The sequence below is a fragment of the Homo sapiens genome, chromosome 8, assembly GCF_000001405.40.
Source record: "Homo sapiens chromosome 8, GRCh38.p14 Primary Assembly".
NCBI lineage: Eukaryota > Metazoa > Chordata > Mammalia > Primates > Hominidae > Homo > Homo sapiens.
The window spans coordinates 33,118,301-33,190,389 of record NC_000008.11 but is presented as its reverse complement, the minus strand read 5'-3'; the positions used below and the strand labels follow the sequence as shown (position 1 = coordinate 33,190,389).

Genomic DNA, 72,089 nt, shown 5'->3' with positions numbered 1-72,089 from the left:
AAAAACCCAAAGCATTTCTATTTCTCCACATCCTCTCCAGCATCTGTTGTTTCCTGACTTTTTAATGATTGCCACTCTAACTGGCATGAGATGGTACCTCATTATGGTTTTGATTTGCCTTTCTCTAATGACCAGTGATGATGAGCATTTTTTCATGTTTGTTGGCTGCATTAATGTCTTCTTTTGAGAAGTGTCTGTTCATGTCCTTTGCCCATTTTTGATGGGGTTGTTTGATTTTTTCTTGTAAATTTGTTTAAGTTCTTTGTAGATTCTGGATATTAGCCCTTTGTCAGATGGATATATTGCAAAAGTTTTCTCCCATTCTGTAGGTTGCCTGTTCACTCTGATGATAGTTTTTTTGCTGTGCAGAAGCTCTTTAGTTTAATTAGATCCCATTTGTCTATTTTGGCTTTTGTTGTCATTGCTTTTGGTGTTTTAGTCATGAAGTCTCTGTCCATGCCTATGTCCTGAATGATATTGCCTAAGATTTTTTCTAGGGTTTTATGGTTTTAGGTCTTATGTTTAAGACTTTAATCCATCTTGAGTTAACTTTTGTATAAAGTGTGAGGAAGGGGTCCAGTTTCAGCTTTCTGCATATGGCTAGCCACTTTTCCCAACATCATTATTAAATAGGGAATCCTTTCCCCATTGCTTGTTTTTGTCAGGTTTGTCAAAGATCAGATGGTTGTAGATGTGTGGTGTTATTTCTGAGGCCTTTGTTCTGTTCCACTGGTCTATATATCTGTTTTGGTACCAGTACCATGCTGTTTTGGTTACTGTAGCCTTGTAGTATAGTCTGAAGTCAGGTAGCATGATGCCTTCAGTGTTGTTCTTTTTGCTTAGGATTGTCTTGGCTAGGTGGGCTCTTTTTTGGTTCTATATGAAATTTAAAGTAGCTTTTTCCAATTCTGTGAAGAAAGCCAATAGTAGCTTGATGGGTATAGCATTGAATCTATAAATTACTTTGGGCAGAATGGCCATTTTCACGATATTGATTCTTCCTATCCATGAGCATGGAATGTTCTTCCATTTGTTTGTGTCCTCTCTTATTTCCTTGAGTGGTGGTTTGTAGTTCTCCTTGAAGAGGTCCTTCACATCCCTTGTAAGTTGTATTCCTAGGTATTTTATTCTCTTTGTAGCAATTGTGAATGGGAGTTCACTCATGATTTGGCTCTCTGTTTGTCTGTTCTTGGTGTGTAGGAATGCCTGTGATTTTTACACCTTGATTTTGTATCCTGAGACTTTGCTGAAGTTGCTTATCAGCTTAAGGAGATTTGGGGCTGAGATGATGGAGTTTTCTAAATATACAATCATGTCATCTGTAAACAGAGACAATCTGACTTCCTCTTTTTCTATTTGAATACCCTTTATTTCTTTCTCTTGCCTGTTGGCCCTGGCCAGAACCTCCAATACTATGTTGAATATGAGTGGTGAGAGAGGCCATCCTTGTCTTGTGCCAGTTTTCAAATGGAATGCTTCCAATTTTTGCCCATTTAGTATGATATTGGCTGTGGGTTTGTCATAAATAGCTCTTATTATTTTGAGATATGTTCCATCAATGCCTAGTTTATAGAGAGTTTTTAGCATGAAGGGCTGTTGAATTTTGTCAAAGGCCTTTTCTGCATCTATTGAGATAATCATGAGTTTTTTGTCATTGGTTCTGTTTATGTGATGGATTACATTTATTGATTTGTGTATGTTGAACCAGCCTTGCATCCCAGGGATGAAGCTGACTTGATCGTGGTGAATAAGCTTTTTGATGTGCTGCTGGATTCGGTTTGCCAGTATTTTATTGAGGATTTTCACATCGATGTTCATCAGGGATATTGGCCTAAAATTTTATTTTTTTGTTGTGTCTCTGCCAGGTTTTGGTATCAGGATGATGCTGGTCTCATAAAATGAGTTAGGGAGGATTCCCTCTTTTTCTATTGATTGGAATAGTTTCAGAAGGAATGTTACCAGCTCCTCTTTGTACATCTGGTACATGTGTTCTCATTGTTCAACTCCCACTTATGAGTGAGAACGTGTGGTGTTTGCTTTTCTGTTCTTGTGTTAGTTTGCTGAGCATGATGGTTTCCAGCTTCATCCATGTCCCTGCAAAGGACATGGACTCATCCTTTTTTATGGCTGCATTATGTAATGCCCTTGTCTCTTTTGATCTTTGTTGGTTTAAAGTCTGTTTTATCAGAGATAGGTTTGCAACTCCTGCTGTGAAAGTGCTAGGATTACAAGCATGAGCCACCATGCCTGGCCTTATATATCATTTTAACAAAAGGTGATAAATTGTGGAGAAGTGACTAAATAAAGGATATAGGATTTTGGGCTTCTAGGAGTGGCAAATTGTGGGAAGGTAAATATATGGGGGAAACTAATGACAGATAAGCATTAATTAGTAAGGTTTGTTTATGCAGATTCATCTCAGTTCTGTCTCTATCTCTGGTGATAAGGGTGGTCCTCCTGTTCCTCCTGGTATCTGAGAGGGGAAGGGGGCACCTTCACAAAGGGAAACTTAGGCTCTGCTTTTAGGCAGATGGGGGAGGGAAGAGAGTTCTGTCTGCTTTTGCTTTTTTTTCTCAATCGTCTTGAAATCAAAATAATTCATATGCCAAGTGGCATAGTTTAAGGTGGCATATTCTGATCTTCTTCACCTACCTCTGTGTTTGAACACATCCTCTATGGGAACTTCCCTTCCTGCCACCCCCAAATCTGCCCTACCTCCTGGAAACTGGATGAAATTTTTCATCTCTTAAATTCCCACTCATCCCTGACTTTTGATATAGGTAAATAAGCAATCACATAAAAACTTCATTCTGTTGTGCCAACACAAGCACAGGTAATAGACATGAGTGCTTGGTCAAAGTCTTTCAAGCCCATGACCATGACTGCTCACCAAAGGAATCTTTTACCTTCATAGACTTTGCAGGTCCTGGTTTCCATCAGTGGCTTTTATTTCAGCTTCAGAGGAGTCATTTGAGGTCTTCCATGCTTACACCTAGTCAGGTGTCTACACAACTTTCACAGGCGGGTTACTAAATAGTGCATACCTACGGCTTGGCAGTAGATTTACTAGAGGAAATCACAGGCACACTGGTAAAGTGAGTGAGACATGGATTGAACTTGAGCAGTCTGTCTTTTAGATGCTCTACTAGCTGAGTTCTGGTTTGAACTGAGAAAAATGGTGGTTGTTCCTCAGAGTTGTAAACATTTGATCCTTCCCTAATTTACTTAATGGAACAGAATCCTCCAGAGTTAATTCTTTTTTTTTGAGATGGACTCTCACTCTGTTGTCCAGGCTGGAGTGCAGTGGCGTGATCTTGGCTCACTGCAACCTCCACCTCTCGAGTTCAAGTGATTCTCCTGCCTCAGCCTCTCAAGTAGCTGGGATTACAGGGGCCCACTACCACGCCTGGCTAATTTTTGTAGTTTTAGTAGAGATGGAGTTTTGCCATGTTGGCCAGGCTGGTCTCAAACTCCTCACCTCAGGTGATCTGCCCGCCTCGGCCTCCCAAAGTGCTGGGATTACAGACGTGAGCCATCACACCTGGTCTCTCCTGAGTTAATTTTATGAGAGCTATTCCAGATGATTTGATGTGTTCTTGCTGAGCTAGATTCACAAAAACTCCTCTACATTTCAAGTCAACATCATATAAATCTCATATTTTTAATTTAACAGCTTAAATTAATTATTTGTGAAGAACCTCTGTTTGTCACCAAAATTCCCCTGGCCTCACCTGCTTCAACACTACAACTTTTGCCTGTTCTTATTTGCTACATAAACACCCTGTGATGGTTAATATTGAGTGTCAACTTGATGGTTAATATTGAGTATCAACTTGATTGGATTGAAGGATGCAAAGTATTATTCCTGGGTGTGTCTGTGAGGGTGTTACCAAAGGAGATTAACATTTGAGTCAGTGGACTGGGAGAGGCAGACACACTTCTAATCTGGGTGGGCACCATCTAATCAGCTGCCAGAGCAGCTAGTATAAAGCCGCCAGGAGAAGATGGAAAAGCAGACTTGCTGAGTCTTCCGACCTTCATCTTTTTCCCGTGCTGGATGCTTCCTGATTTTGAACATCAGACTCCAAGTTCTTTAGCTTTTGGACTGTTGGACTTAACACCAGTGGTTTGCCAGGGGCTTTTGGGCTTTTAACCACAGACTGAAGGCTGCACTGTCAGCTTCTCTACTTTTGAGGTTTTAGGACTTGAACTGATCCACTACTGTCTTCCTTGCTCCTCAACTTGTAGATGGCCTATCGTGAGACTTTACCTTGTGATTGTGTGAGTCAATTCTCCTTAATAAACTCCCCATCACAGGCCAGGCACGGTGGCTCATGCCTGTAATCCGAGTACTTCGGGAGGCTGAGGCGGGTGGGTCACTTGAGGTTGGGAGTTCGAGACCAGCCTGACCAACGTGGAGAAACCCTGTCTGTACTAAAAATACAAAATTAGCTGGGCGTGGTGGCGCATACCTGTAATCCCAGCTACTTGGGAGGCTGAGGCAGGAGAATCACTTGAACCCAGGAGGTGGAGGTTGCAGTGAGCTGAGATCGCGCCTGGGCAACAAGAGCAAAACTCCATCTCAAAAACAAAACAAAACAAAAACCTCCCAATCTTATATACATCTATCCTATTAATTCTGTCCTGCTAGAGAACCCTGCCTAATACACACCCTCAGGGCAACCCCATCCCTTCCGTTCACAGCAGCCACAGCTATTTCCCTGTACTTGCTTGTATCCCTCATGCCACAGAAATTAGCCAATACTGAGAAGAAATTAGTGTTTCAAGAGATTTCTGGGGAAAACTCCAGAATTCCAAAAGTTGCCATGAGATTTTGTTATCCTAATCTATGTCCCGGAGGAAGGACATAAAAAGGGTGCTTGTCATTTAGTTAGTCTCCAGCTTAAGCACATTGTTCATATTGAAAACTGGAGAACAATTTCTGGGGGACTTTTGCACTCTCGCTTAATCATACTTAACATTTTCCCTGTCTATTCCTCCCCGTGGGTTTGTTTTCTATACTACTGACTTCAGCTCAGTTTCTTGGTTCCTCCTTTCTGCTTGCTCCCCTGTGATGATCATCCAGTTTCCACTTATCTCAGTTTTGACTTCCAGGATATGACCTGGCGCTTTACTTCAGGCCATGGTGACAATCGTAAGAGGAGATCTGCCTCTGCATCCCTGGCCCTGATGTAATTGCCCAGAGAGCTCTGCCTCATTTCAGACCCCATCAGACAGGGAATTGGGGAATTGGGTAGGGTATTAGAAGGGGTTCGCTAGAGGAAATAATGCTGATAAAACAAAGAGGAGAAAAGGTGTTCCAGAAAGGAAGAACAGTAAGGATGAAGGCAAGAAAATGAGAAGAAGATGAAATACCTGGGAATCTCATTTATTTATTTTTGACAAAATGTAGAGAGAATATGGTGGGGTTCTAGTATATAAGGTCAGAAAGATAGGCAGGGCCAAAACACAGTTTAAAACTCTCTCTTTTGGCCACATTTGAGTCAAGCTTCTCTGAGTCCTCTTTCTGACTAGTCCCCAAACTTGGGTTCTGCCATTGGCCCATTTAGTCTCATTTTGGCAAGACTCCTACTGAGTCTGTTTAGGAAAAATCGTTCACCTCTGGTATTTTGTCACTCTGGCCTGCCTTCAGCAATAATCCTGTTGAGTTGGTCTAGCAAGAATCCCCCTAGTCTTGATGTTTCCTCTTAGTAATCTTTCATCTATTGACCCCTTACCATGCTCCTTGGATATAAATCTTCATTGTCCTTGCATTTAGAATTGAGGCTCATTTCCTCTGTCTCTCCTCTACTACAAAACTCCATTGTAGTACTTCCCAGTCCCCTGAATAAAGTTGTCCTTACCTTCTTTAACAAGTGTCATGAATCCTTTTTTTTTCTTTTAACAAAACCTATGTGGACATAAGTACAACATCAGGCTTTATGGAATAAAGTATTATGTATGCAATAGAAATGCTCAGTGCTCCCAGAATTTTTAGAGGTTGTTTAGGACTGAGATGATTAAGAAAAACACATAGAGAAAATGATATTTGGACTGAACCTCAATTTAAGGTTATATGAGATTTTTATATGAGAGATTGAAGGGAAGGATGAAAGGAGTGAAATTTTCACTGACGGGTGAAAAGTAACCAATATTGGGTATAGCTCAGCACCCCGACAGGACATTCTTTGTCATATGCTAATCAATTTTTTGGCCTGAAGTCAAAACAGTCTAAACCTCACACTTTCTTAATCTCTGTCGTGCATCATCTTTGTCTCTGACAGCACCTACCATTTAATTTTTTGTGTTCCTTATTCATGTAGTCAATGCATTATTTCCCCTCGGTGCAAAGGTCTCTAAGGGCAGAGAATTTGTCCTAATCACCTTTGTATCCCCCAGCAAAGGCAAACATAGCCATAGCATGCATATTGTAGGGGTCACATATCTGTCTGTTGAAGGTATAAAGACTGAGAATTTTAATTATTTATTATTACTGTTGTTGTTTAGAGAGCCCCTTTTCAACTCTACATAAGTATTGATTTTTGACTGGAGGGAAAACATGCTGTACTAGGAGCCAGGAGATCCCAATCCCAGGCCAGCCACTAACTCACTGAGTGATGTTGAGTCAAAATTTCCTCCTCTATAAAACTCAATGATCTTGATTGTTTTTTCCAACCCTTTAGCCAACAAAAATGACTTCTGAGTTATTCACCACATTTTAACTTTTAATTTTATAAATAGTAATTATACATTTTTACATTAATTCTATCAGCCAAACAGAGTGTCTGATCAAATAGGGAGGGGGATACTAAGAGGATATTAAGGTCCTGCTAAAATTATTGGGGCAGTCTAATGGCATATAAATATCACATTTCCATTTAAAATAGCTGATAGTGTTACCAGTGGCAAGTTTGGGTGGGCTTCATAATCATTCATCCTTGTCTTCTTGGGAGAAAGAATTTAGCCAAGAGACAAAGGTAGGTTTAAGGTAGAAATGAGAGTTTATTGAAGCAAAGAAAAGTACACTTGGAAGGAACTGTATTAGTCCATTCTCACGCTGCTATAAAGACATACCTGAGACTGGGTAATTTATAAAGGAGAGAGGCTTAATTGACTCACAGTACTGCAGGGCTGGGGAGGCCTCAACTTAGAATCATGGTAAAAGGGGAAGCGAACACATCCTTCTTCACATGGCAGCAGCAAGGAGAAGTGCAGAGCAAAAGGGGAAAAAGCCCTTTAGAAAACCATCAGATCTCATGAGAACTCACTATCATGAGAGCAGCATGAAGGTAACTGCCCCCATGATTCAGTTACCTCCCACCAAGTCCCTCCCACAACATATGGGGATTATGGAAACTACAATTCAAGGTGAGATTTGGATGGGGACACAGCCAAACTATATCAGGAACCAAGCAGGCAACTCAAAAGATTGAGTGCCCTGCCTGGTTGTTAGCTCAGGGCTCTTACAGATTTACTATTTCCTGGTTTTTCCTGGTCTCTTCCCCTCGTCCTTCCCCTGGGGTGGATTGTTAGCTAACTGTTGCATGTGCAGTGTCTTGCCAATATCTGGGAGGGACCACATGTGCCATTTGGTGGTTGAAGCTATGCACATGCTTTCTTAGGGCAATTTTTCCTTACTGCTAGCACTAGATCACAAGCACTTTTAGAGGAAAGTCATATACAGGTCAAACTCTGCCATTTTATGCCGTACTACACATGCCTGGGCCTGTCCCCAGAGGGAGGTCAAACTCCATCATTTAAATTTCTTATTAGGAAGTGGTTTCCCACAAACTCAAGATGTCCCCTGTTTGTTAGGAAATTTTCCCCTTCATGTCACCAGCTGCCTGACAATCACCTGACAGTCACCTGACATTCTTTGGGGCTCCATCCTGCCCTACTCACAACTGCCTATCTACCTACTCTAACAATAAGGCTCTAAGAGTCTGAGTGTTATAATTTAAGGACACTGATGTAGATGATCTTTCCTAACTATCATCTAGATTTTTTTTTTTCAAGTGAGTCCCCATCTTGGACAAGAAAAAAATGCATCTCACGAATTGCTTTCAAAATGCCCTTTTATTTCCTCTAAAAATATTGTAAGACATATATTTAAGTATTTTAAAGCGAATACAAAATAAACGTAATCTGCTTTAATGCATTTTGAGAAACTATGCAACACTATTTGAGATAATCAGAGAATTCCCTAAGTAGTAGGGACACCTAGGGTAAGAATCATTGAGATGGCAGCATTTGTCTGAATTGTGTGAAGCCTGGAGAGGAAGACAGGATACAAGAGGCATTTCTTAAAAGTTTCTTTTTTGGCTTGCTAAAATTTTAAACAAGAAAGCTAGACTTCCAAGTGCTCTAGCTCATTTAGGATTCTCTCCCAGTCCTTTCCTCAGCTCTAGGCTTATTTTTCACGTCAGTCAATGCCCCACCATGTTGGAATAACCCCAAGAGGAAGTCGACTGTGCTTCCCTTTGCAGAACAAATCTCTACTTCTATAGGAAGACAAGTAGAGCAAATTGAGTTATGACTGAGAATGACATTAAGGTGTCCATGGAATAAGTTCTTATTTAGCTTTATTAACTTCCATAGAAAATACAAACTTCAATAGCTTTATATGCTTTCCTGGGCAATACTGAGTCTCTCGTGTTTTATTTTTAGCTTTGGCAAGGAAACTGTCTTTGCCAATTTGCCTCAAAACAGGTGATGGATATAATACTTATCCCCAAGGAAAGCAGTACAAGAGCAACAATATAACCTTCATTTATATAGTTTTTTTTCATATTTTACATCATTTGGTCTTTGCAGCAACAGTAAATCAAAAATAAAATTCTAAGTCTCCCTTTTAACTGATGGACCCTCCCTTCAGCCAAGGGCACTCCAAACCTAAACTTAAAAACTAGTTCAGGCCATGACAGAAAGCAAGGTGAACATGCCTCCTTATACTCTTCTCCCTTTTGGAAATCAGGAAGAGACGACCAGCATTAACATCAACACAGAGACCTTAAGATTGATAGAACTGACTCTTTAATTCTGATAAGAAACATTTGCAATCTGTACACCATGAAATACTATGTAGCCATGAAAAAGAACGAGCTCATGTCCTTTGCAGGGACATGGATGGAGCTGGAGGCCATTATCCTTAGCAAACTAAAGCAGGAGCAGAAAACCAAATACTGCATGTTCTCACTCATAAATGGGAGCTAAATGATGAGAACACAAGGACACATGGAGGGGAACAACACACACTGGGGCCTACTGGAGGGTGGAAGTTGGGAGGAAGGAGAGAATCAGGAAAAATAACTAATGGGTACTAGGCTTAATACCTGGGTGATAAATAATCTGTATGATAAACCCCCATGACACACATTTACCTATATAATAAACCTGCACATCTTGCACATGTACCCCTGAACTTAAAATAAAAGTTAAAAAAAGAGAAACATTTGCAATCTATTATTACTATTATCTCTGAAGACTGCTACCTGGAGGCTTCAACTACACAATAAAGCTCTGCAACCCCTTATTAGTCTCCACAACCCTTTATTTTAACCCAGACATTCCCATCTATTGATTCTAGGTCTTTAGACAATAACTTAACTCTTTCAGCCAATTACTAATCAGAAAATATTTACATTTACCTATGACCTGGAAGCCCCTGTGTAGTAGTCTGTTTTCACATTGCTATAAAGAACTACCTGAGACTGGGTAATTTATAAACAAAAGAGGTTTGATTGACTTACAGTTCTGCATGGCTGGAGAGGCCTCAGGAAACTTACAATCATGGCAGAAGGTGAAGGAGAAGCAAGGCACATCTTACCTGGTGGCAGGAGGTTGGGAGGAAGTGCCACACCTTTAAACCATCAGATCTTATGAGAACTCATCATCACAAGCAGAGCATGGGAAGAACTGCCCCCATGATCCAATCACCTCCCACCAGGTCCCTCCTTGACACATGGGGATTACCATTTGAGATGAGATTTGGGTGGGTACACAAAGCCAAACCATAGCACACTGCTTCAAGTTGTCCCACCTTACTGGACCAAACCAATGTACATCTTACATGTACTGATTGATGTGTTGCATCTCCCTAAAATGTATAAAACCAAGCCATAGCCATCCTGACGTCTGTGTCATGGGCTATTGGTCACTCATATTTGGCTCAGAATAAATCTCTTCAAATATTTTACAGAGTTTGACTCTTTTCATTGACATAACCTTGCAAGACAAATTGGTATTATTCCTCCTAAGTAAAAATTTGAAATGCTTGGGGGTTGTCTTGTTGAGTGAGTAAGTAGAGAAGCCAGGATTTGAATCCATATCTCTCTGTTACCAGTACCCATGATTTTCCTACCCAGGAGCCTTCTTTAAGTTCTGTTATTACTCGATCCAAGGGCAGGGAAGATTCACCTGCTTAGTGCACAGCTTGGACAGTCAGTATGCACAATGCCCTATATGAGCATTGAACTGAAATGAGTAGAAAGATGTGGTACTGTTTGAAAAGTGTCATCATTTTCAGAGGAGGCTGACAAAGGAACAAATAAAACTATTAACTTAGTGTTTTAAAGAGGCAATAAATACTAGTGAAGGCAGAAGCCAGGCAAAATCATTGAAGGGGTAGTGTTTGTTTTGCAAATACAAATGGCCCATATGGAAATTATTCAAGCTTAATAGCTTAGAAATGCAAATATAGAATAATGAGAGACAAGTTAATCCCAGCAAAATGGCAAAGATTCTTAAAACGTGATAAGATGCAGTTTTGTTGTGAGTGAAGGGAAATGAACCTCTCATAATTGCTTGTGGGTTTAAAAGTTGGTGCAACCTGCCACGAGGGCCATTTGGCAGTATTTTTCAAAACCTACAAAGTTTGTAAGTGTTATTATATAATGTCTGTCTTCCTGTGCTAGGTATTATGCTGGGTAGTAGAAATATGATGGTAAGGAAGATATTGTTCCTGCCTTCTTGGCAGGAGAGATGACTAAATAAGCAATTGCAATAATATGATCATCTGATGAAGAATGTGTAATATATTTTCTTATAATAATAGCATATGTGTATGTGTGTATGTAATATGAAATATACTGAAAGAATAATACCAAAGTTTTTAATGGAGCTTATCTCATCTTTTTATGGTGGAATAATGGAATATTTATTTTCTTTTTAAAATGTTTTCTGTATTTTTTCAAATGCTCCTACAATTAATAGGTATTACTGGAATAATGACACTAAATCATGAACCTGCCCTTTCACAACAATAAAAATCAGTCAGTTTGTGAGTCAATAAGAACCAGGCCTGGAGGCATCTTAAGATCTAGAATATGCCTGGCATATTTGGGGCAAGGCTCTGTGTACCCATCTGAAATCCAAATGATCTCTTCCTCACCCACTTCTGCTTTCTTTACTGCAAGTGTGTATTTGCCCGGTCTGGTGATGTTTGAACCCAGCTATCATTATTGGTTTCCAATGCAGTTCATCCCTGGCACAGGAGTCCAATCTTGAACCCAAGCTCTATTGCCCTCCCTCCTACCTCTGCTCAAGAATGGAACTTGGTCCCCAGGAACCCATTCTGCTGGCTTAATAGTCCTAGATACATCTCTATGAATAGCTACAGAGCTCTCCTGGGCTTAGAATCTAGAGATTTTGTAGAGCATCCTGTTGTCCTGTCCTTTTGCCTCCTGAGTTAAACTCAAGTGGCTTCTTCCTCTAGGATTAGAGATTCAGAATTTTAGGTTCCTCTAGGGAAAGCAGTGTACTTACTGAATTAGTTCTTTAATTCCATCACCCAGTACCCTGGGTCATCCTTTCTCTTCCACTGGGAGTTGGGAGACTCAAGAATGCCTTGGAGAATGTGGTTTGTTACAAATTCCCACTCCAAGTTCTTTCTTCGGCTGTCCACCTGTTCTCTAGCCATAAGCTTTCCCTCAGCAACACCTCAAGCTTCTCATTAAAACCTCCCAATTCTGTACTCAGGCTGTGTTGGAACTTGATACTTATGACAACTGGCAAATTTTTTTTTTCCCAAAAGTTAAATTAAATAATCACAGGGTTGTGTGATTCTAAATATATTTTTAGAAAGTGATTAAATATCCTCATTTAGGCTATGAAAGTAACCCAAGTATCTTAAAAGTCCTTCTAAAATTTATATTTCCTGACAGTTCCATAATTTAAACAATTGTAAAATTTTTCTTTAGGAGCAGCTAGCAGTGACAGAACTTATTTTTAAAAGAAGTTGAAGAAGCAAATGCCTTTAGCAAATATTCTTGGGAAATTTTAAAACAAAAGACAAAACATATTTAGATATCGCTACAACATTAAAAGAGTTTGAAAGTTCTTTGATTTTCCTAAAACATCTACCTAAAGATATTTACATATGTGTTGTTTATATTCTCAGTATGGCAACACGTTTGCCCTGAATGTCAAAATTCTCAGTTAGTTCTCAGTGGGGTACTATCTTTAGTTACAGAAGGAGAGACAAATAGTGGCACAATGTTAATTGTTTGACAGTGTATGGCAGTGATGGTTTTGGTGAAGTTCACTTATTTGTACAAAATAAGATCAGCAATTCTTCAGGTTATTTATTTTAGAAATATTAATGAAAATATATTTGTTGTCGATTGCTTTAGTATTAGAGGATTTGCACTAAGCTAGGTCATATTTGTAAAGGGGATTGATGGTTGACTAAAAGTGGACATGATTTTTATGAAACCCAGTGAAATGTAGACTTCTATATTTGCATTTCTATGCTATTAAGCTCGAATAATTTTCATATGGGTCATTCATGTTTGCAAAACTAACACTGTATTTTAATGATTTTTGTCTCAGTCCCACCATCACTAATATTGTTTATTGCTCCCTTTAAGTCTTAGCACTTTAGTTAAGCTGCTTCTTCTTCCCTTTCTCCTTTACATCTTCATTTCTGGGCATCTCATCTTTCATCGTCTCCCATTATACCTGTTACCAATTATCTAAGCAGCAAAAGTAAAAATGTTACAAGTCCTTTTGTGCTAGAGATTTGATTACTTTATTAGTATGGGTGAAAAATGACTTTCCTATTCAACACATCTGACACACATTGGCACACACACATACCAACAATGCAAGTGTTAACTTCCTTCCCCTCAAGAAGCAACTTCCTCTTTAAATATATTTTGGAAATTTAAGAAGCTTGCCCCATATCCACTCCTAAGCCATCCCTGTTGAGAGACCTTGCTGCTGCTGTACCTTAGGCTACTGGCATCACGGATGGTTACCCCTGTGGACCAGGCTCACCTTCTTATTAGGATAAACATTTGGCTCAGTTGGCAGAGGCATGATGTGGGAAAGGCCATGCTTCTGCTTATTATTTGTGGTAGATCTTTGTCATTTTTTTCCAGGGCACATGTGATAATTTAATCTATTGATATAATTCGTAAAGATCAAATTAGTGTAATTTGGATAGCGATCACCTTAAATACTAGTCTTTCCTTTACACTTAGAAACATTCAAATTATTCTGTCCTAGCTATTTTGAAATATACAATAGGTTATTGTAAACTATAGTTGCCCCACTGATCTATTAAACACTAGGTCTTATTTTTTTTTCTATCAAACTGTAATATTTGGAAGCATTAATCAATCTCTCTTTATTTTCTCCTTCCCCCTACCCTTCTTGGCCTCTGGGAACCACTGATCTCCTCTCTATTTTCATGACAGCCTCTTTTTCAGTCCCCACATATGAATGAGAGCACACGATATTTGTCTTTCTGTGCCTGGCTTATTTCCCTTAACCTAATGACCTCCAGTTCCATTTGTGTTGCTACAAATGACAGGATTTTATTATTTTTATGGCTGAATAATATTCTGTTCTGTTGTGTAAACGCACCACATTTTAAAATTGTATTCATCCATAGATGGGCACTTAGGTTGATTCCATATTTTGGCTAATGTGAATAGTGCTCAATAAACAGGAGTGTAGATATCTCTTTGATATATTGATATTCTTCCTTTGGATATACACCTAGTAGTAAAATTGCTGGATCATACAGTAGTTCTGTTTTTAGTTTTTTTGAGGAATCTCCATACTGTTCTCAATAGTGGTTGTACTGATTTACATTCCCCCCAACAGTGTGCAAGGGTTTCCTTTCTCCACGTCGTTTCCAGCATCCATTATTCTCTGTCTTTTTGATAAAAAGCCACTTTAACAGGGATAAAATGATATCTCACTGTGGTTTGGATTTGCGTTTCTATTATGATTAGTGAGGTTTAGTATTTGTTCTTATACCTGTTGGCCAAGAAGATATGTATGTCTTCTTTTGAGAAATGTCTATTCAGATCTTTTGCCCATTTTTAAAACCAGATTATTTGATTTTTTTTCTGTTATGTTGTTTGAACTTTTGTATATTCTGGATATGAATCCCTTGTCAGATAGATAGTTTGGAAATATTTTCTCTCATTCTATGGGTTGTCTCTCAACTTTGTTGATTGTTTCCTTTGCTGTGCAGAAGCTTTTTAGCTTGATATAATCCCAGTTATCAATTCTTGCTTTTATTGCCTGTGCTTTTAAGGTCTTATACAACAAATTTTTGCCCAGACCAGTGTCCTGGAGCACTTTCCTAATGCTTTCTTCTTGTAGTTTCATAGTTTCTGATCTTGTCATTCTTTTGATGACCCAGCTTTGGCGCTTCCTTATCATATTTGGAGAATCACCCACCTTTTGAGGGAGATTCTGCTTTTCACTATGAAGGCTGAAAGTGCTAGCTAACCCTGTTCCCACTGTCCTTTGCAGAAAGGGCTATATCCTATGCCCTAGAGGCCCTCCATCAGATAGATACAAACAGACCCTGAGTCAGAAGTTACTTTCGTGAAAAAGTAGAGACTATGCAGAAGCTTTTTTTTTTTTTTTTTTTTTTTTTTTTTTTTGAGATAGAGTCTCACTCTGTCGCCCAGGCTGGAGTGCAGTGGTGCAATGTTGGCTCACGGCAACCTCTGTCTCCTGGGTTCAAGCGATTCTCCTGCTTCAGCCTCCCGAGTAGCTGGGGCTACAGGCGCCCGCCACCATGCCCCACTAATTTTTTGTATTTTTAGTAGAGACGGGGTTTCACCACGTTGGCCAGGATGGTCTCAATCTCTTGATCTCGTGATCCACCCGCCTCAGCCTCCCAAAGTGCTGGGATTTCAGGTGTGAGCCACCGCGTCCAGCTCTGCACAAACTTTTTTGGGATCTAAGGAAGTAGTTACATCCAGCTCCCAGAGGCAACAGGGGCAGTGATGTTTGTGGCAGTGTTAGGTCTCCAGTGCTGCAGTGCTAAAGTTAGAAGCTGCAGTGCTGTGATATCTTCATTGGACCATATCTGTGGCATTATTTGAGCTTATGCCTGGCTGTGTGGCTTCAGAGCCTGGTTCTCTGGAGATTCTAGAAGCCACTTGATAGCCTTTTGGATATTTTAAAGCTGACCAAAAACTTACAAAAATATACGAAAACTTCCTTTGCACTCTGAGTTTAGGTTTTCTTTTTAAAATGTTTACATTAAAAATGATTTTTTAATTAAAAATTTAAACAATTTTTATAATAATTAAAAATCAGAAATAATTTTAGACTCACATAGAAGTTGCAAAAGTAGAAAATATAGTTTTGTATATCCTTCACCTAGCTTCCCCAATGACAATAATGTACAAAAGTATAGCATAGTTTTCAAAACCAGAAAAAAGACATCAATGCAAACAATTAACTAAACTACAGGATTTATTTGGATTTCACCAGTTTTTTTCTGCACTAAAAAAATGTATAGTACAAAATTTTATCTCATGTATAGATTTGTGAGGCCACCACCGCAGTCAGGCGGCCACACCTCCATCACCCCAAAGAAATTTCTTGTGCTTCTACCTTACAGTCACACCCGCCTGCCAAACTTCACCCTTGACAATGATCTATGGATTCATCATCACACTTTTATTATTTCAAGAACATCAATAAATGAAATCATATAGTACGTAACCACACACATCTCCCAAAGATGGATAATCATTCTATTATTTATTTATTTATTTATTTATTTATTTATTTATTTATTTGTTAGATGGAGTTTTGCTCTTGTTGCCCAGGCTGTTGTGCAATGGTGCGATCTCGGCTCACCGCAACCTCCACCTCCTGGGTTCAAGCGATTCTCCTGCCTCAGCCTTCCCGAGTAGCTGGGATTACAGGCATATACCACCATGACCAGTGTATTTTTTGTAGAGACGGGGTTTCTCCATGTTAGTCAGGCTGGTCTCCAACTCCCGACCTCAGGTGACCTGCCCGCCTCTGCCTCCCAAAGTGCTGGGATTACAGGCATGAGCCACCACACCTGGCCAGATAATAATTCTTAGAAACAATTCAGCCTAACTTTACAATAAAGAAGAGAAATATTTTCTAAACACATCATATTCTATATAGATTCCCCTACCAATTGTTTCATTTTGGAAACAATGCTTTATATTATCATGCAGAAGAGTTTTAATGCCCACTTCCTGTTTTCAGGTGTTGCTGGACTTGGGGCTTTGAAGCTGTTTCATCGTCTGCCAGCCACAGATTCAAGTACTCTTATTGCCACCTTTAGGTAGCAAAATGTCCTAGAAAGACTTTAAAATGGACTTTTCCTTTTCTTTTTCTTTCTTCTTCCTTTGGACCATGTTAAATTTTCTGGTGTGACATCCTTCTCATTACTTCCTATACATGAAAAATATGGTGTTAAGATTTATTGCCTTCTTGTTAGTAGCAAACCACAAGTGATATAAAAATATGTATTCCTTTAGTTACATATATAAAACACAATGAAGACAATTATTAGTTTACAACATAATATACCACCACTTTTTCTTCCCGTTGTTACTAACATGTGTCCTCTTTGATAAGGAAATGCTCTTATCGTAATTGACTCAATTTAGTAAAAACAACAATTTCACATATTTCTCCTAGGACTGACACATAAACACTCATCCACCACTTTGGCATGTCTTCTAGTGTTTTTGTGCTGGAACGTGGTAAGACAAAATAAACAAAGGGACGTTTGGCTCGTTGGTATTTATACTAACAGCTGGCATTCAGTGTAGTATCTAAGTGCTGGAGGTTGCAGATTCAGTGGAGGCAGAACATTCAGAAAAGCAAGAGGTATATGAAAGACATTTTATTACTTATCCATATATGAGTACTGAAATCATTTTTATTTCAATAGTCACATTTATACTCATTATATGATGATTTTATTATTACATATGGGGCTGTTAATGTCTAAGACTAATTTCCTGTAATCAAGTATGGCACTTTTAGATGAATGTACTTATAAAATGCTCCAGAGAAAAACTGATAACCTGGGAATGATGGGAAGGGTTAGAACTTTCCAGAGTTTTGTTGTGAAATATGTATTAGAAATCATCATTTTTTTTAAATTCTAACATTTTATTCTATCACACAAACCAAGTAATACCAAAAATGCCATTACTATACATATATCTTCAGAACACAATTACATGTGAGAAATCATCATTTTTAATAAAGATAGGTGTTTTTCCTTCCAGAAAGGCATATCAGCATCATGCGGATGAATTTTTAAAAATATACATCACTCCTGCCTATAAACATTTTGGGTTTCCATTTCTCTGGATTGAGAATCAGCTTTGCAATGATCCTTTCCTACCGTAAGGAGTTTGCACATCCTTGGTTATGCTAAAGATGAAACAGGAGTAAGAACCCCTAGGTCAGAGCTCTAACAACCTCAATTGAAAAGATTCGGATAAAACTGGGGATGAGGTTGTAGACTGTAGATAGATAAGAAACTTGAAACTGACTTATAAGCCTTCCATTTTTTTTTTGTCAGTTGCCTATGACATATGAGGAAAGTTGCTGAGACCACAAGAAATTCGCCTTTTTGTTTTCCTCAGGGTAAATGAGAACCTGGCAGGAGTAGATACCAGGATCTGTAAAGTTGTACCAGCTTTCCTTTTTTCTTTTAACTTGAAATGTTAGAAACCTCTACCTTAGATGCAACTATCTTTAGTCCTTTATTACTGATTAGGATCACTTTCTTATTTTTCTTTAGTATTAGATAACACTCTTTGACGTCATTGTCTTGCCTCTCCTAAATAGAAGTATTTTTGTCCATGTTTAGGCTGGAGTTCCAATAGGCCATTGATGAGCTCTTGAAAGTTGGGAATCAAACAAGAATTCTAGAGCAGTGCTGAACTTTCTCTAACAATGGAAATCTCTGTGCTGGCCAATCTGGTCACCCTTAATCACCATTGGCCAACTGATCATTTGAAATGTGACTAGTATGACTGAGGAACTAAATTCCAAATTTTATTTAATTTTGACTTAAATGGCCAATTTTGACTTAAATGGCTACACTAGGAAACAATGCAGCTCTAGAGAAAAAACTCAAGTGAGAGACTCAGGGCTTCTTTAAATGTAATTGCTCTCACTCAGAGATTTTCTTTCTAGAGCTCTTCAACATCTAACATCTTAGAAATTTTATAATTTGTTTTATTGAAGGAGGCCATTTATTTACAGTCTCTCTGAATTATTTTGCCCAGGCTTTTAGAGTTTAGGCCAGGCATGGTGGCTCATGCTTGTAATTCCAACATTTTGGGAGGATGAGGCAGGAGGATCACTTGAGCTCAGGAGTTTCAGACCAGACTGGGCAACATAGTGAGACCTGTCTCTTTAGAAAACATTACCTACATTAAAAATAAATAGATAAATAAATAAATGTTCAATACTCCTTCACAGACTGTTTTATCTTCCAGGCACTCCCCTCTTGACCATACCGCATCCTTCCCCAGTTTCATGAAGAACATAGGGGCAAGCACATAGGAAATATGTCAAGAGCGTTGTATATGCAGGTATAGAGCACTTCAACTTGCAAAAAGGCTGGCTTACAAAGGCTCATATGTGAATTATGGTTTTGCAACTTCAGATAGATTTCCCATTAACTCAGGGTACCAGAGCAGCCTCAAAAAGGGAAGTTACATATGTTATACGAAACAATCAGAAACAATAAAGCTGTAATTCCAATACAAATAAAAAATTAGAAATAGAACAAATGGACAGTTTTTTAAAATTTAGGATGAGAGACAAAAGAAACAAAGGGACATAAGTGTGCACAGTTTCCTTGAAGGCGGGGTTCAGGGGAAAAGAATATGCGTGAAGAAGACATTAGATCAGAGAATTCAGCTCTGAAGTAGCACCATCACCAGTCATCAGCATGGAACAAGCGCAGGTAGTGGGCCACTTTCCAGTGATGGTTACCAGATGTTTCTGAGTTGACTGCTTAAAACTGGTGAGGGAGAGAGTACAGTAATACCTACACTCTCCATAGCTTTTTATTTTTTAAACAAGGGTCTCAAAAGCATTTGAACTGCATAGGACTTAATGTCACCTGCATAAGCTCTAAGGAATTAGTCTTATCAGGCAGGCTTGGCAGACCCATCCTCCCCATGGGGTTAGGAAGAAGACAAAAATATGTGAGGAATGTCTTGATTGTAATAATACCTCCAGCATGTGGCACAGGGTCTACTAGGGTAATTGTTGAATGCATGATTGCGATATTGGCTGAGTGAATGGTATGGGTCCTGTTCTGAGCAGTCTGTCCAGAAAGAAAATGAAACAGTGGCTTCATGACCTGTGGACACTGGTCAGTCTTTTAGGGGGTTGAGGGTTACTCATATTTTGCCTCTAGAAACTAAGTATCAATAGAGTTTCCTTAGGCTCTTCTGTGGAGATGGATATAGTGTAGATATGCTTCTCTGAAGTCAATTACCATTAAAATTTATAGAGGTTTTTCTTGTATGGAATCCTATGACTTCATTTAATCTCTTTGGATTATTGGTATACTCTCCTTTTTGCACTATGGTAGAATCCACATGGTTAATAAATGAAAGATTATAAGAGGCTTGCCATCAAATTGACACCTACAATTCATCTCTCTTGACCCATGCATGGGAGAAACCTGGAGAAGTACAGCATTCAGCTGACTGTGGCGGTGGCTGCTATTTTTCATGGTCTGACTGAAGTTCTAGTTAGCCCTTGACTCTTTCCTGGAATACTACTATCATTTTCAGATAGAAAAATGATAGCTTACATGAAAACTTAGAAACAGATTGTTTTGCCTTAAACCAATTTATCTCACATCAATTTATCTAAAGGTCAACCTTCTTTGAGAATTTCTATATTCTCAGACATCCTCTTTCCCCCTATGCATTTGAGAGTTTATGTTTTCAATGTATTTCAATCAAATATATAGGGCTGATGTCTACTTTTGGATAACAGAGAGTAACAGTGACCAGATTTATCTTCCTGCCTAAAACAACTAATTGAAAAAAAGGGAGACAAAGTATGTAAAACAATGGTGTTCAGACACTGGACATGGGACAGCACAAAGTAGTGATCCCTAAGAGAGGACAAATCAATAAGCTGAGCCCTGTGATTGCTCCGCTGACCTCCTTGAGAGAGTCCTTAGGCCACAGGGCCAGAGGGCGTGCCCTGGTGGGCTGATTACAGTCAATTGCTAGACACCGCATCATCAGATTTGTGAATTTTCCAGCTGGACTATTGTACTAGAGATATTTTCATGAAGGCTTACTTTCCTGCCATGCTGACATCCTTCTCCTGAGGAAAGTGGTTTTCTCCCATTCTTTCTGCCTAAAATTGCTGTTGAATCTAAAACTCAGTTGATTGAAAATTTAAATAAAATAAAATAAAGTTGCCTTGGGCAGCATATGTGATGATCAATCAGTGAATCTATCCTTTATCTTCTGGCTTGGACCAGTTGGGCCAGGGATTTGTGTTCATGCTTAGGGTTGAAAATAAAGAAGTTACTTGACAAGAATTTTGTCCCTTGGATCATATTGGATAGTAACTAATTGAGCAGTTCAGATGTTTTCTCTTAGAAAGCATAAATGCCAACCAAAAAGTGGGACCCTAAAACTCAGGTTGTATCTTGAAAGGCTGAACAACTATTTTGATTTTCCATGAGGTCTGATATATATCTTAGTCTTAATGTAGCAGAGGGATTTTTTTTCTGTTTTTCTCACAGTAAATGGCTATCACCAAAAGTAATACCTTTATATATTTTGTAGGAAAATATGCAAAGTGTATATATAAAGTAATACTTTATATATATATTCGTATATAAAGTAATACCTTTATATAGCTTGTAGGAAAATATACCTTTATATATAAAGTAATACCTTTATATAGTTTGTAGGAAAATACAAACTAATAAAGATTCTTTATCAATAATAATCTTATAGTTATGATTTATTGATTTACTGTGAACTAAGCTCATTTAAACTACCCAATGTTGTCTCGTAGGGAAATGTATTATTATTATTATCATCATCATCATCATCATCATCATCACAGCTTTACAGGTTGTAGCCCAAGGTCAGATGAGTAGTAAGCATAAGAGTTGTGATTCAAACCCAAGTTCAAGTTAATCTGAACAATTATTTTATGCTCCTTTTCCTCCCCTGGTTATGCTTCTTTAATCACGTCATTGATTAATATTTCGTCTACCTAAGTTAATTAGGACATCTGGAAAAAAAACGATGAAAACTCAGGGCATAGGTTTGATCTTTCTTTTCTTTTCTTTTCTTTTTTTTTTTGAGATGTAGTCTCGCTCTGTCGCCCAGGCTGGAGTGCAGTGGCGCAATCTCGGCTCACTGCAAGCTCCGCCTCCCGGGTTCACACCATTCTCCTGCCTCAGCCTCCCGAGTAGCTGGGACTACAGGTGCACACCACCACGCCCGGCTAATTTTTTGTATTTTTAGTAGAGATGGGGTTTCACCGTGTTAGCCAAGGTTTGATCTTTCTTAATTTATTTGACTCAAAATTTGTTTTTGATGTATCTTATTCCTGGGTAAGTATTATTAAAATTGAATTGATTTTACTTGGGTGAGTTGTCAGTGACTGCTATTAAAATTGCAATTAGAATGTGTGTGAATCACCATTTTTCCAAGTAATTAAATAAGAGATTATCTTATTTTTGAGAGACTCTTAGCCACCAGCAAACATGTTTTTAACTAATAGACTTTAAATAAAACTCATTGTGATATTTTACTACTACATAGTAGAACTGAATTCTTATCAGGGAAGGTTAATATTTCTAATCAAAGAAACACAAATACAGTTCTCACCTTCAGACAGAAGAAATTTTATTTAGAATTTTATGTTAAATAATTGGTTAGAATCTATTAAGTGTGGTTTGAAAAGGTGATTTTTTAAAAAAAAAAGTTCATCAGAAAAGTTCAATACAGAAAATAGCATTTGTTTTAGGAATTATCATGGGCATTAGTACAGCTGAGATTAGCAAGCATAATCTTTGGGGCCTATTAATTAGATAAAAAACTGGCATGGTTTGGAGTATAAGGAAACCTGGAAGATGAGCTGTTGGACTACATACTTAACAGAGTGGCTTAAATTGATTGGTATTTTTGGCAAAGGACTAATAAATATTGTCAGTTTTCCAAAGAATTACAGAAGGAGACTAGGCAATGACATACTGTAAAAATTATTAAACCCTGCGATATTATTGCATCCATAAAATCTCACACAGTATACCAGATTATAATTTTTCTAAGATTAAAAGAAAAAAAAAACCATATGTTAGGACTTCAGCTCTTTGGGGCAACTGAGCAGAGAATGTCTTATAGAAGTCATGGTTAAGGAAAAAAAAAAAAGTCCGGGCACGGTGGCTCACGCCTGTAATCCCAGCACTTTGGGAGGCCGAGGCGGGCAGATCACTAGGTCAGGAGATTGAGACCATCCTGGTGAACACGGTGAAACCCTGTCTCTACTAAAAATACAAAAAATTAGCTGGGCGTGGTGGTGGGTGCCTATAGTCCCAGCTACTCGGGAGGCTGAGGCAGGAGAATGGCATGAACCCGGGAGGCGGAGCTTGCAGTGAGCCGAGAGGTGCCACTGCACTCCAGCCTGGGTGACAGAGCGAGACTCTGTCTCAAAAAAAAAAAAGAAAAAGAAAAAGAAAAAAAAAAACCCCAAATGGCAAAAACCCAACCAATTGCCTTAGAATTAAACTCTCTTTTTGAATATGATATGAATAAATTTGGGTGTTCTTTTTGTCATTTTAATGTTTAAAAATCATATTTGTTAAGGTATTTAGTATCATTATTAAAATTTTGCAGCACATAGTAAAAAGTCAAACAGTACTAAAAGATATGCAGTGATTATTGAGTCTCCCTCTTAGCTCAGACTCAGGAAGGTAATCATCAACAGTTTCTCCGTGTCCTTCCTAAACATTTTCAGTCATCCATATATACTTGTTTTTATACAATGAGAGTGTATTCTATTCACTAGTCTTCAAAATATAAATGTTTTCTACTAAATACAAAATCTTAGTGACATCTTCATATCAACATGTACATATCTACTTTATTCTCTTTAATGGTAGCTTATTATTCTTTTATATAGTCATACTTTTTTTTTATTTAGCCAGTTCTCTATTGGTATACAATTAGGGATCTTTGACATCTTTTCTATCGTTATGGTACAATGAACATTCCTGTATATATATATGTCTTTGTTAATGTCCAAGTATATATGTTGGACAAATATTTATAAGCAGAATTACTAGGTCAAAGAGCATTGGGTTATTCAATTTTGATCTTGTCTACTTACCATCCGAAGAAAATTTTAACCAATTATACTGCTATTAATTAGGAAAGAGAATGGCTCTCACCAACATGGTAGTCAAACGATCTTTGTTAGTCTTATAGGTGAAAATAGAATGTTGTTTTACTTTGCAAACCATTGACTTTAAATAAAGCTGAAAACTTTCCGTGTTTTAATCTGTTATTTTTTCTATAAAATGTATGTTTTGCTCATATTTCTATTAAGTTTTTCATTTTTCTTATTTGTAATAGTGTTTCATAGATCAAGGAAATTAGCAAAATACACTTTCTTATTACGTTTTCTTGAGGAAATCAATAAGCATCTTTGGTTATAGATGATTTAGAGGCACCACCAGTGATGAGTATGGTATTCAGGTTTGATTAGTCCATGATCAGTATTGATACACTAACTTCATACTAATTTATTTGATCAACATTAGAGGTTAAAAGAGATATTTTATGTACATCATTTGTATAGTCATGTATGCCTTTTGTATACTTTCACTGCAGTAAAGTTTATACAAACTACAAGACATAGATGTAAAATGCACAATATGTTTTGATGAATGTATATATCCCTATGATCAGTATACACTCATAACCCTCAAAAGTTTCCTCTTTCTTTTATCAATCCCCATCCCACCTCCTGTTGGTACTTACTTTTTCTCCTAGAGGCAGTCACTAATCTGGCTTTTGCCTATTATTAAACTCCATTTAGATAATCCAGAATATGGTTTATCTTAATAAAATTTTCACATGTACCGAGAAGTGTGTGTATTATACTGTTGTCAGGTGCTCTGTAAAGGTCAATTAGGCCAAGCTGGTTGAAATGTTTTCCATTTATTCCATCAATTATTGACAGAGGATGGTGAAGCTTTTCACTTTTACTTGTGAATTTTTAATTTTGCCATTCATGCTCTCAGATTTTGCTTCATGTATTTTGAGGCTCTGTTATTAGGTGCATAAATGTAAATGATTGTTATGTCCTTCTGATAAACTGATTTTTATTTTTATCATTATAAAACGCCTCTTTTTATGCTTGTTAATATTCTTTGCTCTGAAATCTACTTGGTCTAATACTAAAAGTGTCACCCTGAGTTTCTTTTGATTAGTATTAAGGTAGTATGTCTTTTTCAGTTTTTTTTTCCTTTTCACTTATTTGTATTTTGCATGAAAAGTATATCTATTGTAGGCAGCATATAATTGGGTCTTGCTTTTTTATTGAATATACCAACCTGCATCTGTTAATGGGGGTGCCTAGACTATTTACATTTCACATGATTATTGATAAAGTTACATTTAAATCTATCATTTTGCTATTTGTTTTCTATTTGTCCCAACTGTTCTTTGTTCCCATTTCCTTCTTTTCTGCCTTTTGAATTGTGGGTTATTTATGGCTCCATTTTATCTCCTTTGCTGGCTTATTAGCTTCAGTCCTTTTTGTTGTTGTTGTTTGTTTGTTTGTTTGATTTTTCTTTTCGGAGAGAGAGTCTTGCACTGTTGCCTGGGCTGGAGTGCAGTGGCGCAATCTCAACTCACTGCAACCTCCACCTCCCAGGTTCAAGCAATTCTCCTGCCTCAGCCTCCCAAGTAGCTGGGATTACAGGCACTGGCCACCATGCCCAGCTAATTTTTTGTATTTTTACTAGAGACGGGGTTTCACTATGTTGGCCAGGCTGGTCTCAAACTCCTGACCTCGTGATCCACCCGCCTTGGCCTCCCAAAGTGCTGGGATTACAGGAATCCTTTGTTTTTATAGTGGTTGTTTTAGAGTTTAAAAGATACATCTGTAACTTATCACAATCTATCTTCAGGTAATATCATACCATTTTACAAGTAGTATCAGTCATATATTCATATATTTATATCACTTTAAAGATAATATAAGAGCCTGACAGAAGGATATTTTCATCACCATCATCACCATCACCACTTTGAAGTCTCTGTGCTGTTGGTATCCTTCATTTCACTTCTACGTATATTATAAGCCCCAAAATATATTGTTATTATTTTTACTTTAAATGATATATTAAGCAGCGTTATAAAAATTTTTAAATGTTGTTCTATTTACCCATATATTTATCACTTCTGGTGCTCTTCGTTCCTTAGTGGAGATCTAGATTTCCATCGGGTATCATTTTCCTCCTGCTTGAAGAATTTCCTTCATCATTTGCTATACTGTTGTTCTGTAGATAATAAATTCTTTCAGACTCTGTACGTCTGAAGAAGACTTCATTTTCACCTCTGTTTCTGAAAGATATTTGCCCTGGGTAAAAAAATGTGAGGTTGACAATTTTTTTTTTCTCCCTGTTTTAAAGATGTTCTACTGTCTTCTCATTTACATTGTTTCCAATAAGTCTGCTGTCATCCTTATCTTTTTTCCTCTGTATGCAACACATTTTTATTCTCTGGCTGCTTTTATAATTTTGTTTTTGTCGTTAATTTTAAATAGTTTGTGCTATGTTTTGATATGCATGTATATGTGTGTGTATATATATCTATTGATTTAATGTTTCTTGTGCTTGGTGTCTATGGCACATTTTGAATCTGTGGGGTTATGGGTTTTTTAAAAATCAAATTTAGAAATTTTTCAGACATTATTTCTTCAAATGAGTTATTTGTTCCCTATTCAGCAGCTACAATTACATACGTAATAGGTTCCTTAAAGTTGTTCACTGATGCTCTGTTCAATACTTCTAGTCTTTTTACTCTGTGATTAATTTTGAATAGTTTCTATTGCTATATCTTCAAGTTTAGTAATGGTTTTCTACTGTGAATCCCATCCAGTGTACTTTTCATCTTAAAAAATGCATTTTCATTTCTAGCATTTTGATTTGCATCTTCTTAAATCTGACATGTCTCTACTTAACATGCTCGCTCTTTCCTCTACTTTCTTGTATGGTTATAATATAGTTTAAATGACTGTTTTTATGTTCTTTCGCACTTCTGTAAGCACATCTGTGTCACTTCTGAGTCTGCTTCTATTGATTAATTTTTCTTCTTAACATGGAAAGTGTTTTTCTGCCTCTTTGTATATTTGGTATTTTTTATTGGATACCAGGCTTTTAAAATTTTACCATGTTTGCTGTTAAATATTTTGGTATTCCTATAAATATTTTTGAGCTATGTGCTGAGACACAGGTAAGTTACTTACAAGGGTTTTGAGACTTGCTTTTAAGCCTTGTTAGGTGGGCTTGGAGCAGGTGTTAGTCTAGGGCTAATTTGCTCTGTTATTGAGGCAGTGCCCTTCTTTTCCTACTCAATGCTGAGTGAAATGTGAGGTTTTCCATTTGATGTTTAATGGGTGTGGGAGATTATTCCCTCTGTTCCTTTAGAATAGATCTTTTCTTGAACTCAAGCCGTTTCTTCATAAACTTGTACTGGTGAATATTTAGCTGAGAACTTGAGGGAACCCTCTGCAGAACTCTGAACTTCAATCTGTGTGCAGCTCTCGCCTTTCTGGTATATCTAACGGTGAACTTTAGAAGGCTTAGGTTCCTCAGACTCCCAATTCTGTCTCCTCAATTCAGGGAGACTCACACCAAACCAAGACTTCAAACATTTTAGCAAAATAGTAACTATTTTTGCTTAAATGAGATTGCACATGGATTTTTGTTACTTGCATTGAAAGTCCACCTGTTTGTTGAGCTTCAAGATATGAAGACTTGATATCTTGATATAATCCTCCGTGAATAGTTTCTCTCAAACTATTAAATATTATACAAATAGGCTATTTAATTCATTTTATTATGACTATTATATAAACTCAGTATAAAACACACAGATGCATGTGTGCATATACATACTACCACCACCACTATCATTAAAAATACTGTAAATTGGAAAACAAGGACCATCTAGAATGTCATGACCCAGTGACTGTGCCTATTTCTATCTCACAAAAAAGTCTTTAATAATTTGATAGATGTCCATAAATATTAGGTTATACAAACTGAGTTCTGAATCCCATTATCTTCCTTCTTTATATTATCATTCTTCAGAAGACTCAAATTTTAATGTGTTCAATTTCCATTTTTTTCTTTTAGTTGGTCTTTTTCATGTATCTTATTTTATCATCTTATCTGTCTTAGGTTTCCCCACACCAACATCATAGCTATATTTTCATGTAAATTATAAAATTTTAAAAGTTTTCTTTTCACTTTTAGAAGTTGAATCTACTCGGAATTAATCTTGGTATATACTGTGAGACAGAAATCTAATTTTGCATGCAAATAATAAATATTTTCAACCTGTTTATTGAGAAGTCTGCTCTTTCCTCATTGATTTATATTACTCACCTCTGTCATATATATATGGACCGGTTTCTGGGTTCTCTGTTCAAATTCATTGATCAATTTGTCTGTACTTATCTCATAGTCTTAATTACTAAATATCAAAAGAAAGTATTGATGCCAGATAAAACAAGTCTCCCTATTAGTTCTTCATCAAAATTAACTTGAATATTCTTGGTCTGTTGCTCTTTCATATGAATCTTGGTTTATTTATCTAGTTCCTGACGTGCACAAAATATTTATTAGAACTTTGGTTCAAACTTAACTGAGTATATGGATTAATTTGAGGGCAAATTGATATCTTTCTGACACAAAGTCATCCAACTAATGAATATAGCATAACTGTTTATTTATTCGTATCTTCTTTTATGTGCTTTAATGTTGTATTGTGTGGACCAAATACAATATTGTATTTTGAAGACCAAAATAGACACTCCTTTAACAACTAAGATGGACCCCCAAGGTTAACAAAACAAAAGTTACCTACTAGTTGAAAGTTCAGGACTTAGGTGATGTGACAACTTCCTAAATCCCTGTGGCTACAAAGAAAAAACCACATTCTTACTAAACTCTCTAACAATAGGAGTTCAGATCCCTCCTCACTCTAATTTACAACTGAGACAACTACCACTCTGTTTGGACAGAGGACTGGCCTTACAAATATTCTTTCTTTATAAACAACTGCAGTCCTTAAGCCAGTTTCAGCCAGATTATAGAGGCTGTGCACAAGCTGTCTTTGGGTCCCATAGTTCATCTTTTGACATAAATAACCAAATTCTATCTCAGTTTAATGCTAAAACCCCACCCCAAAGTGAATGTGGGTTGTATGTTACATTTATGTTTACCCATTGCACATGCACTTGACCTCCTTCATGATTATGTATAACTTTTCCCTCAAATCTGCTGAACATGTATGACTCTACTGAGGAATATGGGCCTTGTGAGGCACAAAAGCCAATCTGCTCTTCCCTTCCCCGAAGAGAGAGCACTTTTAGTCCACACCAGAGACTGTCTCTTCCCCATTTGCAAGCTGATATTGCCAATAAAGGTCTTCTTTCTACTATTTAGCCATCCTGGTGATTTTTTTGGACGACAACTGTAATTTTCTTCATAAGGGTTTTTATATTTATTCCTTTTTGTTCTTTTTGTTCTTTTGTTGGGATAACTATCTACTTTTACCAATATATAGGATGGCTATTGATTTTGTATCCAAAATGCTTATAAAATAATTAATATTAACATTTTATTCATGTATTATCTATGAAGAAAAAATAGAAAACAAGAATGTCTTATTTAATAGGACAATAAGATGTTTTTGTTGTACAAGCAAAATAAAAAATTGATTTTAAATAGGACTTCATCAAAATTTAAAACTTTTTTACTTCAAAGAATACTCCCAAGAAAACAAAATGACAACCCAGAGACTGGGGGGAACTGTTTGACAATCATATATCAGATAAGGGACATGTAGCTAGAATATATAAAGAACTCTTTCAACTCAAAAGGAAAGATAGCCCAATTGAAAAAGACAGCAAAGAATCTGAATAGCTATTTTTCCAAATAAAACATACAAATGGCCAATAAGCACATGAAAGGGCAATCAAGACGTAGCCGCCCCATTCCTCCAATAAGGGATTTATAGTACCATCTACCTCCTACCCCTGTAAGCTCTGCCTTAAACACAAAAGAGAAAAATAAGATTACTTTGTAGCATCTAGCATTCAAATCCACATAGGCAACCAAGTTTTTGCCATATATGTGCTGTCACTCCACAGACATTGTGGCATCTTGCACAACTGAGTGATTCCTGCTGATCTTTTTTTTTTTTTCTGTTAAATCTCAAGGATAAGCATCAGACAGAAAAAAATTTAAGAAGCATCACCTTTCCAGGGATGACAGCAAAACACAAAAATAAATGATAAAATTAAGATAGTACTATAGAAGAAATGGTATAGTTGAAATGACAAAAAACTTGGGGACAACTGACTTTTAGGGGGAGGTAGGAGGATTATATCAAGATATCAAGATATTTCCTATACTGGGAAACCAGTAAAGGAAACATAAGAAACAATCAGAGAAATTCGAAGATGAAAAACATTATATTGTACCAATCAAGAGAATGTTGCTTCAAGAGGAGGGTGATTGACAATTCCAACTCCTACTGAAGAAGGACGATTGAAAATGGCTAGTGCATTTGACAATTAGGAAGACAATGGTATAATTGGAGAGACTGTGTATTAACTTTGGATTCTGATTTATCTGGATTTGAATCCCAATGCCACCTCTTATTAAGCTATGTAAGTTTAAGTCCTCATCTAAGTCTATAAACCTGAATCATGGGATTGCTGTGTAATCTAAATGAGATAAATGTGTAATATCTCACACATGGTAAGCTATGACTGAAGAAAAGAGAAAGATAGGGTGGCAGATAAAAAGAAGATTAGAATGGGTAGGGATTTAGTTGGGCCATCGAAGAGTGAAATCATGGGTAGAGAAGGGGGAGAAGTCTGGTATATAAGTGGATCCAGAAGATATTCAACAGAGGCCTGATCAAATAGAAGCAGAGTGGGTAGCTCAAAAGCAGATAGTGGGGCAGAGCAGAAAATGGGATGGAAGGAGGAGACACTTGGATCAAATGGAAAAACACGATATTTTGGAGTCATTTATTATTATGCCTTACATTTGTCCATATGCCATAAACATATATTTGAATTGGCTCATACTATGATATTTTGTTTTAAAATGATATCAGAAAAGTTAAGATGTCTTTAATAATGAGGAAATCATGTTATATATTATAGTGTACCAACAACTATTAAACTGAAAAGAAAATATTAGCCTTTATGGTTAGGTTAAAGATATCTGGAATACTCAGTAAATCAGAATCCCTTACTGCCTGGTGATGGTATACAGAGAAACCTTCCTTACAACTTAGTGGTATATTTATTAGCTCAGTCAGGCCCCTCCAAAGAAGAACTGGGACTGAGTAGATGACAAACTTGGAAAGATTGTGAAGTTAAGAACAAGAGGAGTAAAATGGAAGAAATAGATCCTAATCCTTTGTTCAAGAAATGTTTAGTCTTATGGTATCCGATAAATCAGGGACTCACAATTGAAATGTCAAGTTTCAATAAGCATTATTCTCTCTGTAACTCGTTTTTATTTTCTTTTTCACCAATATCCTTCTTAACAACAGTTCTCTGTATTTCTAATTTAACCCAGGCCAAGGCTTCTTTGCTGTTCTATGTATTTTAAGTCACATTTACATGATGAGATGACTATAGGTTAAAGAAGAAGAGAAAGAATGAAGGTAGGAAGTAAGGATGGAGGAAAAAAGGATAGGAGACAAACCAGGAAGAAAGGAAGGAGCGGCCAATTTAAAACAATAGCAGAAGGATGCGGCAGAAAAATAAATAGACTCCAGCACTTCCTAAAGTTTGAGATGCTCTTTTAAAATGTTTTTTTTTTCAATCAGATAAGAACACATTCTGCTCTCTTATAGATACCCAATGCATGTTAGCACATTATGGACTCTGAGAAGGAAGCAGTTTACCTTCGCTTAACTTGACATTTCCCAAATGTATGTACTCATGGTTTCCTGTGTAACAACTTTTAATAGCCATGGTAATTTAATTTCCCTGGCATACACTTTAGGAAAAACTGGAGTTCAGAACTTCACTTGCACAGACTGTTGAATTGTATTTTCTTCTTCTTAAGCACAACTTTTTATTATCTTTGACTGGCTATTGCAAGGTACCAGTTGGATTGCATGTCATTATATAATGCTCAATATCTATTATTCCAGGAAATACTGTCCATTGGTTGTATATTTCACAGCTCTCTAAGCCACAGTTCTTTAGTCTTTGAAGATATGATTTGAGCAGCAGGAGAAATGAGATGAGCTCAGACACCAACAGTCATCTATTTTAGAAAGATATATGTAGTAGGCAGATTAATGACCTCCAAAGATATTCATGCCCTGATTATTGGGTTTGTGAATATGTTACCTTACATGGCAAAAGGGACTTTGTAGTATGATAAAGTTAACGAATCTTGAGACAGAGAAATTATTTTGGATTATCCAGGTGGGCTCAACTTAATCGCTTGAGTCCTTAAAAGTAGAGAACATTTCCCTTGTGCAGACAACCAGAGAGATGGTAGCATGAGAAGGACTCAGTCCACCATTTAACTTAACTTTGAAGATGGGAGCAGACCAAGGAATGTGGGCAGACTTTAGAAGCTGGAAAAGAATAGGGAAGAGATTATCCCCTAATGCTTCAGAAAAGAACACAGCCCTGTTGACATCTCAATTTTAACCCAGTAACACCTGCATCAGACTTCTCATCTACAGAACTGTAAGAATATATTTGTAATGGTTAAGCCGCCAGTTTGAGGGAATTTATAACAGTAGCAATAGAAAAATTATATGTATATGCAAGTATAAGAGGAGGCAGGTTAGGAAATGTTTGTACTGAGCAAAATCCTCTAGAAGGAGATTATTTTAAAAGCTGCATTCTGGCACGGTAGTAGGCAGAGTTCCATAATAACCTCCAAGATTGCTGGCCCCTGGTATATGCACATATTTCCTAGTTATTCCATCAATCACTAATATGAGTGCTGCTACCAAAGGATTTTGCAGGTGTATCTAAGTTCTCACGTCCACTGGTCTCAAAATAGAGATTATCCTCTATGGGCCTGACCTAATCAGCTGAGCCCTTAAAAGTGATGGGACTCTTTTTGGCAAAAAGAGGTTGGATGAATGAGAGGATTTGACACCAGGGCCATTCTCCACTGCTGGCTTTGCAGATGAAGGGGTTCACTGTTTGTTCCAAGATTGAGGGCAGGCTCTAAGAGCTGAGAGTTGCCCCCAGCTGACAGCCAGCAAGAAAATGGGAACCTCAGTCCTATAACCACAAGGATCTGAACTCTGCCGGCAAAGTGAATGAGCTTGAAGACAGCTCCAGATGACATCAGAGCTGCCTGACTCCTTGATTTCAGCCTTGTAAAATCCTGTGCAGAAAACCAAGCCTTGCTGTCTCTAGACTCCTGACCCTCAGAACTGTGAGTGAATAAAAGGGTCTGGTTTTAAGCAGCTAAATGTGCGGGAATCTGCTACATAGCAGTAGAAAACTAATTCAGGTGGATTATGATATAATATTTAGGAGTCATATACAACTCTATTTTAGTCAATGATAAGATTGACATAGGGCCTGAGGAAAGGCACTTTCCACAGGATTATATACCTTTGAGGGTAATTAATTGTATGTGTGCCACAGAGCCTATGCATTGCAGATGCAAATGAATACTTTTTTTTTTTTTTTGAGACAGGTTCTCATTTTGTTGCCCAGGCCAGAGTGCCGTGGTGTAGTCATAGCTTACTGTAACTTTGAATGCCTGTACTCAAGCGATCCTCCCATCTCAGCTTCCCAAGAACCTGTGACCACAGGCATGTGCCACCACCTGGCTAATTTTTCTATTTTTCATAGAGATGGAGTCTTGCTGTGTTGCCCAGGCTTGTCTTGAACTCTTGGGCTCAAGAAGTCCTCCTGCCTTGGCCTCCCAAAGTGCTGGGATTAAAGGCATGAACCACTGAGCCCAGCCTGAATACATTTTGATTTGAATTTAAAAGAATCACGAATCCCATTTTATTTTGGGGACCTGTTTAAGGGATGCTCAACTTTAAACATCTCCACTCCTTTGATGTTCATTTTCTCTTTCCATTTGATAAAACAAGGCTAGCCTGTTTATTAAAAAGATGAAATATATTCCCATCAAAAGACAAATACTGATTGTATCACTCACATATGAGAGCAGACATCAGGGCACTGCATAGGGAGAAGTTGTGGAGAGGACACCAGCTGTCTCCAGTGCTGGGAATGCACTAGCCAGCTTGCTGAATTTTTTTTTTTTTTTTTTTTTTTGAGATGGAGTTTCACTCTTCTTGCCCAGGCTGGAATGTAATGGCGTGATCTCAGCTCACTGCAACCTCCACCTCCCAGATTCAAGCAATTCTCCTGCCTCAGCCTCCTGAGTAACTGGGATTACAGGCATGCGCCACCACGCCCGGCTAATTTTGTATTTTTAGTAGAGACGGGTTTTCTCCATGTTGGTCAGGCTGGTCTCGAACTCCCGACCTCAGGTAATCGGCCCACCTCGGCCTCCCAAAGTTCTGGGATTACAGGCGTGAGCCACCGTGCCCGGCCTGCTAATCTTACTAAAAGAAGTGACCAGGGTTTGATGGAGAAATGTCAGAACTTTGTATCTTAGCAGGTTGTCCACACGTCCTAAAAGCATACATGCCTACCTACTTTTGTGTCCTGATTGATTCTCTTGGCCTATACACTGGAAGTCAAGATACTTAAGATAAAGGATTCAGAGGAGGGAATGAGCAGGTAATTCTCAAGACTAGAAGGACAGCGTTAATGCTGAATTCAGGATTCATGTCTGAGAAGGGTAAGACTGCTGCAGCAAATAGAAGATGAACGTCAGTTTGCTTATTTGTAAAATCAGAGTTGGCAAAAGAAGCTGGTGGAATCCCATTGAACACAATCAGCAAAGCTTTCCTTTGGTGGATTTCAACCTGAATTCCAGGTTGTAGACAAAGACCTGCAAAGGGATATTTATGGTGGAAACAATAGTCTTAATTCTTATCAGAAGCGGAACACATGTAGAATAATATAGGTTGTATTAATATTAAATTTAAACTGTAGTATTAACATGAAACTTAAGAATTTTTGGCAGATATATTAATTAAAAATAATTTTTATTTAACAAAAGGAAGAACTCTTAGAATTAGCAGGCAAAAAATGTCTCGCTCATTTAAATGTGTTTGCTATGGAGACAGAAATTTTAAACCTGTGGGAACTAATATTAAGTGATAAGTTGTCTAGATCAACTCTGTAAATGTAAGACATTATATGATTTAGTTATAAGTTTTTAATCACTATCATACAGTTCAGTGAGATGTCTTTATCCTAATCTGAACAAATTTTTAGAAAACTTGAATCACAAATAAGGATATTAGCAAGAGATAATGATTTGCTAATCTCACAAGACTATTGTTTTAGAGACTGATGTTGTGTGCATAGCATCTATTGTTTCGAGATCTGATTGTATGGCAAATTTATTTTGAGTCAGAAAGCTGAGGAGAAATCTTTTCTGTATGCTTTCTTATGGCATGCACTGCTTAAATTGTTTTTCTTTTAGGGGTGCTACTTAAAAAGCATTACCATTATGAAAAAGCAAAAGCTGGCTGGGCAAGGTAATCCCAGCACTTTGGGAGGCCAAGGCAGGTGGATTGCTTGAGCCCAGGAGTTCGAGACCAGCCTGGCCATCATGGTGAAACCCCATCTCTACCAAAACTACAAGAATTAGCTGGGCGTGGTGGCAGGCACCTGCAGTCCCCACTACTTGGGAGGCTGAGCCACAAGAATCACTTGAACCCAGGAGGCAGAAGTTGCAGTGAGCCAAGAACTCGCCATTGAACTCTAGCCTGGGCAACAGAGCATGACTCTTTCTAAAAAAAAAAAAAAAAGAAAAGCAAAAGCCACTAGTTATACAGAAGTTGTTCAGTGCAAATGACAAATTGTACCTATTATAATCTTCTGAGTCAAAAGTGAGTGCCCCTGTCCCTTGCTAAAGAAAAAGGGGTATTTTTTTCCATCAAGGGACAGGCACATTCATTTTTGAGTGGGACAGTTTGGAACACTTACTAAAATGATTCTTGGAAACTAAAATGAAAGATTATTTTATATGTATTCATAGTTATTTATTTAGAAAACATAAGAACACTAAAACAGCGCATGCTCCACATATGACCTTGGGAAGTCCAGTGAACTCTAAAAGGTGTAATGGCAATGTGTTTATTGGGCGGGATGGAGGAATGCCCAATATCAGGACAGGCCTTATTGCCAAAGTCCTCACTGGAGTTGTGGGCTTAGCAGGTGGAACATGTATGGCAGTAATAATACTGAACTATGTTTAGAATAATTTGGAATCCTCCAATTGGAGCAATTTTGAGTGAACAAATCAGATTTGGATGCCATTAGTTATTATACTAATAGAAACTTTGGTATTCACTCAGTTTTATGGATCATACTTCACTGATATTATTAATTCCATGTCATTGCTGCTACGGTGTGCCTGGGTGATAGTGTGACACTTGAGTAGCATCTGGTACAGGTTTTGTAGCGTAACCAGGCAGTCATGCTAAAAGCAGCAGCTTTTGCCCCAGGTCTTTTCCCTGGGTTAGCTTTAATTTTCATGGGCTTGACCCTGCCAGAGGGTCAAATCTCTAATAATCTGATGTGGGGAATGATGCATTAATTAGTAAAATATATGAGAGTTTAGACAAAGAGAAAGAAAAGAGCTAGATTCTTAGTTATTGAATTATTATTAAAAAAACTACTTAGGAAATTTAATGAAAGAAGTTCTGTGGGCTACACATTCAGGAATAATAAGGTGGAAAATATTAAATGGCATTTAAGAGTCTTCAACACAGAAAAGAAATTCTAGGAGAGTTTATTTTGGAGAAGAAGTATTTTTTGATCTTAGATTTCTGTTTAGACTTACCACGAGCTAACTTGTGGATATTATTTAAACTTGAAATTGTTTATTTTTATAAGCTTTTGTCTGAGATTTTTCTCAATTTATTCTCAATGGTGTTAAAATGTTAGTAAAAACGTTGGGTAGTAGCTGTGCATGGTTTTAGTCCATGGTCAATTAAGGCTTCACACAAATATAAAAAAAATTGAGTTTAAATTAAAGAAGATAGTCTGAGACCTACCATTCTTGATAATTCTAGGTGTTAAAATTCCACCTAATTTAGAATTTACAGGATTATCATTCCACAGTGGACATTTCCATGAGCAAACACTTTTTAAAAGGGATATTCAGGACCCTTTGAGATATTCACCTGTGGTTTAGGTGAACCTTTACTGGGCTGTAGGATTGTCAGAAGTGTCCCCTAAGAACCTCAGAATTTGTTCCTGTGGGCACTACTAATGTGACCAGATTATGTTTCAACTAGCCTTTGGCTAAGCCTCATACAGACCTATTTTCATAGTTAACTGTCAGCACTGGGCTCTTCCCAACTAAAATTAGACTAATTCTACTTCCAGCAGCTTGGCAACTTGCCCCTCGAGTCCACCATCTGTTACTCCTGCTGCTTTAACAGATAAACTCCCAAATCTCATACTTAACCTAATAGAAGTGTATTTCTTGCTCATAGCGTCCTAAACAGGTGCTCTAATTGGCAGGCAGCATTCCCCAGGCAGTGATGCTAGAACTCAGGCTTCATAGATCTACAACATGTGATTTCCAAGTTGGCTGTGCTTGTTGGAAGGGGTAAAAGAATGAAGGACTCATGGTGGAGGTTTTTATGGGCCAAGCCTGGAAATGGTTCACCTCACCTCCATTCACATTCTATTGGCCCCAACTTAGTCATATGACTACCTCTAACTCCAAGGGAGGCTGGGAAATATAGTCTGACTTTCAGGCCAAGAAGATGAGTTAGGTTTGATGAATAATCAGTTAGTCTCTCCCACACAGACCCTTATCCAGCTATGGGTTTCAATAGTGTTTAAAATGCAACAAGCTTTTACCTTTGTTGAATTACTTCTGATTTTACATGTGTGAATTTCTTAAATTATTCTAATTAGTCCCTAAAATATCTTCATTACAGTTTTGGTGTATATTTTTTCAAGCTATATATGACTAAAGACATGTATATATACATGTGTATACTAGGTATGTATGTACACTCACACATGTATATACACACACACCCCATACACATAAAATATGCACATGTGTGTATGCATGTGTATTTCAGGGTCACATAGTTAGGGCCAGATCCAGAGCTTGAGACCAGGATTGACAACTTTGAGTCTATGTAGTATGCTTTTATTTTATTATAAATATATATATAAATATATATAAAGTCTATGCTTTTATTTTGTTATACTTCAATCTCCAATTTGTAGAGAAGAAGAAAAAATATCCATGAGTCAATACTTTTGATAACATCATTTCTACCTTAAATTCCAACAGTGGGTAGCAAATATCTAGGAAAATATATTAAGATTAGAGCCACAAGGATATCAGATATTGGGATCTTTTTATAATTACTTTTGCCATTTCTCTCGATATTTTCTTTTAGTATTAATTATTTCTTTATCAGATTGGCTCAGAAATTTATTAACATCACTCTGAAACTTTAGGAGTTGGAAAGAGGTACAGAAATAAAAAGAAAGAAAGAAAGATAGATAGATAGATAGATAGATAGATAGATAGATATGGTATGGTATAAGGCTGAACTTTCAGAAAATTAAAGATACAATGACTAAACCCATATTATTGACCTCCTTTCCGCTACATCCAGTAAAGTCTATCCAATAGGAGAATGGTATAAAAAAAATAGTACCCTGTTGGTACAAAAATTCACTTGGAGCTTGAATCAGAAACCTGGCTATAAAACAACAAAAGGAGCAGGTTCATCTAGATGGGTATGACAAGCTTTGAACCATCAATGATGACACCACTATCTCTATGCCAATTCCCAGGGCAGACAGCTTCTTTTCATTATTGCTGCCAAGTAGGAGTCCGAGAGAGTAGAACATTCAAATGTGTTGTTCATAAAGAAACAAAGTAAAATTCAGATAAACTCAGGGAGAAATTAGCTATTCAGTGGAAAACGCTAAAAAGGCAGAACCACCTGGTGTAGAAAAAACTATCCTAAAACGGACTGTCAACATTACAAATAGCAAGAAGGACAGATAGTCATCCCAGGGTAGAATGAGGAGAGATGTTTTATTGTGGTGTGATAAGGTGAGTAATATGGAAAGATTGTTTCCAGGCAGCTGCTGCCCATTAGACAAAGGTGGTGAGAGACTCCAGCGAGAGACCTTCAGACCAAGTTATGTGAAAGTATGCACACACCAGAAACCCTATTGAAGATACTAGATTGATCATGCTCCAAGTTTTATTGTGGCTAGAGTGTTCTCTGGGTAAAGAGAAAAAGGCCAGGCTTAGATTTTCCATATGTCTTAAACATTTAATGAAAAATTATATTGATTCCTTTAGATCCTCTGTTACCTGTCCAAGAAACTGGATATGATTCAGATTGTCTTTATAGACCTCTACTGTTTGAAATAGACATTTCTTGGCTTTCTTTTTCCTTTCAATTTCTTAATTTTATTTTTTTGAATTTCAACATTAAACTAATTGAAGCTAGCATCAACTTTTATTGATCTCTTACCATGTGCCAGGCCTTGTCTAAATGGCTTATCTTTTGCAATCCTTAGTACAACCCTGTAAAGAAAGTAATTACAAAAATCACTTCTTACAAATGAGGAAGCCTCTTTGCTTAAGGGCAAACAGCTAGTGAATGGCAGAATTAGAAAATATATTGTATGTCTTTGTTCACAACCCATGCCATTTTCCCTAGAAGAGATGTTAAGTATCCCTGACACTGGGTTTTGGCTTGAATGAGGTTCTATTCTTCCTCTTATAATCAACATAGAAGCTTCTTCAACTTTCTTCCACTCTATGCTTTGGAAGCAACATTGGAGCCCTGACCAATGTATTTGTCGTAATCTTGGGCAAGTCACATCACCTTAGTTTCTCCAATAGTAAAATGATGACATTGGATTAGATGAGCTCATGGACAAATCTTTATAGTTTGAGGAGAAGGATGTGCCATTTCCCAGTCACACTCCTCACTGAGATAGCTAGGAAGAGTCTAAGGGAGCATTTTCCATTGCCAGGTAATGGCCCCCTTCCTTTCTTCCCTCACTGTGAGTACTGCTTTTTAAAATGTAAAGGCTGAGAAACTTTCCTGTTTGGCATCTACAATCAGAAAGCTGAGCGTGACCATGAACATCAATTTCCCATTCATCAATTTGAACTCAAGCCATGCTATCAGTCAGTTCACCCATCTGCAATCATCAGGAAAATACCTAAGTCACACTAGGAAGACACATTCATTTTTCCAGCAAAAAAGAGCGGTCGCCTCCTTTCTTAACTGATAGCTGAGTCAAAGTGCTTACCCCAAAAGAATAATGCCTAACCATCACTGCCAACCTGGTTGCATATGTAAGCGTATGCCTCTCTTTATCCCTACCAATTCAGCAGGTGTTTTGTGATACCTGTCTCATCACAGGAGCAAATCATAGGTGAGCATGCTAGTTTCATTTACCCACTTTATGGAAGCAGTTCACAAAGACAAGACAAGAACAGAACTGTATCTCAGTTGTGCTTGTGAATTTTCTCAGCTGATGAGGCATATCTTTTACATAGTATAAAACCCCTCCAAATCTCATGTATAGTGGTCTATTTCTCAAACATGCATTCAATCATTTAAATATTATTGACCACATCCAAGGGCAAGTCACTTTTCTGATGATACATTTACTCACCTATAAAGTGGCCTAAAATAATATAAACCTCTAGAGTGCTAAAACATGAAGTAATTAGGAAAATGCAACAATGAAAGTGCTTCCCTTTTCTGTGTAAGATACTTGCCAGTCATTGTGGAGAATGAGAAAAAGATGATTTCATAAGAAAATGGATTAGGCCCTCAAGAAGTTGCAGTCCCGTAAGAGAAAGAATGTACATCCATAAATCACCAAAGTTAAAGAATGTGGCATACATGTAAGAAATATAGACAAATGCCATGGCAGTTTGAAGGAGAGTACATTTAGGATTATAAAATGCAGCGTTTCAGATGAGGGGTTTGAATTTAGCTTTAAAAGATGAATAGGATTTGGACATTAAAAAATGGGGGCAAGAGAATATAATTATTTTCTGAAGGTGCAACAAGGGAATAGAGCTAACGAATGTATGTGAAGGAAGAATAACCAATCGTTTGGTTTGGCTAGAATGTATGACACATAAAGGGACGGATGGGAAATAAGACTAGAAGTATAAGTGTAACCAGATTGAAGATGGGCTTGAATGCTTGTCTAAAGTTTGCCGGTTTTTTTTGTTTGTTTGTTTGTTTTGTTTGTTTTTGAGACAAAGTCTGGCTCTGTCACCCAGGCTGGAGTGTAGCAGTGTGATCTTGGCTCACTGTAACCTCTGTTTCCTAGGTTCAAGGGATTCTCGTGCCTCAGCCTCCCAAGTATTTGGAACTACAGGCGCGTGACATCATGCCTGGCTAATTTTTGTGTATTTAGTAGAGATGAGGTTTTTCACCATGCTGGCCAGGCTGGTCTCGAACTCCTGGCCTCAAGTGATCCACCCACCTCAGCCTCCCAAAGTGCTGGGATTACAGGCATGAGCCACTGCACTTGGCAAGGATTGCTTTTATTTTGAAGACCACAGATTAGGGTGATAATGGTAGGAGTAAGAGTTGGAGCAGATGTGTAACGAAAGAGAATGGGAAGTTCAGTGAGGGGCATATTGGATTTCAGGTGTATCAAGGGGCTTCTTGTTAGGTTGCTAGGGAGACTTAGAACAGGTGAACTTGGAGGAGAAGTAACATGGCGTGGTGTGATTCCCTTGGCTGTATCTTATAGGAAGCAACTTTCAATATAATTCAGTAGAACAAAGTGGCCCTGTAAGATTGCAATAAACACAATGCCTTAGCAATTCCACACTTATCTCAATCCTCAGCCATCTAAGAAAGTAAAGGTGACACAGGAATGAGAGTAGATGGACATGTAAGATAAAATTTTAACAAATGCATTAAAGCTGTTAATAAGAACAAGAAGTGCTATGCTGCATATGCAATGGATTTAATTTGTAGGGTCTTTATGATAGGATAAGATAAAGAAAATCTTAATGAGCTCTCAAAACAATTCAGTGAAGTAAGTTGTTGATCAAGCACAAATAATAGAAATAATACACCTTAACTATATACATGTGAAGAGTAACTGAAAGATAAAAAAAAAATCACTGATACGTGAAAGGCAGTAAAGTCCAAAAGAATAAATGAGGTACTAAGAAGTTGCTAGCTTTTATATTTTAATGTGGTAAGTTGCTGTTTTCATCAAAGGATTTTCTGACTTGAGCATCAAAAGGAAATTTCTGGCAGCAAGAATTATTGAAATAGAAAATTAAAGGGAAGCAGTGAAAACCCCATTACCACGTCAGTGAGCCTTATCTGTAGTTTATTTTCTGCAGCTTGACTTTGTTGATGGAAGCTGGTTACAAAGATTAGGAGCCACAAAGATAAGGAAAGTTGATAGACAGAGAGGGTAACCTGAAAATAATGCACCATACAGTCAACATGGCAGAATATGATCATAACACACTTTCACACTGAAAATAGTAAATAAAAGTCATCCTCCCCTAAAGCCTAGGGAAAATAACTTTGTACAGTGATACAGGGAGAATATTATTGAAAGTCCAAATTCTTCACAGACTGTGGGCACATTGACTAATACAATAAAAGGTAGAAATCTCTGTCATTATTTCTCACAATTTTGTGTCTCACAAAAGCAAGATTTTCTATAAAATATGAAGGCTTAGGCGGTAGACTTACAGTGAACTTTCCCAAAGGTCAGACCATGAAGTTCAGGGTGAGACTAACACCAAACTCATTTTCTCACAGTTTGGGGTCTAAAATCAGGAGAACTGGCTTACACTGGGCCTTTGTGTTGATCCTGTGAAAAAATGGTGGAAGCCAAAGCTGGGAGGATCTGTAGAGGGTTTTTAAACTTTGGGCTTTCAAGGGGGTTTAAACTTTGAAAAGATTAAAAACTTTGGTTATAATCTTCTGAAGAAATGGATAGTTACGTGAGGTTTATTTTGGAGGGGTGGGAAGAAGAAATACGATCAAATCTGTATTTTATGAAGAATAATCTGGCAGGTATAGCTTAGGCTGGAAGAAGGAGAGATTTGAACAAGGAAGATAAGTTAAGAAGTTCTTAGGAGGCCTGTCTAGACAGTGTCAGAGAGGATGGTCCAGGAGGTATTTCTTAAAGGGTTATGGTGGGTGGGGTGGAAGAGAAGAATCTGGAATGGATGATGTCATTGAGAGGAATAGAATAGGATAGGAGAAGTAGATTTGCAAATAAATAAGTGGCCAACAAATACATTTTCAATTTAAAATTCATTATAGATCATTTTTACCTCAAGTGGATAATAAGGGAAAGAAAATGCATGGTGTCACCCAAAGAATCTTTGCTTTGGCTAACCAAGGGTCCATCTAAGCTCAGAAGGCCCTGAGACTGGGAAGGATATTTGAACTGGAGGTCTCAGAGCAGGCCCAGTAGAGGTGGCTGGTGGGTAAGGTAGCAGGATACAAGGATATGAACAAAAATGGGAATTTTACAAGAATTCAAATAGTGACACAAGATCCTGCAACCTTCACAAATGGGATGTCTTAACTCCCATCTATAGCCTCATTCATGCCCAATCTCTGAGACCAACTGAACTCTTAAGCAGGGGAGAATTACTAATAAAAGCAATTTAGAGAGCTTAGCATCAAGTCAGCCTCCCTGCTTATCCTACTCTGACTAAGTAACTGGCCCCTCTGTTTTCTCTTTTTCCAACAGGGTCTCGCTCTGTCACCCAGGCTGGAGTGCAGTGGTGCAATCACAGCTTACTGCAGCCTCAAACTCCTGGGCTCCTGCGATCTTCCCTCCTCTGCTTCCCAGAGGTTTGGGATTAGAGGCATGAGCCACCATGCCCAACCTGGTTCTACTTGTTGTCCTCTTGGCTGAATGTACTGATTTAGTTAGGTGTGTTGTGCTCAACATTACTCAGAGCTCAAGTCCTTTTACCCTTCAAGAGCATGCAGGGCTTTGCCTTATGCTCCAGAATCCCACTAGCCACATAGGGACCTTGTTAGGTATGCTAGATAATATGGTTTGGCTGTGTCCCCACCCAAATCTCATCTTGAATTGTAGTTCCCATAATCCCCATGTATCATGGGAGGGACCAGATGGAGATAATTGAATCATGGGCTCAGTTTTCCCCACCCTATTCTCATAATAGTGAGTGAGTTGTCATGAGATCTGGTGGTTTTATAAGGGGCTTCCTCCTTTGCTGGGCACTCACTCCCTCTCCTGCCGCCATGTAAAGAAAGACATGTTTGCTTCCCTTTCCGCTATGATTGTAAGTTTCCTGAGGCCTCCCCAGCCATGGGAAACTGTGAGTCAATTAAACCCATTTCCTTTATAAATTACCCAGTCTCAGGTATTTCTTTATAGCCAGGTGAGAACGGACTGATACACTAGACTTCTCTGTCACCATTTTCCTGACTCTTTGCTTACACATCCTACTGCCTGTTGATTACTACTCTAGTTAGGCTTTGGGTGAAAGCTCCTGGAATAAAAAGATACCCAAAGATATAGATGCTTAAACAAGGTAAAAATTTATTTTTATCTAAAATAATAGTCCAGAGGAGAATGGTCCAAGCTGCCAGAGCAGCTCTGCTCCGTGCATTCATTCAGGGCCTTAGGCCTGGCTCATTTATATTAATTAATTAAATAATGAAATGAATTAACACCTTCTGGGATGTTGCTCTTGATTGCAGATTTGAAGCAAAGTCACTGCCACATTTGACATTCCAGCCCATGTAAAGGGAAAGATAAGTAAAGGACAAGTTATTCTCTTTGAAGCAAGTAAGATAAAATTTGCACATATCATTTTCATTCACATTCCACTGGAAAGAAATGGAATTAGTTATTACCACAACTAGTCACAAGGGATGTTGTGAAAAGCATAGTTGAGTGTTTTCTTGCCTAGCTGAAATTCTGTTATTATAGAAGGGGAAACAGAATTTGGAGGTCAATCAGTAGCCTGCCACATGCACTCTGGTATTATGAGTTTATTTTTGCTCATTCAGCTCATTCTTTAATTGATCAAGCATTAATTATGAACAACAATATTCATTTTAAAAAACCAGCATTACAGGGATGTTACCCTATACACATCTATCCATTCAAATGAGCAAATTTCCTGCTTTCTTCTGATTGGTGTATGTTTATTTGGAGCTACTAAACATTACATTTCCAGATCGAAAGTTTCCAGCATAATAAGTGTCTTTAGTAGTTGTTGCTAAAATTGAACCCCTAGCACAGGAGTAGTAACTTAATGACATATAAGCTACTATTCCTCTCTCTTTGTTCCTGGCAGACATTGCTTATGAATAATCACACACTTTTCCATGCAGCATGCATGCAGCTTCAGGATCATTTTCAACACAGCACTCTAGAGAGCCACTGCATGAGAGGTTAAAGCAATTTGACATCTCCAGGTGGTTGGAGACCATTTAGGTTTCAAAAATCATTATTGATTTGATGTTGCTTCCTTCAGTTCTGCCACTGATAGTTACGGATACCTTTTTTTTTTTTTCATTTCAGACATTATTTTGGGCAAACAATAGAGGAAACATATCTTTTTTTTTTTGGTCTCCTGATTTGCTTTTTAAAACATTAATTTTAATTAATTGATTAATTATTTCCAACTTTTATTTTAGATTCAAGAATACATTACCTAGGTATATTGCATGATGCTGAGGTTTGGGGTACAAATGATTCCATCACCTAGGTACTGATCATAGTACCCAATAGTCAGTTTTTCAACCTTTGTGCCCCGTCCCCTTCTCCAAATAGCAGTCCCCAGTTTCTATTGTTGTCATCCTTATGTCCATGAGTATCCAATGTTTAGCTCCCAGTTATAAGTGAGATATGTGGTATTTGGTTTTCTGTTCCTGTGTTAATTCACTTAGGATAATGGCCTCCAACTGCATTGTGTTGCTGCAAGGTACATTATCTCATTCTTTTGCATAGCACTGTAGTATTCCATGGTACGTATGTACCACATTTTCTTTATCTAATCCATCATTGATGGGCACCTAGGTTGATTTCATGTCTTTGCTCTTGCGAATAGTGCTGCAATGAACATACAAATGTATGTGATTTTTGGTAGAATGATTTGGTTTTTTTTTTTTGGATATATACTTAGTAACAGGACTGCTGGGTCAAATGGTAGTTCCGTTTAAGTGTTATGAGAACTCTCCAAACTGCTTTCCACAGTGGCTGAAGTAATTTACATTCCCCCCAACAGTGTATAATTGTTCCGTTTTTCTCCATAGGCTCACCAACATCTGTTGTTTTTTGACTTTTTAATAATAGCCATTCTGACTGGTATGAGATGATAATCTCATTGTGGTTTTGATTTGCACTTCTCTGATGATTAATCACGTGTAGGATTTTTTTCATATGTTGTTGGCTGCTTCTATGTTTTCTTTTGAGAAATGTTTCATGTCTTTGGCCCACTTTTTAATACGGTTATGTGTTTTTGCTCATTCAATTGTTTAAGTTCCTTATAGATTCTGCATATTAGACCTTTGTCAGATGCATAGCTTACGAACATTTTCTCCCATTCTGTAGTTTGTCTTTTTACTCTAATGATAGTTTATTTTGCTGTGCAGAAACTCTTTAGTTTAATTATGTCCCACCTATCAATTTTTGTTTTTGTTGTAGTTGCTTTTGAGGACCTAATTATAAATTATTTCCCAAGGCCCATGTCCAGAATGGTGGTTTTCTAGATGTTTTTTTTTAGGATTCTTATAGTTTGAGGTCTTACATTGAAATCTTTAATCTCATCTTTTTTTTTTTTTAAACAAAGTTCACATTTTATTTAGATTGAAATAAACTATACAAAATTGTTTTTCTTCACCAACAATAACACAATATTTTCCATATTTTTCTAGATAAACTTATTTTTGTAGGTTTTTCAGGTTTTGTTATAAATCAAGATGAAGCAGTAGATAAGAGTCATGGAAAAAGACAGAAAAAAACAGACAGTTATCAGTTGTCAGTATCCATGGCCTCTGACTCTGTCTTAACCGTAAAACAGAAGTGTTCAACATATACTTGCTAGAAAACTTAGGAAGATGTAGGCTCCACAAAGGAATGTAAACAGCAACAACAAGATGTGGAACAATGGCAGGCTCTTCCATTCAAACTTTAACTGTCATTTGTTCCTTTAAGTTCATTTGAGAGAGAGAAAATCTACCATGAAATCCTTGTTTGGCGAGCTCATAAGCTTCTCTTTCTCTGGTAATTTCTTGACACTGTCCAGTATAGATTTTTAACACACTTAAAACTCCTATTAGTCAAAGATCAATTGTAGGCTTAATCCCACCTTGAGTTAATTTTTGTGTTTGGTGAAAGGTAGGGGTCCAATTTCATTCTTCTGCACATGACTAGGCAGCTATCCCAGCACCATTTATTGAATAGGGAGAGCTTTCTCCATTGTTTATATTCGTCAATTTTGTCAAAGATCAGATAGTTGTAGGTGTGCAGCTTTATTTCTAAGTTCTCTATTTTGTTCCATCCGTTTATTTGTTTGTTTTTGTACAAGTACCATGCTATTTTGGTTACTGTAGCCTTCTAATGTAGTTTGAAGTCAGGTAATATGATGTCTTCAGCTTTATTCTTTTTGCTTAGGATTGCTTTGGCTATTTGGATGCTTTTTTGGTTCCGTATGACTTTTAGAATAGTTTCTTTCCCATTCTGTAAAAAATGACATTGGTAGTCTGATAGGAATAGTGTTCAATCTGTAGAGTGCTTTGGAAAGTATGGCCATTTTAATAATATTGATTCTTCTAATCCATGAGCATGGAATTTTTCCCATTTGTTTGTGACATCTGTAAAATTTTTTAGCAGTGTTTTGTAGTTCTCCTTGTAGAGTGCTTTGACCTACTTATTTAGATATATCCCTATGATTTTTTATTTTTGTGTGTGTGTGGCTCTTGTAAATGGGATTGCATTCTTGATTTCTCTTTCAGCTTGAATGTTATTGGTGTATAGAAATGCTACTGATTTTTGTACGTTGATTTTGTATCCTGAAACTTTACTGAAGTCATTTATTAGCTCCAGGTGACTTTTAGCAGAGTCTTCAGGGTTTGCTAGGTATAGAATCATATCATCCGTGAAGAGAGATAGTTCAACTTCTTTTCCTATTTGGATGCCTTGTATTTCTTTCTCTTGCCTGATTGCTTTGGCTAGCACTTCCAGTACTATGTTGAATAGAAGTGGTAAGAGTGGGTATCCTTCTCTTGCTTTGGTTTTCAAAGAGAAGGTTTTCTGTTTTTGTCTATTTAGTATGATGTTGGCTACGAGGTTGTCTAGATGGCTCTTACTATTTTGAAGTTTGCTCCTTTGATGCCTAGTTTCTTGAGGTTTTTTAATCACCAAGGGATGTTGGATTGTATCAAAAACCTTTTCTGCATCTATGGAGATGCTCATATGGTTTTTGTTTTTAATTCTGTTTTTGTGGTGAATCCCATTTATTTATTTGAATATATAGAACCAACTTTGTATCCCAGAAATGGTGCCTACTTGATCATGTTGAATTTACTTTTTGATGTGGTGCTGAATTCGGTTTACTAGTATTTTATTGAGAATTTTTGCATCTATGTTCATCAGGGATATTGGCTCTAGTCTCCTTTTTTTGTTGTGTATTTGCCAGGTTTTGGTATCAGGGTGATGCTGGCTTCATGGAATGAGTTAGAGAGGAATCTCTCCTTGATTTTTCAAAATAGTTTCAGCAGTCTTGGTATCAGCTTTTCTTTGTACATCTGGAAGAATTCTATTATGAATCCATTTGGTCTGGGTAGTTTCTTTTTTTTTTTGATTGGTAGGGTTTTTATTACTGACTCAATTTTGGAACTTGATATTGGTCTGTTCAGTGGGGAAATGTATACCTTTAACAAAGGTATACTCCAAATTCTCCAGGATCTCCTTGGCCAACTCAGTCTCTGGATATAACTTACTGAGGAAGATTGTGGCTTACTGTTGGCAGATAATATCCTCAATAGGCTTGTTCTCCAAAGTTTTACCACCAAGAATAAAGCAATGTTAAAAACCCTTTGTTCTGAAGGCTCTACAGACACATGCAGCCAAGAGAAAAGATTAAATTAGTGTCAAAACAATGAAATTAGACTTACTGACATTAGAGTTTTCAAGTCTTCTAGGTTCCCACGAGAATTCTTTATAAAGTGTACTAGAAATCTTCAGCTAAGGCAAGCAATGTGCATCATATGTTAAATTGGCCCCTGGACATTCTGAAGAGGCAGAAAAAGAAAAGGAGAAAACTTCAAAAAATAAAATAAAACCAACCCTGAGATGCTTCAACAAACCAGTTTGTTATGAAATTGCCTGCAATGAAATTTCTAGATTTTTAAAAGGATTGCTATAGTTTGAGTGTGTCCCCTCTAAAACTTTGATCCCAATGTGGTGGTATGGGGAAGTAGGGCCTCATGGGAGGTGTTTGGGTCACGCAGGTGGATTCCTCATGAATAGATTAGTGTCCTCCCATGGATGTGAGTGGGTTATTCTCACAGGACTAGATTAGCTACTGTGACAGTGGGTTGTTATAAAAGTGAGTTTGGAGCCCAGTGGAGTGGCACACACCTGTAGTCCAAGCTATTTGGGAGGCTGAAGTGGGAGGATCTTTTGAGCTCAGGAGTAAGAAGATGTAGTGTGATATGATCGTGCCTGTGGGTAGCTACTGCACTCTAGCCTGGGCAACACAGTGAGACCTCATCTCTTTTTTAAAAAAGTGAGTTTGGCTGGCTAGAATCTCTCTCACTTCCTCTCTCACCATGTGATCTCTGTACATGCCCACTTGCTTCTCCGCTTTTCCATGTTTTGACCTAGCATGTGGCCCTCACCAGAAGCTGGCCAGATGTGGTGCTTTGCTCTTGAAGTTCCCAGACTGCTGAATCACGAGCTAAATAAACATTGTATCTTTGTAAACTATGCAGTCTCAGGTATTCTGTTACAACGACATTAAAGGGACAGAGACAGGAATAATATCCATTTTTGAAGCAAAGCCACTTTACTTTTATAGTGGAAGATAATATTGTTTTCCGACTCATTTCAAAAAAACTAAAGCTCTCTCCTTCAAATATTTCAGGCTTTCTTTACCACTTTAACCTCTAGATATTATTAACCACTAGATATTATTCCATTATCTTGGTAATAGTGTCAAAGGGAGATTTCTGTTGTTGTTTTTAAAATGACTATATAAAATAGACAAGCTATGATTACCTGTAATTATGACATCACCTAATAATTAGTTTTTACCTGTGGACAAGGCCTTTTGAACATAAAGAGCCCTTTGTGAAAAACAGTTAGTTGGGAAATAGGCAGGAGTAGAAGTAATTTTCAAGATCATTTAGGTTAGGTAGAGTAGCTTCCAATTTTGTAGTCTCTACTATATGTAGAAATAATTGCAAGAAAAATTTGGTGTGAATATTACTTCCTGTCTTTCTCATGTCATATATTTAAGTGAAAAAGCAAAATGTAGAAAAGAACATATAGTATACTATCATTTGCACAAAATATCTCTATGTATTCAAATACAGGTAAAGCATCTCTAATTAAAAAATACAAAATTTGAAATCCCCCAAAATTTGAAACTTTTTGAGCACTGACATGATGACACAAGTGAAAAATTTTACATTTGACCTTATATCATGGGTCTCAGTAAAATTACCATCAAAATTTTGTTTCATGCACAAAATTATTAAATGTATTGTATAAAATTACTTTCAGGCTAGGTATATAAAGTGTATATGAAACATAAATAAATTTTGTGTTTAGACTTGCATCCCATCCCCAAGATATCTCATTTTATCTACATGTAAATATTCTAAAATTCAAAAAAATCTGAAATTCTAAACATTTCTAGCCCCAAGCATTTCAGATAAGGGATACTTAATCTGCATATGTATGAAATCTTATGTATGAAATACCTGTGCTTGGAAAGATAAAGAAACTGGCAACGCTGATGTCTTGGGAAGCAGAACCAGATGTATAGTGGTGGGAGCAAGACTACTAATGGTATACTCTGTAAGCTTTTAGCATTTGTCACCATATGAATGTGTTAAAAGAAAACTTTAGACAAATTTAACAAAGTTTAACTAGCAAAGAATGACTCATAAATTGGGCAGCCCTCAGAACCAGAATCAGTTCAGAGTGACTCCAGGGCTGCCACATGGTCGGATAGTGTTTATGGACAAAAACATAAAGAAAATGGAAGTGAGGTACAGAAACAGCTGGATTGGTTACAGCTAGGTGTTTGCCTTATGTGAACCTGGTTTAAACAGTTGGCTGCCTGTGGTTGACTGAAGTTCAGCTGCTGTGATAGGCTGAGCTCAGCTACTCTTTTCAAGAGTAGATTACAGTCTGTTTACACATCAGGTTGGGTTAGAGTTCGTTATGTATGGAGAAACCTTTAGGCTGACCTTAAACATGTAAGGAGAGTTTTAGGCCAGACATAATTAACATAATGTGCTACCTGCTCAAAACTACGTACAATTTTAAAAAAATTTGTGGTCACTGTTATGTCTTTTAAAACATTATTTAAGATTTCTTTTAGTGAGCATTTATTATGTAGTGTTTTACTCTTTGCATAAGATTTTGCTTTAAAGATTAAATAATATTATGATTAGGTAAAAGATTCTAGATTGACTATTATTGTCATGCAACACTTACAAGATACCACTCCATTGTCTTCTGGCCTTTGTTATCTGTGAGAAATTTATCTATCAATGTTTTTCTTTTCCTTTGCTAGCTTTTGTGATTTTTCTCTTTATTCTTGATGCATTTTAATACATTTTCGTTATGTGACCACGTAAGGGTTTATTTTATTTTAATTTATTTTTATTTCTTGCTTCAGTCTTGAAGCAAATTTGTGATCTAAAATTCATGTTTTAGTAGGGTGTAGTAGCTCATACCTGTAATCCCAGCTACTCAGGAGGCTGAGGCAGGAGCACAGCTTGAGGCTAGGAGTTCAAGACCAGCTTGGGCTACATAGTGAGACCCCATCTCTAAAAAAAAAAGAAAAATTAGCTGGGCATAGTGGTGCATGCCTGTAGTCCCAGCTACTCTGGAGGCTGAGGCAGGAGGATTACTTGAGCCCAGGAGTTTGAGGCTACAGTGAGCCATGATCATGCCACCACACTCCAGCCTAGGCAACAGAGTGAGACTCCATCATTTAAAAAAAAAATTAAATTTATACTTTAATAAATTTTGAAATATTATTAGCAATTAATTCTTCAAATGTCACCTTCTACCATTCTTTCCATTCTCTGCTTCTGTAATTTCTATGAAATATTTGGTATTTAGAATTCTTGATCTGTATCCCATTCTCTTAACTTCTCTTCAATATTTTTTCTTTTTGAGTTTCTATACTGCATTCTGCATGAGCGGTTCAGTATTATTTTCCCAATTTACTAATTAGTTTTTTTTTTTCAGAATTCAGATTAGAAGTTGCCCCTTCTAGTGTAGTTTTAAAATTTCAATGATTAATGTATGTTTGATGTTCAAATTATCTAATTGATTCTTGGAATCAATTGACCCACTTGATTTTGCTTTATTTCTTTTGTTGTTGTTGTTTCAAGACATTATATCCTTTTTAAGACGGCAATTATGCCTTTGTTTATCTCCTTAACATACATAATGTAGTTATTTTAAAGTTTCTATCAAGCTGTTCAATAAAATGAATTTAATCTTGGGTAAATTCCTATTCTGATTATTGATTGCAATGGCTTCCTTAGCATTAGAATTCTCCAAGTGTTTTGAAATATTAATTTATGGGTCTCTCTCTCTTCAGAGTTTAGCGTCTCCAAAATAAATAAAAGAAAGAAGTTGCAGATAAATTATCCATTCAGGCAGGACAAGTTTCTCTTGCAAGGACTGACAGTTTGGTGGCAACCTTAGAAGTCTGTCACAGCTCATAGTTTTGAGAAGTATGTGAAACTAATCTTTCATTCTCAGCATCTTGTATAACATTTGTCATATGGCATATCTTTGTCAAACTAATTTCTTATTTATGTGAAAATTGTAGCCACATTGTGGCTGTGCAGTGGTGGTTGCAAGCCACCACTCATCTGCCCTATCTACCATTGTTGTTGTAGATGGCCAAAAGGGTAGCTAGGACTTTTACCACCATCTGGCAAGAGTAGCAAGGACTCCCTACCATAGGGTCAGTGGAGATACCTGGGGAACAGAAGGGATGAGTCTCCTCTCCCCTGCTAGAACGTCAGTGGAGGCCAAGTGGAGAACCTGGACTTCAACCCTCATTGGGCACTAGTGAGGAGATATCCACCTTCCCTTGCTGGTATGATGGCAGAGGAGGCCTGCTGAAATACAAGGTTTAAATAAACACCATAGTATCTGTGGAGAAAAGGGAATGCTTTTACACTGTAGGTGGAAATGTGTATGAGTTCCAGCCACTATAGAACATGGTGTGGAGATTTCTGAAAGAACTTAAAACAGAACAACAATTTGACCCAGCAATCCAATTACTGGGTATATATCCAAAAGAAAATAAATTGTTCTACCAAAGAGACTCATGAACTCATGTTCATTGCAGCACTATTTACGATAGCAAAGACATAGAATCAACTTAGGTGCCCATCAACAATGGATCTGAGAAAGAAAATATGGTATATATATACACCATGGAATACTACACAACAATAACAAGGAATAAAATCATGTCCTTTGCAACAACATTGATGCAGCTGGAGGCCATCATCCTAAGGAAGTTAACACAGAAACAGAAAACCAAATACCACATGTTCCCACTTATAAGTGGGAGCTAAACATTGGCTACACATAGACATAGATGAGAACAATAGACACTGGGGACTACTAGAAGGAGGAGAAAGGGAGGGGGAAAGGGTTGAAAAGCTACCTATTGGGTACTATGCTCAGTACCTGGGTAACAGGATCATTTGTATCCAAAACCTCAGCATTATGCAATGTACCCATGGAACAAACCTGCATGTGTACCACCTAAATCTAAAATAAAAGTTGAACTTATAAAAAATTAAAAAAATAAAAACCGTGGTATTGTAATATAAAGCTCTAAACTCCTAGATGTCAAGAAAACATTGCTCATTTTACAAAGAACCAGGAAAATCTCAAATTGAATGACAAAAAAATCAACAGATGCCAACACTGAAATGACACAGATGCTAGAAGGATTTTAAAGCAGTCATGATAAAACTCTTTTCACAAAAATTAATAAACACTCTTGGAAAACATAGAAAGTGTCAATAAAGAAGTTGAAAACATAAAGGATAGCTAAATGGAAATGTAATAATTGAAATAAAAACTCACTGGATGGCCTCAAAAGCAAAATGAAAAGGATAGAGAAATGAATCATTAAACTTGAATACAGAACAATACAAATTACCCAGTCTGAACAACAGAGAGAAAATAGACTGAGCAAAGAAATGAACACAATCACAGAGACCTGTGGGACTATGGTTAAAAGCTCTAACATTTGTGTCATCAGAGTCTCAGAAAGGGGAGAAATAGAATGGGCCTGAAAAAGCATTTGAGGAAATAAATAATAGCTGAAAACTACCCAAATTTGGCAAAAGACATAAACCTACAACAGATTCAAGAAGCTGAAAAAAAAACCATAAAGATGAAATCAAAGAAATCCATATCAAAACATATCATAAGAAAATTTCTGAAAACTAAGACAAATCCCTTGAAAGCAGCCAGAGAAAAATAACACCTAAAGGGGAAAACCATGTAGATGACAGATTTCTTATTAGAAATATGAAAGCCGGAAGGAAGGGGCACAATATTTTTTAAATGCTGAAAGAAAAGAACGGTCAACCCAGAATTCTATAGCTAGTGAAATTAACTATGAGGAGTAAAGGAACAATGAAGACATTCTCAGGTGAAGGAAAATTAAGAGAATTTGTTTCCAACAGATCTACCCTAAAATAATGGCTAAACAAAATTCTGTGAACAGATAGGAAATGATAAAAGAAGAAATCTTGGAACATCAGAAAGGAAGAATAACTATGGAAAGAATAAAACTATGGGAAAATATAATAGGCTTTTCTTCAACTCTTTCGTTTTCTAAATTATATTTGATGATTGAAGCAAAAATTCTAACAACACTGTCTGATGTTATTCTCAATGCATGTAGAGGAAAATTTTAAGACATAAGTGGGAGAGTGTAAAGGGGTTCAAAGAGAGCGTGCAGGTTTCATTTGAACTGATAAAATGTTGTTGGCCAATGACTGTAACAAGATGTGTATATAATGTAATACCTAGAGCAACTTTTAAAAAGGCTATCCAAAGGAATATATATAAAACACTATAGATAAATCAAAATGAAACTAAAAACAAGTTCAAGTAACCGATAGAAATGCAGGAAAAAAATGAAAATAGAAGCAAAAAAGGATAAAACAGAGAATAAAAAATAAAATGACAGAAATAATTTCTAACATATCAATTATATTTGAAGGGCATTATATTTAAAAAAGTCTATTTCAGAAGGTCATGTACTATATGATTCATTTCTATAACATTCTCAAAATGAAAAATTATGGTGATTGAGGAGAAATTATGGATTCCAGATGGTAGGGTGGATGGTGGGGGCGACTACAAATGAGTAGCATAAAGATTATGCGGTGATGCAGCTAGACTCGTGGAGGTGACACAAGTCTATACGTGTGATAACATAGCATAGAACTATAAACATACGTTGTACCATGTCACTTTCTTGTTTTCATATTTTACTACAGCAATGTAAAATATAACCATTGAGGAAGGCTGGATGAAAGGTTCAGGGGTGTCCTCTGTACCCTGTTTGCAACTTCCTATGAATGTATAATTACATCAAAACTAAAAGTTGAAAAAAGAAGTAATTAGAAAAACAATGTTTTGAAAGTTATAAAGTGAATAAGAAGTTATAAAGTGAATAAGGTGCAGTAATGAGGAGAAATAAGAGTCTGATTCCATATAATACATATGTTATATATATATATAATATATATGTATCAGAATATAATATATATGTGTCAGAAGAGGAAACATGTTCCCTGAAACTTGAAGAATGAATAGGACTTTGTCAGATGATATGGTTTGGCTGTGTCCCTACCCAAATCTCATCTTGAATTGTGGCTCCCACAATCCCCACGTGTCATGTGAAGGACCAGGTGGAGATAATTGAATCATGGGGGCCATTGCCCTCATGCTGTTCTCGTGACAGTAAGTGAGTTCTCACAAGATCTGATGATTTTATAAGGGGCTTTTCCCCCTTTTGCTCAGCACTTCTCCTTCCTGCTGCCATGTGAAGAAGGACACATTTACTTCCTCTTCTGCCATGATTGTAAGTCTCCTGAGGCTTCCCAGCCATGCTGAACTGTGTCAATTAAACCTCTTTCCTTTATAAATTACTCAGTTTCTGGTATGTCTTTATTAGCAGCATAAAAATGAACTAACACATCAGGTAAAACACAAAGCTGACTAGGACATTTCAGGTTTATGAAACTGATATGCCCCAAAGAGGTAAATGGGAGGGAAGAGCCTGTTTGGAGAATGGCAAGTACTTCATTATGAATAGGGTGTGTTATATTAGTGGGAGATCAGCAGCAGGTCTAATGAATTAACGTTGCCATTCCTATGAACAGTCAATGGAAACAAGTTTATTTGCCCCTGTATATGCTGTCCTAGGTCCTTTCCCTGAACTATAAATTGGATCACTATGATTTCTTGATAGAACTTTGAGAAGCAGAGAACTTCTTTTGCATTTTTCATGCCTCATGCCACTGACCTTCAATTATCCTTCTTGATCATGTGTGTGTGCTCAAGATTATAACAGAAGAAAGAGGACAGAAAAAGCCAGGTAGAAATGAGAAGAAGTGGAAGTAAAATTTTAAACATGTATTAAATAATGGGTAAAGACACTATTTTAAAAAACTGCAACTATCAGAAAGCATTGATCCTATGGTATGAAAAATTTGGAGATTGACTATCTGGGGACTGGATGTGCACAAAATGCAGGGTCTTGGGCTTTGTGGGAGGCTTCTGTCAGGGAGACAATATGTTGTGGTAATTCCCCAGATACTGACTATGTTATTTTCGGAAATTCAGTACTGATGCCAAGTTTTCTTGTTGTTTCAGGTCATATTTAAATGACTGCGAGAACTGATCTGCTCTGCAGAAAAAAAGAATGAGGCTATAGTTTGTCAGTGTAGGTCAAATATTTCATTAATTTATTCGCCCATTCATTTATCAAATATTTATTGAGGGTTCATTATGTGTTAGGGCTTCCTCTAAACACATGGACCTTTCAAAACTTAAAAACAATGCAAGAAATTTGCAACATAAGAATTTCGAAACTTTTGCATGTATTAAAAAGTAGAAACACAATTATGATATTCAACAAGCTGGAGAATATATTTGCCAAAAATTATAAAGACAAAAGTTTAATATCCTTAAAATACACAGAGCTCATATAATTTTTCACTTGAAAAATGTTTACAGAACTAAAAGAGTTCAGAGATAAAATATAAATGATGAGTAAATACAGTTGATCCTTGAACAACAGGGGTTTGAACTGTGCGGGTCTATTTATATGTGCTATATGTGCATTTTTTTCAGCCAAAAGCAAATTGAAAATACTGTATTCATGGTATGGGAAACCCACATATTTGAGGGCTAACTCTCAAGCACAAGGTATCCATAAGGCTGGCTGTGTCACTTGAGTATATGCGGATTTTGGTATGGAAGGGGTCTTCTGGAACCAATCCTCACCTATACTGAGGAATGACTGTATATGAAGTGCTGTTCATCCTCACAATTAATCAAAGAAACCCAAATTTAAATAAAATATTTTCACAATTAAAGAAAATAAGATATATACTTTTGCAAAGGGTGAACAAATATGTGTGCAAATAAGTTTAGAAGATTCTTAGAAAGTCTTCTTTTAATATGCCTTAAGAGTCTAAAAATGGGCTGGGTGCCGTGACTCATGCCTGTAATCCCAGCACTTTGGGAAGCCGAGGTGGGCAGATCACATGAGGTCAGGAGTTCAAGACCAGCCTGGCCAACATGGCAAAACTCCGTCTCTACTAAAAATACAAAAATTAGCCGGGCACGGTGGTACACACCTGTAATCTCAGCTACTCAGGAGGCTGAGGCAGGAGAATCCCTTGAGTGTGGGAGGCGGAGGTTGCAGTGAGCAGAGATTGTGCCACTACACTCTAGCCTGGGCGACAGAGCCACACCCTGTCTCAAAAAAAAAAAAAGTCTAAAAATGTTTAGTAACTTTGTCCCTGAAATGGTACTTCTAAGAATTTGTCATGAGGAAATAAAAAGGCAGGCAAAGAATTATATATATGAATTTTTTTTGATGTTAGAATAAACATTTTTAAAACAACCTAAATTCCAGTGAATCAGTGAGAAGATAGTGATACATTCACAAACGGTTCTATTATGTAGACACTGAAAATCATATTTTGAAGATTGACATGGTAAAATGTTTAAAGTACAGATAATGAAGAAAAAATTCAGAATACTTGCACTATGGATCGTCTGTAAAATAATATTATGTATACTTTGATTTTCCTTTTTATACTTTTTGTATCTTCTAAATTTTCTACAATAAACATATTTTACTTTTGTAATTAGTAAAACAGTTATAACTTTAATATATTTATGTAGCAGTTTAGGAATTATACAGAAAAATTAATTTTTCTAACAGTATGTTTTAGTAACTGAATATAATGTGTTTCTTCATAAATATAATTAATTCATAGTTATTATGTATTTATGTGTTTAATATTTATCTTCTGTAGTAGAATGCCAGCTTCATGAAGGTGTACTGCTGTCTCTGTGTTTGTAGTTAGCTCTGTCCAGCAGAACTTTTCACCAATGAGAAAATTTTCTTTATCTGTACTGTCCAATATGGCAGCCAATAGCGAGGCAGTGAATCGGTACTTGAAATGTGGCCAGTGAACCTGAAGAACTGAATTGTTTATTTTACTTATTTTTAATTTATTTAAATGTAAATTTATGTGGCCACATGTTGTATTGGACAGTATAATTCTAGAGAATACTGTCATGTAAACAGTAGGTACAAAATAAACACATCTATAATATTTGGATAGGTTGAGTGAAGTTATGTGATGATTTGACATCATTTGATGACCCTAGAATAAGAACAGAGATAAAACTTCATATTATGTGACCTATAACATTAAGAGTGTTTGGAAAGTTACTGGAAGTTTTGGGAGTTGTTGGTGCTAATCAAATGAAATGGGAAATGATGGTTCTAATGATAACAGTAAGATTAACACTTACTAGTATGCTTATGTGCCCTATAAATATGAATTCACTTAATCCTCCCAACCCCAAGAAATACTGTCAGCTCTCCACCTCCATGGACTCCACATCCGTGGATTCAACCAAATGAGGACGAAAAATATTTGAAAGAAAAAAAGCAATAGAAAATCACAATACAACAATTTTAAAATAATATAAATTTTAAAAACACAGCATAACAACTATTTACATAGCATTTCCATTGTATTAAATATTATAGGTTATCTAGAGATGGATTGAAGTATACAGGAGGATGTGGATAGGTTATATGCAAATAGTATGCCATTTTATATCAGAGACTTGAGCATCCATGGATTTTGGTATCCTCTGGAGGTCCTGGGGCTAATGCCCTGCAGATACTGAAGGATGAGTATAATATTTCCCTTCATTTTACAAATATGGTAACCGAGGTACTGAGAAGCAGGGTAACTTATTCAAGGACTCACAGCTAGGGGAGCCAGTCCAAACCCAGGTAGCCTGGGTTCATCTGTGCTCCTAGCCTCTATGCTATAATGTCTAAATAAAGTGCTTATTTAATGATTTATCTAATTATTTAGATAATTAGTTAGTCTTATTTAATGACTTATCTAATGACTGGAGTGGTGTTTGATTTTAAAGCTACAGGTCTAACTTGACAATGGGCTGTATGGGTTTAGATAGATTTTCTAAATTGGGCTGTGGTACAGACTAAATGTTTGTGTTGCCTGCCAGTTCATACGTTGAAACCCTCATCCCCACTGTTATAATATTTGGAGATGAGGCCTTTGGAAGGTAATTAGGTCATGAGGGTGGAGCTTTCTTAATGGGATTTTTTTTTTCCCCATATAAGAAGAGATATGAGAGCAGTTGTTTCTATCCACCATGTGAGAAAACCAGGAAAAGGATTCTCACTGGGGCCTGACCACGCTGGCATCCTGATCTCAGGCTTCCTAGACTCCAGGACTGAGACATAAATTTCTGTTGTTTAAGGCACTCAGTCTATGAAGTCTTGTTCTAGCAGCCTGAAAACTAAAACAAGCCTCATACATTAGAGCACATTGAACACACAGTGTTTTTGTTGTTGTTTTATTTTTCAGTGCATACACATGAACTCTTGAAATTCATCCAACGAATACTTACAGCATGAAACTAAGTGCCAGATAGTGTGTTCAGTTCTGAAGCTACAAATATAAAAAAAGCTGTATTATCTTCTCTCCAGCAGCTCAGAAACCAGTAAAGACACATGCTATGGTTTGAATGAGTTGCCTCCAAAATCAGGTGTTGCCAATGCGGTAATAGTAAAAGGTGGGGCCTTTGAGAGGTGATTAGGTCCTGCGAGCTTCTTCCTCCAAAGTGGGATTAAGGCCATTATAAAAGAGGCTTCACACCACATTCAGTTAGCTCTTGCCCTCTTGTCTTTCCACATGTGAGGCTGCGGCAGCAACAAGGCGCCCTCTTGGAAGCAGAGCAACCTTCACTGGACAATGAGCCTTCTGGTATCTTGGACTTCTCAGCCTTCAGAACTGTGAGAAAATACATTTTTTTTTCTTTATGAATGTGGGACATAATGAGGTTTCTCTTCAAATGGCCTGATCAATCCTTTATTCTTTAATTCATAGTACCCCCCCCAATGCCTTTTTTCTTTTTCTCTTTTTCTTCTTTTCTGCCTTTGTTACACGCCCAGACATGCCACAGTACCAGGTGTTATCAGTACCAGCTCACATTCCTTTCCTTATTTGGAAAGAAGACTAGCTCTGTGGCTCATTGCAGACACCCTTTCCCTTTTCCCCTCTCTCCCTTACGTGACCACCTTATCTAAAAAAAGTTCAAATGTTTAGCCAACCGGGATTGGTTTAGATTGTACGGCCAGACCCCGGCCAATGGGGAAAGGGTACAGGGGCAGGACTTGCATCAGGAGTAAAGGCTCTCGTGCCCCTTTGTTCAGGTGTGCTCCCATGGTGACTGGCCAAGGAGAAGCACCCCTCTGCGCAGAAGTAAAATTGCTTTGTTAAGAATCCTTTGAGTGTTCAATTTCCTTAGGATTTTGAACGTTATTCCCAACATGAATTACCCAGTCTCAGGTATTTTGTTATAACAGTATAAATGGACTAAGCAACACATAAAAAGAAATGTAATAAGTACAAAAGTGAAAATATAAAAGTAGTGTTCTGGGAACCCAGAGGAGGGTATGGGTATGTGCATGCATTTGTGTGAGACTTAGTCCTGGAGGAGTGGGGGTTCTGGTTTCTACCTCACTTTCTGCTCTGCAATTCACCCTGGCCCTCATTCATTCTGTAAGATATCCAAAATTCATGGTCAGAGCTTGAAGATTTGGGGTTGATTCACATCTGCCATTTATTAGCTAGTGACTTTGGGATAAGTTGTTTTGAGGTTTAGATAATGGATTCAAGTGTTCCTACCCTGTAGAGCTCATGAGGTTTGTTCACAAAAGTCAAAATGAGATCTTGCCTGTTATAGTCTAGTACAAAATGTAAAGCACTATGCCAGTTGTCAGCCAGTGTCAGGAATTTCTCTAATTTGTTAATCTATACCATCTAAACAGGATGGGAAGGTAAGCTTTTATCATAAAGAGCTTGGGTAACTAAATGGCAGACCTATGCATAAATAATGGAATAGGCACACTGGAATGTGTCTAGACTTCAGGGAAATATCAGATCTAGCATGCCAAAGGATCTCATTTGCAAAATGTACTGTCAGTGACCGCGTTGGCAGAAGTGGTGTTGCATTACAGAAGCCTGGCTGGGAGATAAAAAAAGATAAAGGACGGCAAATTGAGTGTGCGAAGGTGGTGTCTGGAAGGGCACCATAGGTATTAGCATTAGATCTCAATTCGATATTACTACTGGTGGACCACAGAAGGAAAAAAACAGGTAATCTGTGAACATGTGAAGAATAGAAATCTGTTAGCTATGACTTAATGCTTATCAATTTAGCATAAAAAATTACATCTGTAAGATGACTTAAAGCTTTCAAAGTATGCTTAAAAAGACCTTCCCCTTATCCTAAGAAGAAAATAAATAAGACCTGATGCTAAACAGTTTGTGTTAGGCATCATCATCCCCATTTTATAAACAAACAAGACCCAGAATGGTTAAATGATTTGCTCAAGAAGACCTCACAATAAAACCAACAAATGAGAAAGGATTTCTGACCTGAAGACCAGTAATTTCGACCAGTTATTTTCATAGAAAATAGGTGGATTTGGAAGGAAACGGAGTTCACTCAGTTGGCTAATTGGATAATAAAGTGAAATGGTAACTTTACAGGAGGAGGGTCCAGTCTGGAAAAGCTATGTTTGCCAATAGGAAACACTTATGACTCTCTTCATTGGGATTAATACTTAGAGTTTCAAGTTTTTCAGTGAATTAAATGGGAAAATAAACCTAGAGTCGGGCTCTATCTCATCAACCTTCAGCCAGACTCAAGGATTTCAGGCAAGGAGGCGGCTGGTTGGCCTTTCCCCGGGCAAGCTCTCTTTCCCCGAGCGGCTGTCTGCAATGCCTGGAGGCTGTTGTCTTTGTCAGCAGTGCTCTGAGAATTTGCCTGAATATAAGAATTCCTCAGGCAGCCCCGGGGAACCTGGCATCTCTTAAAATCCTATCAAAGATGGCTTTTGCCTAAAGCTGTAACTATCTTATAAAAGGCAAGGGAAGAGAGTAGCAATTACCCAAGCGATTCAAGCAAGAGAAATGAATTTGGCCTTCATTTCCTAACTTCTCAGGCGAAAGTCTGTTAGAACTGTGCTTCTCAATTTTCATTGTGTAAAGTATCACCTGGGGATCTTATTAAAATGCAGATTTTTAAATTCAGTAGGTTTGGTGTGGGGGTGGAAAGTCTGAATTTCTAACAAGCTTCCAGGTGATGCTGAAGCTGGTTTGTAAATCACACATTGAGTAGCAAGGTTTTAGAGCATCTTACCCAGGTAGAATTTACCCCGATTTTCCACTTGCTAGCTTTGTGGCAGAGGTTCTCAAAACTTCAGATGCATTAGAACCACCTGAGAAGCATGAAAAAAATGCAAATTTTGACTTGATAGGGTCGAGGGCTTTGCCTTTCTAACAAGCAACTTGCTGTTTCAGGGACTTTAGAGGAAGCACGGGTACCCAGAAATACTCAATGAAGCCAGTCTACACCCTTTGGAGCCACTAAGTCTTAGCTAATGAGAGGTTTCTTTAACTGGGGAAAGGTAACCATATAAAATTCAGTTAACTTCCGCCTATAAATTCAGCAAAACAACATAAGGCTAATGAGAGAGCTTGCATGATTTCTGCATTGCTGGGCAGAGAAAAGGAGTCTCAAATCTTTTCTAAGGGTACCCTGTATAATTTCATTCTGAAGGACCCCAGATATGAAAAAGTAGGAGCAAGCCGAATGCACACCTGAGATCCCAGAAAAGGATTTACAACAGACCCTGAAAGGCCAACTGCCCCAGCAAGAAGTCAGAGGACACATGTAGCCCTATAGCTAAAACTGAGTCATATTTTCTTGTTTTCAGAAACTGCTTCTATGGAAACCCACTAGAAAGGTCTCGGGGTTTCTGCAAGCAGAGATCATTTTGAAAGAGACCTGTTTTTTGATGAAGAATGGACTATTAAGTAGCAATATAAAAGTGAAGAAAATGGACTCATAGTGAAAACAGAATTATGTTCTCCTATGATCTCCTGACTCACGTGCTTAAATGACCTCTTGGGGAAGAAAAGGAATGATGTGGTTTCACCTGCCTGTACTGAACTACAAGAAGTCAAAGGGTGTTGGAAAAAACCAAGGTGGGGCTGAAAGGGCAGTGAATTAGGACCTGGAAGATATCAGTTGCAGTCCTGGCTCAGCCACTATGTGGCTTTGACATTTTGTCTTGTCATTTAACTTCATTGGACCTTCGTGTCCTTCGTCATATATGAGAATGGCATTAAACTAGACTAAAAATAATGTTCCAACTAGCTTGGGAATTCTGTGTTTTCATGACTGCAGTGATTATTTTCTTCTCACTAGAGCTATGACAAACTGAGGACAGCTGGGGGAGAACTTTTATAAACACTGAAGAATTCATTAATGCAAATATGACAGTTGTGTGTGGAGACTTAATTACCTACTTTTCTAATTTCATTATGGCAGAGTTCTTTGCTCTGAAATGCCTTATACTTGAGAATGTTGCTTGCTTGATCTCTCTCTCTCTGTGTCTGTCTGTGTCTGTCTGTGTCTGTCTGTGTCTGTCTGTGTCTGTCTGTGTCTGTCTGTGTCTCTGTGTCTCTGTCTGTGTCTCTGTCTGTGTCTCTGTGTCTCTGTCTGTGTGTCTCTGTCTGTGTCTCTGTCTGTGTGTCTCTGTCTGTGTGTCTCTGTCTGTGTGTCTCTGTGTCTGTCTTTGTCTGACTCTTTGTCTCTCAAGACAGAGTTTCACCTTGTAGTCAAGGCTGGAGTGCATGGCATGATCTTGGGTCACTGCAACCTCCGCCTCACGGTTTCAACTGATTCTTCCGCTTCAGCCTCTCAAGTAGCTGGGATTACAGGTGCCCATCACCACGCCCCGCTAATTCTTGTGTTTTTAGTAGAAATGGAGTTTCACCATGTTGGCTGGGCTGGTCTCGAACTGTTGACCTCAGGTGATTCACCCACCTTGGCTTCCCAAAATGCTGGAATTACAGGCATGGGCCACTGCGCCTGGCCTGTTTCCTATTCTTTCTGATCCAGTCATTGCCACAGACCACATCTCTGACTTCAAAGCATTGAAGTCACAGATCTAAAACAAATTGATGAAATGAGGCCCTATTTTACAATGACCTTTTAATTCGTAGACTTTTCTAGTTTAGAATAGTCACATAATTTTGTGGGTTTTTTCCCCCAAACTCTTATTAACAGATTAATAATTTCTGTATCTTTTAATTCTGGGGCTTGGAAGTTAGACTACAGAATAGATTTGGTATCCCTTAAGGCAGTGGTCCCCAGCCTTTTTGGCACGAGGGATGGGTTTCATGGAAGACAATTTTTCCATGAATTGGGGTGAAGATGGGGGAGGGGAATAGTTTTAGGATGATTCAAGCACATTGCATTTATTGTGCACTTTATTATTAATACACTGTAATATAATACAACTTGCCATAATGTAGAGTGACTGGGAGCCCTGAGCTTGTTTTTCTGCAACTAGATGATCCCATCTGGGGGTGGTGGGAGACAGTGACAGATCATCAGGCATTAGATTCTCATAAGGGGCACACAACCTAGATCCCTTACATGCACATCTCACAATAGGGTACACGCTTCTATGAGAATCTAATGCAGCTGATTATCTGACAGGAGGTGGAGCTCAGGTGGCAATGTGAGCAATGGGAAGTGGCTATAAATACAGATGAAACTTTGCTTGCCTGCAGCTCACCTCCTGCTGTGCAGCTGGGTTCCTAATAGGCCAAGGACCTGTTTTGGGTCCCTGCTTTAAGGAATATATATATGTATATGTATATCAAGAAAGATCTTAAGATTCAGCTTAAACCTCAGCTGCTTTGCCTTGATTCCCTTAAAGTATAACAAATTATTCCTTCCTCTTTGGTCCTACAAATCATTTCTTTTCTATTATCCTTTAGTGTATTTGTAGGTGTAAGTGAGTGATCTTAGGTAATGTGTGATCCAAGTTTACACCAAACACTCAATTGCCTGGGTCCACTATTTCATATTGATTTAAAATGTGACATAATAGGAAATGTATTTGGTTTCTGCCCTTGGTTCCTGGCTGAGAGTTTCTAAAACCCTTGTAACTCCCTGAGTAAGAGGGGTGATAGGAGTGTCTTTTGTTGTTCATAATAAGCCCTTTTCAACCACATCTCAGTTATGCTAATTAGCTGACTCTTGGAGGGTGAGCCCTGGTTGCCAAAGAAATAGACTCTGTGAGGCCGGGCGCGGTGGCTCATGCCTGTAACCCCAGCACTTTGGGAGGCTGAGGTGGGCGAATCACTTGAGGTCAGGAGTCCTAGACCAGCCTGGCCAACAAGGTGAAACCCTGTCTCTACTAAAAATACAAAAATTAGACAGGCGTGGTGGGGCGTGACTGTAGTCCCAGCTACTCGGGAGGCTGAGACAGGAGAATCGCTTGAACCCAGGGGGCGGAGGTTGTGGTGAGCAGAGATGGTGCCATTGCACCCCAGCCTGGGTAACAGTGAGACTCCATCTAAAATAAATAAATAAATAAAATAAAAGTAAATAAAATAAATTGACCCTGTGGTTAGAGGGTCATAACTTTCAGCCCCATCCTCTGGGGAGATTGAGTAAACTCATGGCCAGTGATCTATCACACTAATGCAGTGGGACTGCGGTAAAAAGCCTAAATGAAGGAGTCCTTGAGCTTGTAAGTTGGTGAACACAAGACAGGAAGGTGACGTACCCTACTTACAGGGACAGAGCTCCTGTGCTCAGGACCCTTCCAGACCTTGCTGTATGCACCTCTCATCTGGCTGTTCATCTGTATCCTTTGATAAACTGACAATGAGTAGGTGAAGTGATTCCCTGAGTTCTGTGAGCTGTCACAGCAAATTATCTAAACTGAGGAGGTGTGGTTATGGTGAGACAGGAATGAAGCAAGGTGGTCACAGGAGAATAGACACTTGCAGGCAGCAGTTTCACATGACCAGCAAAAAAACTGTTGAAATAGCTGTATAAGTTTGGGGCTATTAAGACCCTGAAAAACCAGGGTGTGGATCAAGTTGGCTAAGACTGACTGGACCCAACATGGTACTGGATTTGACCTAGGTTTCACCTTAGATCTCACTATCTGCTCATTAACATCCTAAATCACACACCCACCAGCACACATCAGTTCCAGGAATACCCATATTTGGTGTAAAAATGGGTGGCACCTCAGTTCCAAGAAATCTCTACCTTTTTCCAGGAATCTTCATGAATATTCCAGGCCCTGGTTAAATCCATAAAGATAGAAGACCCAAATCCTGTTGTAGCACTCACTCCCTTGTGTATGCCCACACTCCCCTCTTGAGAGGTAATGTTCTTTGCAATAAACATCTGCACTTTCACTTTTTTCTGACTCATCCTTGAGTTCCATCTTGTGGCAGTGTCACGAGCCTGGACACCAACTGGGATCGAGATCCCACTGGCATTTGGGGACCTCCCCTAGCCTACCTGTATCAGTAGGAACCCCTGATTTGTAGCAAGATGGGACAAAACCGTGAGTACTCCAGGAACCCACTACTTGCCATAGGCATTTGCAGCTACGGTGCAGTCTTATAGGACTAAGTCCTCAACCTGTGGGGTCTGCACTAATTCCAGGTGGTTAGTCAGAATTAAACTAAATTGTGGGACACTCAGTTGGAGTCTGCGGAGGATTGGAGAATTGCTCAGTGTGAAATACCCACACGTTTGGTGTCAGCAGCATTATGAGTTTAGAGAAAAAGTTTTTGCTTTAAAGAATACTTAAACCATGCAGGACTTGGTAGAGATCTCTCAGGTGTACTGAATAAGTTTCATAGGAAAATGAGTGTCTTAGTCGGAGAAATCTGGATCCCTGAGGAAGAAGCTGGGCAAGTGCAAAGGAAGAATATTTTCTAAACTGTTGCTCTGGGTGGTCCATGTGGATGCACGAGTCCAGTCCCAGCCCTGACATTCCCAACTCTGGAAATCAAGGAGGTGAATCAGTTCCCTTGGCTTCAGTTTTCTCAACTGTCAAATGGAGATAATACTGTAACCGCCCAATGGGTTCACCTTGCCTGCTGCCTAGACAGTGGATTTATTAGACGGGATTTGCAATAGAGAAAGTAATTCACGCAGAGCTGGCTGTGCATGAGACCAGAGTTTTATTATTACTCATTATTACTCATATTGGTCTCCCTGAAAATTTGGGGATTGGAGTTTTTAAGGATAATTTGGTGGGTAGGGGACCAGTGAGTCAGGAGTGCTGATTGGTCAGGTCAGACATGAAATCATAGGGAATCTAAGTTGTCCTCTTGAGCTGAGTCAGTTCTTGGGTGGGGGCCACAAGTCCGGGTGAGCCAGTTTATCAACCTGGGTGGTGCCAGCTGATCCACTGAGTGAAGGGTCTGCAAAATATCTCAAGCACAGGTCTTAGGTTTTACAATAGTGATGTTATCCCCAAGAGCAATTTGGGGAAGTTTAGAATGTTGCAGCCTCCAGCTGCATGATTTCTAAACCATAATTTCTAATCTTGTGACCAATTTTTAGTCTGCAAAGGCAGTCTAGTCCCTAAGCATAAAGGGGGTTTGTCTGGGGAAAGGGCTGTTTTTGTCTTTGTCTCAAAGCTAAACTATAAGTTCCTTCCAAAGTTAGTTCAGCCTACACCTAGGAATGGACAAGGACAGCTTGGAGGTTGGAAGCAAAATGGAGATGTTTAGCTCAGATCTTTCACCGTATGTAATTTTCTCAGTTATGATTTTTGCAAAGGGGGTTTTAATACCAAGCTCCTATGGTGGATACAATTAAATGACACAATGCACATAAAATTCAACAGAGCCTGGTCTGAGGTAGTCACTCAAAATATGCTAACAGTGATGAAAATGATATTGGAGGAAGGCACCAGCTGAGAATAAATGGGGCTTGATCTACTGCCAGATGGGACAAGTCATGGAGACAAATTCTAGGGACAAATCCAGGCAAGAGTGAAGCCTAACTCGGGAATTAAGGATCATGAGACATCTTCTGAAGTTAGCTGTCTTTATATACTTTCAACTCACTCTTTTGGTCCTTCTTTTGTCTTAAAGCCATGAGGTTTAAGAATGACTAATTACTATTATGCTTTTGTTTTTGAGACAGAGTCCCACAGACCGGAGTGCAGTGGTGGGATCTTGGCTCACTGCAACCTCTACCTCCCGGGTTCAAGCGATTCTCATGCCTCAGCCTCCTGAGTAACTGGGATTACAGGAGTGCGCCACCATGCCCGGCTAATTTTTGTATTTTTAGTAGAGATGGGGTTTTGCCATGTTGGCCAGGCTGGTCTTGAACTCCCGACCTCAGTTGATCCACCTGCGTCAGCCTCCCAAAGTGCTGGGATTACAGGTGTGAGCCACTGCACCTGGCCTAATTATTATTATGCTTTTATTGTAGCACACTCAACAGAGGAGACCCAGCTCAATTTAGGGGAATAAAAGAATAATTTGTAGTATTGCTTTCTCCAAGGCAGAAACTACTTATTTTGAGACATATAATTATTAAAATTATAATTGGCTATTGGTAAGTTGAAAATGGAAGCCAAGAAATAAATTATGAATGAATGGAAACCCTGTGGATAATTTTTGTTCTTCTGAGTAGTTTGTGCTACTTAGTGGCCTTCAGAGAAACAAATCGATAACTATTATTTAGAGCTTCCCTGTAGCTTCCAGGGCGTTAGGAGCCCCTTCTCTATCAGTGATCCTGTAATTTCATCAATGTGGTATCATTAGCACTCCACAGTTAGCAATTAAGCTTTATCCAACAAGCTCAGTTATAGCTTTAGGGGAAAAAACTGCCAGTCACATGGAATATACTCAGATTTCAGCGGTATAGCTAGTTCTATTTAAGATAGATGAAACAGCTGTTAAAGTTATAGTTAGAGCTAGAGTAAGTATTGATTTGCAAGAACCAATTTCCTGTTTTTAAGGCAGTCTGAGGAACCAAGGGGATATCTGTATCAGTCATTTTTAATCTTGGTGAGAGGTTAAGAAGTAAAGTGCTCCCTGATAGGGCAGCATAGCATTCTGGTTTCTTACAGAGCTCATTAGTGACTGCTCCCTTTTAGATAGCAAAATATGCATTAGTATTCCACTGGCAAGTCTGCTATATTTGTAGGGTGCTTTCACACAATTACTTCAAATTAACTTCACACAATGCTGGGAGGTGGTGATAATTATGTTCTTTGTTCTGCTTGGAAATGAGAACTCACAGAGGTTAAGTAACCTGTCCTCCCTTCCAACAGCTATTAAGTAGAATAACAAAAAGTCCAGGTCATTTTAACTCATTTTCATGAGTTCTTCTGAGCAAAAACATATTCCTGGATCCTTACTTTGGATCTACCAGTGAATTTCTAGATGACCTTGAAAGTTGCTTGTCTGTTCCTCAGTTTCCTCAATTGTAAAATCAACCTGTAATAACAGGGGTTGGCACAGTGGGTTTCATCCAGATTGGAGATCTATGATTCCAGGCATCTCCAAATTAACTTTGTATCTCAGCAAGAGTACTTTAGTATTAATTATTGATGAAATGACATAATGTCCTAGCCATTGTCCTACAGTATATTTTGTTAGGGTAATAATGTTTTCAGTAATATGAGCGCACTATACTGCATTTGTCCTTTAAATATTTGCAAAGAGTATTTTTTTGATGAGTCCTTTAAAATAGTGTTCAAGATTTGCAGATTATTCTTGTAATCATATTAATTTTTCCCTCAAGTTCTAAAAAATTTGCTTTTGACATATAAGCAATGGGTTGATTTAAATAGTCAAAATAAGAGATGGACAGATTTGCTCTTACTCTAGTAAGCAGGAATTGATCTGTGTTTTTTATATTAATATAAATTGGCTGCATAAAAATGCCATTAGTGAAGGAGATGATTCCAGAGACTGGTCTACAAATAATCTACATATTAGATGAAAACATTCCAAGTAGAGGAAGAAATACCCATTTTAATTCATCTTGGACTAAGTTAAATATCAAAAGAAATATAAGCTTTTGTAAAGATGAACTTCATATTTGATATATAGATAGTTGGTCTTGAAGATTAAAATTAAATACAATTCAGTGAGAAATAAGTGACTTTTATTAATCCAAAAGTATTTTGCAAAGAGAAACAACAGAAAATAACCCGTGAAATAAATTCAAAACCCCAGAGACTATTCTTTGGATTGTCTAGATTTTCTGAAGAAAATCCCCATAGACTTTACTCGTTCGTCTCACCACAGTTGAGCTGTAGAGGGAGTTACCTTTTCTTCTATTGCATGTTCTGCTCACAGACCAAGAGGTCTGAAAAGAGTTTAAAGGGAATGGAGGAGGTCTGGAATATCCTGATTAATGTGATTGGAACACTTCATATGAAGGAAAAAAATTCTGATCAGGACTTTCCTTGAGTCACTTTTTAAAACTCTTATTTCTGTTGCAGATTTTAATAATGATACATGTAGATTAATGCCGTTTTTCTGCAACTGGTATATTGACGTTCTTTCTCCTTGTCTTTTATATCAAGCACTAAATTATATTGCTAAAGCCATCCATATTATTAGTGATTAAAGGTCCTCAAAAGCAAATGCAAGCAAGTTTTATAATTCTAACAAAAAATGTGGAGAAAAAAATAAAACTATTATGGAATGTAAGAAATGTAAGAGTGCAATATATACATATGCAACATATATTACACACAGATAGGAGAGTGTATATATGCAATTCTTTTTAATAAAAATCTCTCCATGATTTCAATATATACAAGAGTTAAAAATGGAATCACTCCGGTTGAACTGGGGCTCAAGAGCTTAGACACTTTCCTTCATTCCGGGTGGAGGTCACTGAAATGCTGTCTCAGTTGGAGGGGGAGAAAAATGATGTAGTCCATGTTCATCCTACTTTATACATGAGGAAATTGAGGCTGAACATGGTAAAATACATGCCCTGATGAGTCACTTACTCACCTACCTGAGACTAATACTTAAGGCTCCCACTCCACAGCCACTGACAAGTTGTTGCTAAATTCTTTCCCTCGGAATACTGTGTCCCGTCCTCTTGTCACAATGGTGCTACTTAGTGATTTGAGTCTGTGACCTTGAATAAGACAGTTGACTTCTTTGAATTACTGCTTTCTTGTCCTAAAACAGGACTGATGCTGGGAAGTATTCCCCCGCCCCGAGACAGAGTCTTGATCTGTTGCCCACGCTGGAGTACAGTGGCGCGATCCTCGGCTCACTGCAACCTCTGCCTCCTGGGTTCAAGCAATTCTCCTCCCTCAGCCTCCCAAGTAGCTAAGATTACAGGCACCAGCCACCATGCTCTGCTAATTTTTGTATTTTTAGTAGAGACGGGGTTTCACCACATTGGCTGTGCTGGTCTTGAACTCCTGATCTCGTGATTCGCCC

General features: G+C 37.8%; 1 annotated feature.

Annotated features, from left to right (window-relative positions):
• Positions 60,232 to 61,431: an enhancer, noted in NCBI's record as "MED14-independent group 3 enhancer chr8:32986477-32987676 (GRCh37/hg19 assembly coordinates)". NCBI's record gives its function as "activates an origin of replication core promoter dependent on BRD2, BRD4, P300/CBP and CDK7 cofactors, and independent of MED14, by STARR-seq in HCT116 cells {active_cell/tissue: HCT116}" and the evidence as "EXISTENCE:reporter gene assay evidence [ECO:0000049][PMID:35650434]".